At 45.8% G+C, this 58614-nt stretch overlaps 1 protein-coding gene across 1 annotated transcript; it reads right to left on the bottom strand.

The window, feature by feature from the left end:
* Positions 1-12323: 12323 nt before the first annotated feature.
* On the bottom strand, positions 12324-43441 carry LOC129715104 (peroxiredoxin-6-like). The gene is made up of 5 exons (XM_055664970.1): positions 43252-43441; positions 29734-29890; positions 19621-19767; positions 17411-17557; positions 12324-12603 (listed from the first exon to the last, which is right to left on the bottom strand). The coding sequence occupies exons 1-5, from the start codon at positions 43338-43340 to the stop codon at positions 12475-12477; spliced, it is 669 nt and encodes a 222-aa protein (XP_055520945.1). The 5' UTR covers positions 43341-43441; the 3' UTR covers positions 12324-12474.
* Positions 43442-58614: the final 15173 nt, after the last annotated feature.

The raw sequence follows: 58614 nt of genomic DNA, 5'->3' as shown, positions 1-58614 counted from the left end.
ACCAGGAGGTGGGGGGCTCCATGTGTGGGCAGCGTGGGTGGTGCAGGCTCTGGTTCCCTACCACACTCCAAAGACGCGCAGGTTTGTAAGTTATTTGGCTTCTGTGAAAAAAAATTGTAAATTGTCCCTAGTGTGTAGGATAGTGCTAGTATACAGGCTGATCACTGGTCGGCACAGACTCGGTGGGCCAAAGTGCCTGTTTCCACTCTGTATCTCTAAAGTCTAAAGTTGATCGATCCACCACCCCTTGCTAGAGGGACACAAAAGATGCTGTGGGTCTATTCTAAAGAAAAGCAGGGGGGATCCCTCCGTGATGTTTTGCAGTTCTCTAGTTAAACCTGAGGCTTAAAAGGACATAAAGTACTGGAGTAACTCTCTGCAGAACATGGATAAGCAGCTTCGCCAATTATATTTAAGAATCAGATTATCCTGTCTGCCTAGTTTTACCTGCTATAACACATTCCTTGTGCACAACATGTTCATACTTCAAAGTACTGTTTCCTTGGCTGTGAAGTAATGTAGCACATCCTAAAATCCTTTTTGATTAAATGTAGTGCATTGCTAACCACACTATGTCAACTTAACCAGAGATTAATGGGTGAAACTAAATGGCACTATCTCTAGTATCTTCCCACATCTTATAGCGCAATAGTTTTAATTACTGGTGTGTTATTATATGGAGTCATTGAGTCATACAGCAATGAAACAGGCCTTTCGGCCCAACTCATCCATGCTGACCAAGATGCCCCATCTACACTATTCCCATTTGCCGGCATTTGGCCTGTATCCCTCTAAACATTCATATCGAAGTTTGACAGAAAGTGTTGGGGTAACTCAGCGGGACAGGCAGCATCGCTGGGGAGAAAGAATGGGTGACGTTTTGGTTCTTGACCCTACTTCAGACTCTAGACCTTTTCTATCCATGTACCTGTCCAAGTGTATTTTAAATGTTGTGATGGTATTTGACACAACTACCTCCTCTGGCAGCTCGTTCCATATACCCACCATCTATTGAGTGAAAAAGATGCCCCTCAAGTTCCTATTAAATCTTTCTCCTCTCACCTTAAACCCATGTCCTCTGGTTTTTGATTCCTCTACTCTGGGTAAAAGAGTTGGGGCTTTCACCCGATAATGTGTGAAAACGCACACCTTCAGATTCAGGGACAGTTTCTTCCCAGCTCTTATCAGGCAACTGAACCATCCTACCACAACCAGAGAGCAGTGCTGAACTACTATCTACCTCGTTGGTGATCCTCGGAATATCCTTGATCGGACTTTGCTGGCTTTACCTTGCACTAAACGTTATTCCCTTACGCTGTAAATGGATCGATTGTAATCATGTATTGTCTTTCTGCTGACTGGATAGCACACAACAAAAGCTTTTCACTGTACCTCGGTACACGTGACAATAAACTAAACTCAAACTGAAGCCCTACCTATTCCACTCACATAGTTAGCAAGAATTGCTGAAGATAATAAACAAATCTTCGAATCTGTAATATGCAATGTTACCTGCACTATTATTAAATTAACAGACATATAATTAACTTGCAAGCTGTTATTTAGTTAATGCCCTTTTCACGCCTGAAGAGTATTATTCCTTTCTCTATGCAGCGGCCAAATCTAAGCAGAAGCAACTCTCTGTCACACACACTGCATTTTGACCACAGTTGTGATGGTAGTGAAGTGGTTTTGATTTAAACAAATGCTAAATTGTAAGTAACTCGGCGATATTTCATGTTGGAACTCTAAAGTTCTAGGAGCAGAATTCGGCCCATCACGTCTACTCCACCATTCAATCATGGCAAATCTATCTATCCCTCTCAACCCCAATCTCAAGTGTCAAATCAAGTCAAGAGAATTTATTGTCATGTGTCCCAGATATGACAATGAAATTCTTGCATTGTGCAGCACAACAGATCAGACCAGTGTGTCTATACCATAGAATAAATATATATATATATGCACACATCAGATAAAGTGCAATAGGCTGTTATAATTCAGAGTTTGTTTGAAATTGTGTTTAATAGTCTGATGGCTGTGGGGAAGAAGCTGTTCCTGAACTTGGATGTTGCAGATTTCAGGCTCCTGTACCTTCTACCCGATGGCAGCGGAGAGATGAGTGTGGGTCCTTGATGATGTTGGCAGCCTTTTTGAGGCTCCTGCCTTCTCCCCGTAACTCCCGACACCTGCACTAATCAGCCCACTCTTCTTCAGATAGACACAAAAATCCGGAGTAACTCACCTGTTCAGGCATCTTTGAAGAAAAGGAATGGGTGACGTTTCGGGTCGAGACCCTTCTTCTCGACTCGAAATGCCACCTATTCCTTTTCTCCAGAGATGCTGCCTGACCCGCTGAATTACTCCAGCTTTTTGTGTCTATCTTCGGTTTAACTAGCATTTGCTGTTCCTTCCTACTCTATTCTTCAGCCTGATCAGAGTAGGGGGAAGTTTAGCTTGACATCATGTTCGGTACAAACATTGTGTGCTATGTTCTATAATCTGTTTTAAAAACCCTAGTCAGGATCGAACCTGGGTCACTGGCGGTGCCCAGCGTGGTAATTATGTGACTCATTTTTGATTTAAATATGATGCGTGTGAAATGAATTGGACTATGTACCAGTGTATAATTTCTAATATAGGGAAAGGAAAGATTGGAAAAGCTTTTCATAATGTAGGTTTATCTCATGCTCAGAAGCCTGACCTTTGTTATATATTGCTCAAGTCCTGACAGATCTAACAAAGCCACACAGCACTGATGCAACAATGCAAGTGTTGGAATGTTTATTTTAAGCAAATGATTACCACAGAGGAACAGATGAGATGCTTATCTAACATGTATCTAAGTGCTTATGTATGGTGATACCTGTACTGAACTGGATACAAAATAAATGTTACTGTACCTCGTAACATGAATCACTGAACCATTGACATTCCCCTTATAATAGTTTAGTTCAGTTTAGTTTATTGTCACGTGCACCGAGGTACAGTGAAGAGCTTTTGTTGCGTGCTAACCAGTTAGCAGAAAGGCAATACATGATTACAATCGAGCGATTGTGCATAAATACATGATAAAGGAATAACATGAATAACGTTTAGTGCCAGTAAAGTCCGATCAAAGATAGTCCGATGAGGTAGATAGTAGCTCAAGACTGCTCTCTGGTTGTGATAGAATGATTCAGTTGCCTGATAACAGCTGGGAAGAAACTGTCCCTGAATCTGGAGGTGTGCGTTTTTGCACTTTAATACCTTTTGCCCGAGGGTAGAGGGGAGAAGGGGGAGTAGCCAGGGTGCGACTCATCCTTGATTATGCTGCTGGCCTTGCCGAGGCATGATGAGGTATAAATGCAGTCAATGGAAGGGAGGTTGGTTTGTGTGATGGTCTGGGCTGTGTCCACAATTCTCTCCAATTTCTTGCGGTCTTGGATGGAGCTGTTCCCAAATGAAGCCAAGATGCATCCTGATATTGTCTGAGTCCTTCTTGATGCTAGCGATTTAGATGGGGCAGGACTTCTTAGATGCATTTGGGAGAGTTTCTTGAAACTGGGTATAGGACCTTGTATTGGGAAAGAGATCAAACGAGATAATTGGAGTTAATTTTGGTTGCATTTGGGAAGCAGTGATCATAACTCTACATGTTTTAAGACTGTATCATTGAATCTGCCGATGTCACTATGAAACAAGTTTGCGGAAGTCACTATAAAACAGGTATATCATAGACAGTGAAGGTTATATCAGGAATTACAGTGGGATCTTGATCCGCTGGGCAAGTGGGTTGTGAATCAGGACTGAAGAAGGGTGCCAACCCAAAATGTCACCTATCCATGTTCTCCAGAGGTGCTGCCTGAGCCGCTGAGTTAAGGGCCTGTCCCACTGTACGATCTAATTCACGAGTTCTCCCGAGTTTGCCCTGATTCGAACTCAGAGAATTACGGTAATAGCCGCTCGTAGGTACTCGGGGCTCTCGTGGACATTTTACAACATGTTGAAAAATCTTCACGAGCTTACCGCATATCCCGAGTACCTGCCGTTAGTGTTACAAGCCGCTAAGAGACGTCCCAAGCTGTGACGTACCTGCTACGTACATTTTACGTGCTTACCATGAGTTTGATTTTTTTTTTAACTCAGGAGAGCTCTTGGGTGAACTCGTACAGTGGGGCAGGCCCTTTACTCCAGCACTCTGTGAAACGTCACCTATCCATGTTCTCCAGAGATGCTGCCTGACCCGCTGAGTTACTCCAGCACTCTGTGAAACGTCACCTATCCATGTTCTCCACAGATGCCGCCTGACCCGTTGAGTTACTCCAGCACTCTGTGAAACGTCACCTATCCATGTTATCCACAGATGCTGCGAATGCAGGAGGAAAGTGCTTGGTAAATGGCAGGTTCCAGCTTTCCTCTCTCCACCCTCTACACTCAGCCTGAAGAAGGGTCTTGACCTGAAATGTCATCTATCCAAGTTCTCCAGAGATGCTGCCGGAGTTACTCCAGCACTTTGTGTCCTTTTGTGCATGAACCAGCATCTGCAGTTCTTCACCGCACTGATGTACAGAGAGATGTTGGGCTCCAAGTTCTTGGCTCCTTGAAAATGGCAACACTATTGGACGTGGTGTAAAGAAAGCTTATGGCATGCTTGCCCTATTTAGTCAGGGCACTGTGCATAAAAACGACAAGTCAAGGTGTATAAACCTTTGGTCAGGATATATCTGGTATCATAGCAGTTCAGGTCATCACATTACGAGAAGGAAGCTTTGGAGAAGATGTATGAGAGGTGACATAGTGGTGCAGCGGTAGAGTTGCTGCTTCACAGTACCAGGGACCCGGGTTCCATCTGACTACAGGTGCTGTCTGTACGGAGTTTGTACGTTCTTCCCGTGACCTGCGTGGGCTTTCCCTGGGATCTCCAGTATCCTCCCACACTCCAAAGATATACAGGTTTGTAGGCTAATTGGCTTGGGGTACTTGTAAATTACTCAATACTCAAATCCTCTCGTTATGAAGGCCAACATGCCATTAGCTTTACCTGAGTTTCCATGGAGAAGTAGGAGGAAGTGGCTGAGAATTGTCGCCTGGCCTCAGTCCGGTAGAGGTCAGTGTGCCAGACTACCACGACATCTCCCTTGTCGGCAGGTTTCATTACCCAGTCAAGGTTGCTGCAGAGTGAGCAGAGGGCTGTACGTTCGGGGGCGGGGGGGGGGGGGGGGGGGGGGGGGGGGGGGAGAGGGCAGAGGTTAATGAGTAAGGAGACTGGAAATTTTGATGTGGTTGATGTCCCGCCAGCAGTTGAAAATGACAAGATCACTCACATGGGCCCCAGCTATGCCTGCCTCTTTGTAGGTACGTTGAACAATAGTAAGATTAAACGAGAATTTACCAGTTTGAAGTTTGATTTTTATTTTATGAGGATCAACGTTGAGGGAATACGTGAAGAACCCCGCTAGGACACATGCGTGTCATTCTTCAAAGCAGCGGTGTGAAATCACAGATAACTGTAATGATTAAACATAGTAAGATTAGAGAAGAGATACCAGTTGCGTTTATGATCAAGGGTGGGAGCGGAGGGCACTTATTCCCTCAACGTTACTCCTCATAAAATAAAGATCAAACTTCAAATTGGTAAGTTGTCGTTTAATCTTACTATTTTACTTCGGAGTCACGTGAGTGACTACATGAAGATTTTAAAGCTCTGTGATTTCATGCCGTGGAAACGAGTCCGTGCATCACATCTGCCTTGATTATGGGGAGAATAGTGTTAACATCATTAGATGTCAATACGATATTGAAACAACGAAAATTTTCTTAACACCAAATTATAGCCCCTATTTATGGGGTAAAATCATATTGCAGAACTTAAAAGTGTTTCTGCAAATGTTCCAGGTTCAATGACTGGTTTATTATAAAATCGTTGGAAAGTTCTTTCCGTTGACCATCCTGCAGTCTTGAGGATTTGGTCCATTGGAACATCCAACTGCATTGCTGCTGATGTAGCTGTAGCCCTGGTGGAGTGAGATTTAAAAATGTTAGTATCTACTCCCGCCTTTATTAGGACCTGTTTTAGCCATCTTGAGATGGTCTAGACTGTCACTTTTTTTGTGTGGCTATTTGTGGCTGATTAACAGTGCCATTTCTTTGCCTCTGATGATTCTTGTATGTTCCATATATAATAGTAAGTGAGTTACTATACAGAGACAATCATCCGTCGGGTAGGCCCTGAACTCTATATTTTTTTTTTGCCCTGCTGATCCCTGTCTGTTGTTTAATTAATTCATGGATATGAAAAGTCAAATTCCCAGATGAAATCGTCAAGTTGTCCAGCCTTAGTTTTTGTAGCGACTGGACCCTTAGTGCCGTGACCAAAGCCATCAGCATGACCGTTTTCATTCTTAGTTTCTGTAGGGACAGAGCTGTAGGTGGAGATCAGTTTCTCAACATGGTCAATACAATGCTCACATCCCAAATTTGGGTGTACCTGGTTCTTGGGGGATTAGTATTGAAAATGCCCCTCACGAGTTTGGTTACCAGGGGGTGTGTCCCCACAGAATGCCGCTCTGTTCCTTGCCACAGGTAGTTTGACAGAGCACTTCTGGCGCAGTTGATGGCTCTATAGCTGAGCCCCTCATCGTAGTGTAGGCTGGCCAGAAATTCCAGAACAGACGGAATGTTGTTTGATCCGTGGTTGAGGTTATTGTCGTGACAGTACTTCCCCCATTTCTTGATGTGCACCAAGTACTGTTTTTTGGTGGACTGTCTGTGGGCTGATGCAATCATGTCCATTGTTCGGTCTGTCAGTCCCAGGTGTTGTAGTGGCGCTTTCAAACTCTACAAATTAATAGGTTTGTATGATTATGACAGGGGTGACTTCCCTGTGTTACCGGATGGACCAGTAAATGTCGTCTATGATGGATGGTGATGCATGGTTCTAATACCATGTCTAGTATCACCAGGAACAATGGTTGAGTAGGCCAATCGGGTACTATCAGAATACCAGACGCAGAGTCTTGTTGTATTTTCCTTAATACCCGACTGATGAGGCAGAAAGGAGGGAATGCATAAATAAACAATTTCCCCCAATGCAGCGAAAATGCATCTGTTGCTGCTGCCCCAGGGTCTGGTTCCCATGAAACATAATTTGATAACTGGTGATTGAGCCTGGATGCGAAAAAATCGATATCTGGTGTTCCATACTGTGCTATAATTTCAGCAAATACATTTTTATCCAACATCCATTCAGTGTTTTCATTGAAATAGCGTGATCTGGTGTCTGCCACTAAATTTAGTTTACCTGGTAAGTAGGTAGCTGATATCCAAATATTTCTCTGGGTACACCATTGCCAAATTGTGTTGGCCAGATTGTCACATGATGTCGATTTATTTTCACCCATATGGTTGATATATGCTACCACGATGGTGTTGTCAATTTGTAGTCTAACATGCTGGTGATTTAACCCCGAACAATATGACTTAAGGCCATGGAATGCACTTAACATTTCCAGGTAGTTTATGCCCAGTGTTTTTAATAATGATGCCTCCTGTGCATTCCATCTCCCTCCACAGCTGGAGATGGAATTGGTAGTTCCTCAACCAAGTGCACTGGCATCAGTTTGTAGTACCATAGACGGGTTGCTGATAATTATATGGTTGGAACAATACTTGATGCTGTGTTCCCACCATTTTCGTTCCATTATGGCCTCTGTTGGTAGCTTCATTGGTCTGTCAAAATGGCCACCATTAATTTTGAGTGCTCTTATTTTTGCTCTCTGTAAATTTCGATAGTGTAAAGGTCCGAATTGTGTGGCTGGAAATGCAGCCACTACTTTCCCAATTATTCTATCTACCAGTCTAATGGATGGTTTGGTGATGTCAATGATTTCGCTGCAAGCCTCTGTTAAGGCTGTAACCTTTTCTTTTGGCAAAGTCACTGACATGAGAACTGAGTTAATGGTGAACCCCAGATAATCCATTTTTGTTGAAGGCGTTAATTTAGACTTAACTGGATGGATGATAAATCCCAGTTCTTCAAACAATTGTTTTGTGGCTGTTACTGCTTGTTTAGCCAATTCCAAAGTTTTGCCAACAATAAATATGTCATCTAGATATGCCATTACCATGTGTTTTTGTTTTCGCAGTAACGCTAGGGCTGGTTTTAAATTTTTGTGAATAACCTGGGCTGATGTTAGCTCATTAGGTAGTGCCCTGTATTGCCAGGGCTGACCCATCCAGTTGAATTTTAAATAACATCTGTGGTCACCTCTTATGGGTACTGTACAGTAAGCATCTTTTAACATCGATGCTTGCCATGTAGTAGCCTTCGGAAATCAATTGCTTAACTGTAACAAAGGTTTCCATCTTGAAATGATTATATTGTACAAATGTATTTAAAGTAGTCAAATCGATGATGATGCGGCAACCACCATCTTTCTTGTTTTTTATAAAGATATTGGACATGAATTCCTGTGATTCGTGTTGGGTTTGTTTAATTACTCCTTTTTTATATAGCCGCTGTAGTTCCGCATGTGCTGTAGATTTTTCTATGCCTGTGAGCACGAACATTCGGTTCGGTACATGCTGTACTGGAGGTTATGTTTTTGTATAAATTCTGTGGTATAACCCTGGATACTGCTTAGAATGTAAGTGTCGGTGGTTATCTTATTCCATGCATCCAAATAATATCGTAATCTCCCACCAACTTTCATGCTCCCTTTAATTCTTAAGGAACCAGACCCACCTACCTCCATGGTTACCAGTGGTAGGTGTATTATTTCTTCGGCATCCTCCATTGAGGCGCCGTTGTCTGGGTCTGTAGTTGGGTTTGTGTTGAAGGCTTGCGTATTTTCCAGGACGGTCGGTCTGGGCCATGGCCTAAAAAAGAACGATGTTGGGTGTTCCTGGTTTTGCGCTTGCTCCGGTTTGTGTTGGCCGACCGGGGGGTCCATAGGGGTTATATTTTTGGCCGTGGTAGCTTTTGGTTGCTACTTTTATGAGCCCCAGTGTTTTTGCCTGTTCATTAAGTTATTTGACTTGTTTTGGTAAATCCCCTCCAATATGGTTTGGAGGTTCCAGGTTTACAGAGGCCGGCAAATTTGGGGTCTAAAGCTGGTTGGATAGCATTTTCCCTGATGTTGTTCAACTCATATTGTGAGTTGCGGAGTAAAGCCAGTGCATCTTGGTGGTCTTGGGTCATGTTTTGCTCCTTCAATGTGCGGGCAAAAGCTGTAATTCCTGCCGTTAGGACTTTTAGGACTTTCTGAATTTTTAAGTCCCTGGTTCTAATTGATGCCCCTACATGTTTCCAGATGCACTGGTTTACACTGGGAACGTTTAGCGACTTGCAGTTCCCTGGAGGTAAATGTTGTGCCATGGTGTCTGATAGTGCCAGTGCCTGCAGTTAGTTAAATGACATATAGTCAATGCTTGCCGCTATTTTCGGCTCTAGGTCTTGGCCAGTTTGGCCTGGTTGGATAAACTGGGACACCATGTCCAGCATGTTTTCTTTCACCCTAGGCATACTGGGGGTATGTTGATCACTGCCCTCTTCAGGGTCAGCCCAGAGTTGACCCTCCGTGCTCTCCTCTGATGAGGGAGAAACACTGTGCAGCCCCACAAGGGGTACTACTGTGGGGCTTATTAATTGCCCACTGTGGCTTTGCCACTTTGGAATATTTCCTCCAGCAGCTGCTCCAACTGGCTCTTATGCTCTCGGGCATAGGCCACTCGCGGCTGCTCCTGATCCTGCAGCCGCTCCAACTGGCTCTTATGCTCTCGGGCACTGGCCGCTCACGGCTGCTCCTGTTCCCCCAGCCGCTCCAACCGGCTCCAATGCTCACGGGCACTGGCTGCTCATCATCCTGCAGCCGCTCCAACTAGCCCCGGTGCTCACGGGCACTGGCCGCTCACGGCTGCTCAAAGACAGACTCGTCTGAGTCTGGAATTCGCTCCGTTTTGCTTTGCTTTCCCGCCCGGCCGAGGTGTAGCTATGGCCGGTGTGGGAGCGAAGTCGGGCACAGCTGTTCCCATTTCGGGAGATTGGCGTGCCGTCGGCTGCTGCTGTTGCTGCTGGCTGCCCGCAACTCCGCGGTTCTCCCCCGCCAGCTTTTTCGCAGCCTTCCTTCTAGTGGATCTGTCCATCTTTCCACCTGCAAGGTAAGTGGGAAAAACGCAGAGTCTCCTTACCTGCTCTTCTCGAATTTTAAATTCTGCCGCTAAGGGGAACGTCCTTCCCCCTGCTGTGACTCGTTGCAATGCGTGTAGCGATATGACACGTATGCGTCCTAGCGGGGTTCTTCACGTAGTCACTCACGTGACTCCGAAGTAAAATCCCTGTTCCAGGCGTACACTGGCCCTATCCCTCAACATTACTTCTGCTACATTGACAACTGCATTGGTGCTACCTCCTGCACCCAAGCAGAACTCAATGACTTCACCCACATCACCACTAATTTCCATCCGGCACTCAAATTCACCTGGACCATCTCCGACATCTCCCTACCGTTTCAAGATCTCTCCGTCTCCATCACAGGTAACATCACAATTGACCGACATCTACTACAAACCTATTGACTCCCATAACTATCTTGACTACATTTCCCACCGTGCTTCCTGTAAAGACTCTATCCCCTACTCGCAATTCCTCCGTTTACGCCACATCTGCGCCCAGGATGATGTGTTCCATACCTGGTCATCGGAGATGTTCTCATTCTTTAGAGAATGTGGGTTCCCCTCTTCCATTATAGATGAGGCTCTCACGAGGGCCTCCTCGATACCCCGCATATCCACCATTACTCCCCCTCCCCCTATTCATAACAAGGACAGAGTCCCCCTTGTCCTCACCTTCCACCCCACCAGCCGTTGAATTTTACATATAATCCTCCGACATTTTCCCCACCTCCAACGGGATCCCACCACTGGCCACATCTTCCCATCTCCACCCCTTTCTGCTTTACGCAGAGGCCGTTCCCTCCACAACTCCCTGGTCAACTCGTCCCTTCCCACCAAAACCACCCCCTCCTCTGGTACTTTACCCTGCAACCGCGGGAGATGCAACACCTGTCCTTTTACCTCCCTCCTCGACTCCATCCAAGGACCCAAACAGTCTATCCACGTGAGGCAGAGGTTCACTTGCACCTCCTCCAACCTCATCTACTGTATCTGCTGTTCCAGGTGTCAACTTCTCTACATCGGCGAGACCAAGCGCAGGCTCGGCAATCGTTTCGATGAACACCTCCACTCAGTCCGTCGTAACCTACCTAATCTCCCGGTGGCTCAGCACTTCAACTCCCCCTTCCATTCGCAATCTGACCTTTCTGTCCAGGGCCTCCTCCATTGTCAGAGTGAGGCCCAGTGTAAATTGGAGGAGCAGCACCTCATATTTTGCTTGGGTAGCTTACACCCCAGCGGTATGAACATTGACTTCTCTAACTTCAGATAGCCCTTGCTTTCTCTCTCTCCATCCCCTCCCTTTCCAGTTCTCCCATCTATATTACTGTCTCCGACTACATTCTATCTTTGTCCCGCCCACTCCCCTGACATCAGTCTGAAGAAGGGTCTCGACCCGAAACGTCACCCATTCCTTCTCTCCAGAGATGCTGCCTCATCCGCTGAGTAACTACAGCATTTGTGTCTACATGTCATTAGCTTTCTTCACTGCCTGCTTTACCCACATGTTTACTTTCAGTGACTGGTGTACAAGGATACCCAGGTCTCGTTGCACTTCTCTATTTCCTAATCTGACAACATTGATATAATCTGCCTCCTTGTTCTTGCCGCCAAAGTGGATAACCTTACATTTATCCACATTATACTGCATCTGCCACGCACCTGCCCACTCACTAAAACTGTCCAAATCGCGCTGCAAACTCTTAGCATCCTCTTCAGTTCCCACTGCCACCCAGCTTTGTGTCATCTGCAAATTTGCTAATGTTACTTTTATTCCCATCATCTAAATCATCAATATTGTAAATAGTTGTGGCCCCAGCACCGCGCCTTGCGGCACTCCACTCGCCACTGCCTGCCATTCTGACAGGGACCCGTTTATTCCTACTCTTTGTTTCCTGTCTGCCAACCAATTCTTTATCCATGCCAGTACCCTACACCTCTAATTTTCTCCACTAATCTCCTGTGTGGGACTTTATCAAAGGCTTTCTGAGTGTCCAGGTACACTATATCCACTGGCTCTCCCTTGTCCATTTTCCCAGTTACATCCTCAAAAAATTCCAGAAGATTAGTCAAGCAGGATTTCCCCATCATAAATCCATGCTGACTCGGACCGATCCTTTTACTGCTATCCACATATGCTGCACAAACACCACATTCCAGGAACTTAGGCGTTTATTGTTTGAAATGTTTAATTAATGAAATTTAATTATCGAGAAGGCAAACCACCTTCAGCATACAATTCCCTGTTGTCAATGATCAGTAGCTGAATGCAAGGACAGGCACATAAGGTGTAGTGTAAATAGGCACAGCTTGTCGCTGGGTTTAGGGTTGGGGTGTGAAGCGCATGTAAGTCTTCCCAGACGGGAGATCTTTAGTGTGAAAGCCCTTCGGGAACAGTTGAGCTGCCTCCTCTGGACTAATGTTGGGAAGAACCATGCAATCCTCACCAACCTGAGGGGAAAAGAAGTGCATGGGTTAGATCACAGAACAGTGCAGCAGACAGTACAGCAGACCAACAGGCCCTTCGGCCCACTTCTCTACATCGGCGAGACCAAGCGCAGGCTCGGCGAACGTTTTGCTGAACATCTCTGCTCAGCCCGTCTTAACCTACCTGATCTCCCGGTGGCTCAGCACTTCAACTCCCCCTCCCATTCCCAATCTGACTTTTCGTCCAAATTGGAGGAACAGCACCTCATATTTCGCTTGAGTAGCTTACACCCAGTGGTATGAACATTGACTTCTCTAATTTCAAGTAGCCTTGCTTTTTCTCTCCATCCCCTTTCCCTTCACAGTTCTCCCACCAGTCTTACTGTCTGCCTAGTCTATCTTTGTCCCGCCCCCTCCCCTGACATCAGTCTGAAGAAGGGTCTCGACCCGAAACATGATACAAATAATCTCCTCTACTTGCATTTGACCCATATCCCTGCAGACACATCCATGTGCTTCTTCCCCTTGTTATCAGGTTTCTGTCATAAACTGGGGCACTGTCTGATTCACCTCTACTCCATTCCACGGACTCACCACTCTGTAAAAAAAACCCCATCTTGCCCACCTCCTTCAAACATTGCCGCTCCCATCTCACAACTACGCCCTCTAGCCTTTGAATTTCCACACTGGGGAAAAAAAGGTTCTGACTGCCTACCCTATCTACACCTCTCATCATTTTATACATTTCTATCAGATCTCCCCTCAGACTCTGACGTTCCAGAGAAAACAATCCAAGTCTGACGAAGAAGGTGAGAAGCTTAAAAATAAAGAGCTAACAGGCTGGTAATATTAATCAAACTCAAACTGCACCACACTACTTCTAGAAAGTAGCCAACATAATGAAGACCCTTCCCACCCTAATCATTTCTTCTTCCCCCTCCCACTCCATCCGGCAGAAGGTACAAAAGCTTGAAAGCGCGCACCACCAGACTCAGGAACAACTTCTTCCCCTCTGTAATAGACAATAGACATTCAGCCCTTCAAGCCAGCACCACCATTCAATGAAATGCCCATTACTTGGGCACTTCATCGAGTTACAATTGTTTGCTTTAGAGTTAGATCATTGAGTTTTCAATTAATCCTTCTTTGATTTGCTTAGCTATTTTTTTGGCATTAGAAATAGCATATCACTCTCTCTGCATAGAATACATAGAAACTAGTATTTGCATTATGGAAATGTAGTCTTTTCACCACAGTGGTGTCGCTGGTAGAGCTGCTGCCTCACAGCTCCAGAAGTGGCCATTCTAATCTCTGCTGTTGTCTGTGAGGAGTTTGCCTATTCTCCCTGTGACCAACCATATCCCAAAGACATTGTCTGCTGTAAATTGAGCCTAATGGAGAAACTGAGGGGGTGAGGTTAATGAGAATGTTGGAAGCATTAAAACTGGATTAAAATAGTGTAGGATTCGTGTATCTAGGTCAGGGACGTGCCCCGCACTGGAGTAATGCACTCTTGGCTCGATCTACCCCGGGTGGAGGGGGGAAGAGAGGGGTGGAGAGAGTAGAGGGGTGAGGGGGAAGCAAGGGGTAGACGGGGAGGGGGGTGTGAGAGGGATTGCAGAAGAGGAAGAGGTGGGTCATTCCCTCATGGTCCCGGGGCAGCGCTCCCACCCCTCCAGTCGCCGTGCTTCACGCACACAGCCCCGGCTCCACCCCTCTCTCTCCCCGGGGAGACGCGGTGGTCAATACAGGGAGGGCCGGTCCATTGATACTAGCCAGTGCCTCCCCAGCCATTGACCTCACCGCACGACACTGTAACTAGGTGGTGTCAAAGATAAATTGCAAACCTTCAAGACGACAGCAAGGGAAACGGCTTAAAATGTTTAAAGTCCTCTTCATGCATTATAATAATTATGTGCTTTAAAGGAGGTTGAAAGTGAGCATGTGTAAAGGGCCTGTCCTACTTATGCGACTTTTCACCGACTGGCTTCCACCTTCAAGTTCGAGGGCACTTGCCTGAAAAACCTGTAGCTGGATCGACCGTCAGCCCACGCACACACCACACCCACACACACACACCACACACACACACACCACACACACGCAACACACCACACACACACAACAAACACACACACAACACACCACACACACACACACACCCACACACACACCACACACACACACACACCGCACACACCCACACACACACACACACACACACCCACACACACACACACACACACACACCCACACACACACACACACACGCAAAGGCGGGGGCCAGGGAAAGCGGGGGAGCGCTGTCTGAAATTCACACCCGCAATGAACAGGAAGGTAAAAGACGGCTGGCACAGTGTATGGTAAGTCCTTTAGACAGCGCGTAGGGGGGGGGGGGGGGGGGGGGGAGGGGGGGGGGGGGGGGGGGGGGGGGGGGGGGGGGGGGGGGGGGGGAGGGGGGGGGGGGGGGGGGGGGGGGGGGGGGGGGGGGGGGGGGGGGGGGGGGGGGAGGGAGAAGGGGGGGGAGGGAGGAGAAGGGGGGGAGGAGAGGGGGGGAGGAGAAGGGGGGGGAGGGAGAAGGGGGGAGGGAGAAGGGGGGGAGGAGGAGAAGGGGGGGAGGAGAAGGGGGGGGGAGAGGAGAAGGGGGGGGGAGGGAGAAGGGGGGGGGAGGGAGAAGGGGGGGAGGGGAGAAGGGGGGGGAGGGAGAGAAGGGGGGAGGGAGAAGAGGGGAGGGGGGGGGGGGGGGGAGAAGGGGGGGGGGGGGAGACCCTTTTAAGAAACCAGACAACTTTTACTAAAATCTAGCGGGCATTTGACATTACCGGTCAGTTTTCCTTGGTTCTGAAAACTCCAATGAGCCAATTAAAATGCCCGGTCAGCAAGGGAGATTGCCTACGGCTGCCCTCGACTGCCTGTAACTACATGGCGACCCCACTCCACTGCACTACCAGTTCAAAAGAACCATGCCGACCAATTTTTACTCGCGGAAAAATTTCCAGCATGCTGTTCCTCGACCAAACTGAGGCCGCGAGTATGCAGGAACCTCTCTCGAGCATGAAGGAGAGTTACTGTGACCTCCGAGGACCACGTGTCAACCATGCTGCGTGTTTATGTCAAGCCAAACTCTTCTAAACTCGCAAATTAGGTTGCCATAGTGGGACAGGCCCTTAACTGACTCTTACTGCCATCTACTTTAGTCAGATTCTCTTCTCTGTTGTCAAAGGACAAATGGCAATCGTAAAACAATAAAATAGGGTTCAAAGGGTGACAGGACATTTGCTTATCAGTAATGGGATGGAATTGGGTTGTGTTTACTCTGCTGCGTATTTCAGAGATGCATGATATTATAAACCCCATTTGGAAGAAGGAAATGTTCTAAAGTGCCTTCTGCAATAAACAAAACATCAAAGGAAGATGTATACTCGAATCTTTGTAGGTTGAGCATTCTCCTAGATTGCTCAAGTGTTCACTGTGTTTGGCACTCTTAAATGAAGTCTTGATTGACTTACTCCAATGTTGTGTTGTGTTTTAAAGTTTTCTTTAACAGTGGTCGACGGTCACTGTGGACTTGATGGGCTGAAGAGCCCGTTTCGTGCTATAATAAATTTGCACAGATTTTAACTTGACAAAGTATTTCCCTTTTGCAACTCAAGGGATGCCTGCAATTTTCTCTCGCGATCTTATTAGATTTTTTGTAAGACACGCAGCATGGAAACGGGCCGACCATCGATTACTGGTCCACATTCATTCTAATTTATCCCACTTTCTCATCCATTCCCTACACACTCGGGGGAAATTTCATAGACTCCTACTAACCCACACGTCTTTGTGATGTGGGAGGAAATTGGAGCACCCGGAGAAAACCCACACGGTCACAGGGAGAACGTGCCAAATCCATACAGAGATGCTGCCGAGGTCAGGATCAAACCCGGGTCTCTGGCGCTGTGAGGCAGCAACTCTACCGCTGTGCCAATGTGCTGGCATTTGTTATCCCATTAATAAGAAGGATGCAATGCGGCATTTAAAGAGAAACCGAAAGATACAAACCAAACGGAGTATTCAGTTCATCCTCACTGTTAGAGGGACAGAACAGCGACGGCTAGTAACTAGTAAATAGGGATGTGGATTGTGCTAATGTGGTAACTGGGAACCACAAAGCTTAAAAGTAGAGACAAGGAATGCAGCAGTGAGGACACCCAAGTTTCAGGAACATCATTGATGTTATAACTGAAAACTGGATCTACTGTCAACTGGCAGACTAGTGGATAATCATTTTATTCTGCAATCAAGACCTAGCTTGTCACTTAATTAAGTCTTTCAGTAACCTCCACTCTGTAATTAAGACCTTGTTTTATTGTTAATCAAGTTTCTGTGCAATCCTGTCAGTTGAGAATATAAAAGCTGTACCAAAGTCACGCTCAGGAGCTCAGCGTTTGACTGGTTTAATGGCATGCACCAGTTTTCATAAATCACCCGTTACCCCAAACACCAACTCAGTGGCACAGTGGTAGAGTTGCTGCCTATCAGCACTTATAGCACTAGATATCTGGGATCGATCCCGACTATGGGCGCTGTCTGTATGGAGTTTGTACGTTCTCCCCGTGACCTCGTGGGTTTCTCCGAGATCTTCGGTTTCCTCCCACACTCCAAAGACGTACAGATTTGTAGGTTAATTGGCTTGGTATAAATGCCCCTAGTGTGTGTAGGATAATGTTAATGTGAGTGGATTGCAGGTCGCTACGGACTCGGTGGGCTGATGGGCCTGTTTCCGCTCTGTATCTCTAAACTAAACTACACTCTATATGGCCTTTCCATTTGCTCCTGCACTCACCTTCCAGTTGACTGGCGTGGCGACTTTCTTGCAAGCCGTCAGCTGTAGGGAGTCAACAACTCGTAGGATTTCATCAAAGTTCCTCCCAGTGGTAGCTGGGTATAGGATGGACAGTTTCATTTTCTTGTCAGGGCCAATTACAAAGACCTAAAGAGAAAGTTAACTGTGAGGAGTCAACTAGAAATCATGGAACACTTACTCTCAGTCCGCCTAAACCGACCTGATTTCCCAGTTGCTCAACACTTTAACTCCCCCTACCATTCCCACACTGACCTTTCTGTCCTGGGCCTACTCCACTGTCGGAGTGAGACCCAGCACAAATTGGAGGAACAGCATCTCATATTTTGTTTGGGCTGCTTACACCCCAGCAGTGTGAACATTGACTTCTCTAACCTCAAGTAGCCGTTGCTTTCCCTCTCTCTCTCCATCCCTCCCCCATCCCAGTTCTCCGCCCTTGCTTTTCCTCTCACTCTCCATCCCTCCCCCTTCCCAGTTCCCTGACCATCTCTGGCTACATTTTATCTCTGTTTACTTTGTTGTTACCTTCTCCCAGCTAACAATGATCTATTCCACATTTTCCTTGATCTCCATCCCCTTTGTCCTATTTTCACACCTCACATTTCCTTATCCATGTATCCTCCCTCTTCCCCGACATCAGTCTGAGAAAAGGCCTCGACTGGAAACGTCACCCATTCCTTCTCTCCAGAGATGCTGCCTGTCCCGCTGAGTTACACCATCGCTTTGTGTCTAACTAGAAATCATGGGCTCTGATACTTCAAACTTGACGACGTGACGCAAGGAAAGAGTTAAATGTTTGCCACGGCGCTGCAGTAGAGTTGCCGCCTTACAGCTGGAGACCTGGGTTCGATTCCGACTACGGGTGCTGTCTGTACGGAGTTTGTGCGTTCTCCCCGTGACCTGGGTTTTCTCCATGACCTGGGTCATCTCCCAGATCTTCGGTTTCCTCCCACACTCCAAAGACGTACAGGTTTGTAGGTTAGTTGGCTTAGTAAATGGAAAAATTGTCCCGAGTGGGAGTCCGATAGTGTTAATGTGCGGGGATCACTGGTCACAATGCAAGTTCTGGCTGCACAAGTTAAATTTCAAAAATTAGAAACAGATGGAAGAGAAAGCTGGAAGAGAGGAGATGCTCCAGGCAAGTGATAGGTGGATATTAGTGATGGGTGGGGAGCTTTGAGAAGCAGATGGTTGCTCAGAGGCCAGAGATGAAAAGCCAGGTGGTGTGAGACAAGGACAGAAGATGTACGAAGATAGAGACAATAAACATTGGGGTCATTCAGTGGGTCTTCTTCTTCAGACCTGAAACATTACCTATTCCTTTTCTCCAGAGATGCTGCCTGTCCAGCATTTTGTGACTATCTTTGGTATAAGCCAGCATCAGCAGTTCCTTACTATAAGGAGGTAGGAGGGAGGAGGTATGAATTGTGAAGCCGGAGGAAGGAATATCGGTGGAAAGGGACGGGGGATATGAGTGAGAGTCCATGTGGGGGCACAGAGAGCAGAGGGGAGGGAGCAAAAGGCGGTGGTGGTGGGGGAGAGATGGCTTGTGGGTTAATTATGTATACATGCCCTGCACACGGTAAACTGAACCGCAATCTGTGGAATACATTGCCACAGATGGCTGACGAGGCCAAGTCAATGGGCATTTTTAAAGCAGAAATAGATAGATTCTTGATTAATAAGAGCGTCAATAGACAATAGGTGCAGGAGTAGGCCATTTGGCCCTTCGAGCCAGCATCGCCATTCAAGGTGATCATGGCTGATCATCCCCAATCAGTACCACGCTCCTGCCTTCTCCCCATATCCCCTGACTGCGCTATTTTTAAGAGCCCTATCTAACTCTCTTGAAAGTATCCAGAGAACCGGCCTCCACCGCCCTATGAAGGCAGAGAATTCCACAGACTCACCACTCTGTGAGAAAAAGTGTTTCCTCGTCTCCGTTCTAAATGGCTTACTCCTTATTCTTAAACTGTGGCCCCTGGTTCTGGACTCCCCCAACATCGGGAACATGGTTCTGGACTCCCTCAACATCGGGAATATAGGTGACGGGAAGAAGGCAGGAGAATGGGGTTGAGAGGGAATGACAGATCAGCCACGATTAAATGGCAGAGTAGAATCAATGGGCTTAATGGCCGAAGTCTGGTCTAATGGAAATGATCACTTTATCAAAGCAAAAAACGAACGCTTACAGCACGAGCAGTGAGCGGCAAACCTTCCTTGTTCCTTTCCGCGGGATCCAGCATTCCGAACTGGACCGCCAGGTCCCTCTTTTCGTCGGAAATGATGGGAAACGGCAGCTTCTTCTCAGGTGCCTTTTCGATGTAGGCATTGATGTCCTGCAAACGGCAGACAGAAACACAACCACAGCTTAGTCAATGGCCAAGGTAGCCTGCGAGCAGCATGCCAAGGCAAGTTGGCAGTGATTTCTCATCGGGTCAGGCACTGTACTTAATCAAATGGCAAAAAGACCCAGACTAAGGTATAAAAGCTTGAGACCACAGATAGAGTAGACGATTAGAACCTTGTTCCCTAGCTTGGAAAATAAGATACTAGAGAGCAGAGCTTTAACGTAGGAGTAACAATGTTTATAGGCGATGGACGGGCAAGATTCTTATCCATACTTTTATTTATGTATTCATCTATTTGTTTATATTTTCATAATTTAATCTATTTATTTATTCATTTATTATTATTATTATTATTATTATTATTATATACACCGTGGGTGGTGGGTCCCTGGAACATTGCCAGGGGCGATGGTGGAGGCAGATACAATAGGAGTTGGTCTTATTATGTTCGATACAGATATCGCGGGCTGAAAGATCTCTTCCTGTGCTATACTGTTTTAATGTTCTACGTTCCATCTATACCCTACAACTGGACAGTGTACTGGTGAAACTGCATACTGTTGTGCTCTCCTTATTTGAGGAGGGATATATCCACATTGTTTAGCTCGGTGTTTTGAGGTCTAGTGAAAAGATTTTTTGTTGCGTGCTATCCAGTCGGCGAAAAGACTGCACATGATTACATTCAAACCGTCCACAGTGTACAGAGAATAACGTTTAGTGCAGTAAAGTCCGATTAAATATTGTCCGAGGGTCTCCAATGAAGTAGATGGGAGATCAGGACCACTCCCTGGTTGTTGATAGGATGGTTGAGTTGCCTGATAATAGCTGGGATGAAAGTGTCCCTGAATCTGGAGGTGTGCATTTTCACACTTCTGTACCTCTTGCCTGATGGGAGAGGGGAGAAGAGGGTGAGACTGGTCCTTGAGGATGGAGACAACTAGGAGAGGGTCACCTGGCTATTCCAGAAACAAAAGTTGTCTTATGAGATATAGTTGAGGCGAGTGGGTTTATACTCTTTGGTGTTAAGAAGGAACGCCCTGCCACTTACTGACGATAAGTGACAGGACGTTCCACTTGCATCGAGCACATTCAACTGAACCAGATTAAGATCTCCACTGCTTGGTTGTTTTTCAAAAATAGGGGAAGGACACCGATTCAGTAAATGGACAGCATATTTCACTGGGCCTTATAACAGAAAACACGATTGCAAAACTTGTTTTTCCACTGTTGATGTCTTCTGGGCAATGTGACACTGACAGGAAAGCATCATGGGCCTATCCCACCTGCGATTATTTGGGCGACTACAGGCGACTGGGGCAAATGTTCAACAGGTTTAACAATTTTCAGCAACAGTGGCGACAATTTTTGCTGCCGTAGGTGTTGTCGTAGGTTGTTGTCAGATTTCGTAGGTGAATTCCATTAAAACTAGTTTCTGGCAGTCGCCTAAGTGGGACAGGCCCGTTACAGAGCATTTGGGGCAGCACAGTGGCGCAGCGGTAGAGTTGCAGCCTTATAGCACCAGAGATCCGGGTTCAGGGGGAAGGAACTAGAAACTAGCAAAAGACTATGACAAAAATCAGGGCCAGCAACAGATGACTCAGGCACGATAATAAGGTGCCTAATGTCATCTATTGCTGGCCTTGATTTGTCCTGGTCTTTTCTTGCTTCCGGTCCCTCCCTGCCTACAATCAGTCTGAAGAAGCATCCCGGCCTGAAACATCACCTGTCCTTTTTCTTCAGAGATACTACATGGCCCGCTGAGTTACACTTGCACTTTGTGTCCAACTTTGGGAGGTCATGTTACAGTTGCAGTTGGTAAAACTGTTCAGTTCTTCAACTATTGTGTCCTGTTCGGGGCACCATGTTATAGGAAAGATATTGTTAAGTTTGAAAGGGTCCAGAAAATAATTAGTTGCCAGGACAAGAGGGTGTGAGCTGTAGGGAGAGGTCGAGTAGGCTGGGTCTCTATTCCATGGAGCACAGGAGGATGAGGGGAGATCTTATAGAGGTGTATAAAATCATGAGAGGAATAGATCGGGTAACGTATTTTACCCAGAGTAGGGGAATAGAGGACCAGAGGACATAGGTTCAAGGTGAAGGGCAAAAGATTTAATAGGTATCAGAGGGGTAACCTTTCCACACAAAGGGTGGTGGATGTATGGAACAAACTGCCATAAGAGGTAGTTGAGGCAAGGACTATACCCTCGTTTAAGAAAAGGTTGGACAGGTACATGGATAGAACATGTTTGGAGGGATATGGACCAAGCACAGGCAAGTAGCTGGGACATTGTTATCCCATGTGAGTGAGTTGGGCCGAAGGTCCTGATTTCACAACAAATCACTCCATGACTCTATGACTCTTGATTCCCGTGTGCCGGCACGGAAGGCTCAGCAGGATCCCACCCGAAGGCTCGTCGGTCGGTGGGACCAGGAAGGAGAGGTCGGACGCAGGGAACAAGGGCTGGTAGGAGGGTGAACTGGGGCATGCCTCCAACACCATCAAGGTCAGCTGCAGGAGGCGGCCCGGGACAGAAAGATGGGCGGGCGAGGAGAGGAGGGGGGCGTCAGTACATGGGACCTGCTCCTGTACATCGTGCCCATGGGTCCACAGGACTTTGGACATGGTGCCAAAATAGGGCGGCACCCGCATGTGTAATATACTCAAAATAATTTCACTGTGTTGTTGTACAGGTGAGAAATAACCGGCGAGTTGCACCAACCTTTCATGTCCATCTGCCGGGGAATTGTCTGCCATTGAGTCAAACTTGGTTCAGTGGCATCTCCCCCAGTCAGAAGGTCATGAATTAAAGATCTATCCCAGGGCTGAACTCCACCCTTCAGTCTGATTCTCACCTTTAGTTTAGTTTAGTTTAGTTTAGAGATGCAGCACGGAAACAGGCCCTTTGGCCTGCCAAGTCTGCGCCGACCAGTGATCCCCACACATTAACACTATCCTACACACATTAGGGACAATTTTCAACATACACCAAGCCAATTACCCCTCAAACCTGTACGTCTTTGGAGTGTGGGAGTAAACAAAAGATCTAGGAGAAAATCCACGCAGGTCACGGGGAGAACGTACAAACTGTGTACTGACAGTACAGGACTCTCGCTTAACTTTTTTTCCCTGTTGCCAGCCGGGCAACCGTGGCAGCTTTTTAGGTTGCCAAATGACAGTTTATTTAAGATGGCTTGCATGACGTGTGCGATAATGTGCTCGGACGAAGTGAGTAGTTACCAGTCGGAATTATACTCAATGAAGCTCACATATTATTTCTGCTTCAAATAAAGTCACAAACTAAACATTCACCAATCAAGACATGATATATCCCACAATGACATGCAGCAAAATTATAAGACAGGATCTCAGCTCTTTTTACACATTGCAATTTCTATTAGTTCTTTCCACTTCCAAACAAAAATGTGGTTGGATTATTCAGCGTATGATCAACCTGTGTCAATAAATCCTGGACCATGGTAACATATATGCGTATGTATAGTTGTGAATGTTGCTCGTTAAATAACTACAGTACTGATACTCCATATTAAGAGCATTGATTTGCCGTTAAAATGAATTCTGTAATAACGTGTCAACGGCAGCAGTGACAATCGAACACTGCGGTTTTAATGTTTCACGTGTTCACAATATAATTAATCCATCTTTATAGATTAAAACAAATATTAACATTGGGAATTAAAACACATTTGATTGCATTCCGTTATCAAACATAGTCAATGTTCGCTCTGAAGACATTTCCAGGACAATAGGGTCAGGGAGGGGTGCGAGTGTGAATCGGTGCGAGGTGGATAGATGGCGGAGGAGGGGGTGGAGTTAGAAGACATTCGGTGCGGAATGGATGGATTGAGGCAGGTGAATTAGTATGTGTTTGTTGGAGTAAGTAAAATTGTGAGGGAGAGCACGGGGGGATGTCAGTGGTGTTGAATGGGGGGGGGGGGGGTTCAGTACGGGATAGATGGGGTAGACAAAAGTGCTGGAGAAACTCAGCGGGTGAGGCAGCATCTATGGAGCGAAGGAAATAGGCAACGTTTCGGGCAAGGTGGGGAGGAAGGAAGGTCAGCGCTCCTCGGACAACATCGCCCCGCTGCCTTGGCCGTTGGGAACTCCTCGCCACCGCCTCCCTCCTCCGCCAGCCAACAGCAAGATGCGGGGCCGAGCGGTGCAGCTCAAAGATCCTACAGCTATAGTATCTTTGGTGCAGGTACACAAAAAAGCTGGACAAACCTAGCGGGTGCAGCAGCATCTATGGAGGGAAGGAAATAGGCAACGTTTCGGGCCGAAACCCTTCTTCAGACTTTGATGTATCTTCGGTGCAGCTGCTTCAGAAGTGTCGCAGCGAATGACGGGTCCCACACAGCAGCCGCGACAGCTGCACCATCTCCTCCTCCTCCCTGATAGCGGTCACTGCTTGCAAACCCGCTAACGGCGATAACCGCTTTTAAAAAAAAACCCTCCCGCATGCCGAGGCCTCCCGCTCCCTCCCTCCTCCCGGCCTCGGTGTGCGGGAGGGTTTTTTTTTTAAAGCGCCGTTAGCGGGTTTGCAAGCAGCGTCCGCTATCAGGACGGGAGGGGTGCAGGAGGAGGAGATGGAGCCGCTGTGCGGGGCCCGTCATTCGCTGCGACCCTTCATCACCGCGCACCTAGTATCTTTCCCACGCATTACAGCCGTCACCGCCGACACAAAATGTTGCGTTCCTTTTCTCCAGAGATGCTGCCTGACCCGTGGAGTTACTCCAGTTTTTTGTGTCTATCTTCGGTACAAACCAGTATCTGGTTGCCAAGCCGGGCAAAATGACTTGGTGTTTAGGTTGCCCAGCGGCGCTTTGAGTGGTCAGTGGCACCCAGGCAACCATTAACTTCGAGCCCTGCAGTAACCGTGGTCGGGATTGAACCTGGGTCTCTGGTGCTGCAGACGCTGTAAGGCAGAAACTCTACCGCTGCGTCACCATGCCGCCCTTTTCATTTGAGATCCTTAATGACAGGATCTGGTCTGTCAGATGGTATAAACAAATCACAAGGGTTTATTTAAAGAACAAAGGAGTCCTTCCAGGGTTCAGAGAGGTTTACTAACTACATGTAACTTCAGCAAAACAGTGATGACGACATCCTCACAGTGACAAAAGAGGAATTTGGATATGTTCCTTGGATTAAGTTTAATTAGCCTTTGAATAACATGCACCCACTAAAATTACTCAAAGTATCATAGAAACATAGACAATATGTGCAGCAGTAGGCCATTTGGTCCTTCGAGCCAGCAACGTCATTCAATATGATCATGGCTGATCATCCACAATCAGTACCCTGTTCTGGCTTTTTCACCATACCCCTTGATTCCCTTAACCCTAAGAGCTAAATCTAACTCTCTCTTGAAACTATCCAGTGAATTGGCCTCCACTGCCTTCTGTGGCAGCAAATTCCACAGATTCACATCTCTGGGTGAAAAAGGTTTTCCTCATCTCAGTCCTAAATGGCCTAACCCTTATACTTAAACTGTGTCCCCTGGTTCTGGACTCCCCCAACATCGGGAACATTTTTCCTGCATCAACCCTGTCCAATCCTGTAATAATTTTATATGCTTTCATTAGATCCCCTCTCATCCTACTAAATTCCAGTGAATACAAGCCCAGTCGACCCATTCTTCCATCATATGTCAGCCCGCCACCCCGATAATTAACCTGGCGAAATTACACTGCACTCCCTCAATAGCAATAATGTCCTTCCTCAAATTAGGGACTGTGTTATATGAAAGATGTTGTCAAGCTGGAAAGTTGTACAGAGATTCACGAGGATGTTTGATCAGGGAGAGTGAGGAGGTCATAGAGGGGAGTTATAGGGAGGTGGTCACTCCAAAACCACGGGAGAGAGACATGCGGGTCACGCTTAGGAAGGGCAAGGGGCAGAGGCAGGAACGAGTGAGTACTCCAATGTCGGTACACCTCGCAAATAAGTACTCCTGTTTGAGTACGGATGGGGGTGACAGCCTACCCGGGGGTAGTGACAGCGGACGGGCCTCCAGCACAGAGACCGGCCCTGTTGCTCCAAAAGGTAGCGAAAAAAAGAGGGCAATAGTAATTGGGGACTCTATTGTTAGGGGGTCGGATAGGCGATTCTGTGGAATGGGAGGCAGGAAGCAGTAAAGGGAAGCACTCGGACACAAGAGGAGAAAGAAAAAAAAGGAAATAAACAGAGAATAAGAGACGGGGGGTTTCTTAAATGTGCATATTTTAATGCTAGGAGCATTGTAAGAAAGGTGGATGAGCTTAGAGTCTGGATAGACACCTGGAAGTATGATGTTGTGGCGATCAGTGAAACATGGTAGCAGGAGGGCTGTGATTGGAAACTAAATATTCCAGGATTTCGTTGCTTCAGGCGTGATAGAATTGGAGGGGCAAGAGGTGGAGGTGTTGCATTGCTAGTCAGGGAAGATATTACAGCAGTGCTTTGGCAGGATAGATTGGAGGGCTCATCTAGGGAGGCTATTTGGGTGGAATTGAGAAGTGGGAAAGGTGTAGCAACACTTATAGGGGTGTATTATAGACCGCCAAACGGGGAATGAGAATTGGAAGGGCAAATATGTAAGGAGATAGCAGATATTAGTAGTAAGCACAAGGTAGTCATTGTGGGAGATTTCAACTTTCCACACATAGACTGGGAAAATCATTCTGTAAATGGGCTGGATGGGTTGGAGTTTGTAAAATGTGTGCAGGATAGTTTTTTGCAGCAATACATAGAGGTACCTACTAGAGGAGGGGCGGTGCTTGACCTCCTGTTAGGAAATGAGACGGGACAGGTGGCGGAGGTATGCGTTGGGGAGTACTTCGGGTCCAGTGATCACAATACCATTAGTTTCAATATAATTATGGAGAGAGTCAGAACTGGACCTAGGGTTGAGATTTTTGATTGGAGAAAGGCTAACTTTGATGAGATGCGAGATGATTTAAAAGGAGTGAACTGGGACATTTTGTTTTATGGGAAAGATGTAGAAGAGAAATGGAGGACATTTAAAGGGGAAATTTTAAGAGTACAGAATCTTTATGTTCCTGTTCGGTTGAAAGGAAACAGTAAAAATTGGAAAGAATTTCCCTGGTTTTCAAGGGATATTGGACATCTTGTTCGGAAAAAGAGGGAGATCTACAATAATTATAGGCAACATGAAGTAAATGAGGTGCTTGAGGAGTATAAGGAATGTAAAAAGAATCTTAAGAAATAAATTAGAAAAGCTAAAAGAAGATATGAGGTTGCTTTGGCAAGTAAGGTGAAAGTAAATCCAAAGGGTTTCTACAGTTATATTAATAGCAAAAGGATAACGAGGGATAAAATTGGTCCATTGGAGAGACAGAGTGGACAGCTATCTGCAGAGCCAAAAGAGATGGGGGAGATATTGAACAATTTTTTTTCGTCGGTATTCACCAAGGAGAAGGATATTGAATTATGTGAGGTAAGGGAAACGAGTAGAGTAGCTATGGATACTATGAGGTTCAAAGTAAAAGAAGTACTGACAAAAATATAAAAGTGGATAAGTCTCCAGGTCCTGACAGGATATTCCCTAGGACATTGAGGGAAGGTAGTGTAGAAATAGCCGGGGCTATGACAGAAATATTTCAAATGTCATTAGAAACGGGAATAGTCCCCGAGGATTTGCGCACTGTGCATGTTGTTCCATTGTTTAAAAAGGGTTCTAAGAGTAAACCTAGCAATTGTAGACCTGTTAGTTTGACTTCAGTGGTGGGCAAATTAATGGAAAAGATACTTAGAGATAATATATATAAGCATCTAGATAAACAGGGTCTGATTAGGAACAGTCAACATGGATTTGTGCCTGGAAGGTCATGTTTGACTAATCTTCTTGAATTTTTTGAAGAGGTTACTAGGGAAATTGACGAGGGTAAAGCAGTGGATGTTGTCTATATGGACTTTAGTAAGGCCTTTGGCAAGGTTCCTCATGGAAGGTTGGTTAAGAAGGTTCAACTGTTGGGTATAAATGCAGGAATAGCAAGATGGATTCAACAGTGGCTGAATGGGAGAAGCCAGAGGGTAATGGTGGATGGCTGTTTATCGGGTTGGAGGCAGGTGACTAGTGGGGTGCCTCAGGGATCTGTGTTGGGTCCTTTGTTGTTTGTCATGTACATCAATGATCTGGGTGAAGGTGTGGTAAATTCGATTAGTAAGTATGCAGATGATACCAAGATAGGGGGTGTTATGGATAATGAAGAAGATTTCCAAAGTCTACAGAGTGATTTAGGCCATTTGGAAAAATGGCTGAAAGATGGCAGATGGAGTTTAATGCTGATAAATGTGAGATGCTACACCTTGGCAGGACAAATGAAAATAGGACGTACATGGTAAATGGTAGGGAATTGAAGAATACAGTTGAACAGAGGGATCTGGGAATAACCGTGCATAGTTCCTTGAAGGTGGAATCTCATATAGATAGGGTGGTAAAGAAAGCTTTTGGCATGCTAGCCTTTATAAATCAGAGCATTGAGTATAGAAGCTGGGATGTAATGTTAAAATTGTACGGCATTGGTGAGACCAAATCTGGAGTATGGTGTACAATTTTGGTCGCCCAATTATAGGAAGGATGTCAACAAAATAGAGAGAGTACAGAGGAGATTTACTAGAATGTTGCCTGGGTTTCAACAACTAAGTTACAGAGATAGGTTGAATAAGTTAGGTCTTTATTCTCTGGAGCGCAGAAGATTAAGGGGGGACTTGATAGAGGTCTTTAAAATGATGAGAGGGATAGACAAAGTTGATGTGGACAAGCTTTTCCCTTTGAGAATAGGGAAGATTCAAACAAGAGGATATGACTTCAGAATTAAGGGACAGAAGTTTAGGGGTAATACGAGGGGGAACTTCTTTACTAAGAGAGTGGTAGCGGTGTGGAATGAGCTTCCAGTGGAAGTGGTGGAGGCAGGTTCATTGGTATCAGTTAAAAATAAATTGGATAGGCATATGGATGAGAAGGGAATGGAGGGTTATGGTATGAGTGCAGGCAGGTGGGACTAAGGGGAAAAAGAGTTGTTCGGCACGGACTTGTAGGGCCGAGATGGCCTGTTTCCGTGCTGTAATTGTTATATGGTTATATGGTTATATGATGTTGCCAGGACTAGAGGGTCTGAGCTACAGGGTGAGGTTGAATAGGCCGGGTAATCCTTGGAGCATTGGAGGATGAAGGATGATCTTGTAGAGGAATATAAAATCATGAGGGGAATAAATCGGGTAGAGTCTCTTGCCCAGAGTAGGTGAATCAAGGACCAAAAGACATAGGTTTAAGGTGCAGGGGAAAAGATTTAATAGGAATTGGAGGGGTAACTTTTTCACACAATGGGTGGTGGGTGTATGGAACAAGATGCCGGTCGATGGAGGTGGTTGAGGCTGGGACTATCCCAATTTTTAAGGTAAATGGATAGGACAGGTTTGGAGGGATATGGGCTAAACGCGGGCAGGTACAGCTGGGCATGTTAGCCGGTGTTAGGCTGAAAGGTCTGTTTCCACGCTGTATCACTCTGTGACTCTATATCAATGGAGAACATGGAAGGAAGATTTACAAAAATAGCAGTAGTAACACAAGGCTACAACATTCCTCAACCAACCACACTAAAGGAAGTGTAGCTGAAGTTGGGAGGGGCAGTGGGCAGCACTAGAGTTGCTGCCTTATAGATGGAACGATGGATAGTATAGAACTAGTCTGAAGAAGGGTTTTGACCCAAAACATCACCCATTCCTTCTCTCCAGAGATGCTGCCCATCATGAAGTACTCCAGCATTTTGTGTCTATCTTCGGTTTAAAACAACATCTGCAGTTCCTTCATACACATAGAATGAGAGTGAATGGGTGATCGATGGCCGGAATGGAGTTGGTGGGTCAAGCGGACTGTTTCCATGCTGAAAAGATAATACAATTGAAGCACCATTGCATCTTGGTTACTATACCTTGCTCCAACATTCGTGATCATAAACGCTGTCAACAGACAGGGCTATGACTTTCACCTTACGCTTTTCAAACTCCGCAGCCATCTGGGCCATCGTGCCGAGCTCCGTTGTACAGACTGGGGTGTAGTCAGCTGGGTGGGAGAACAGGATGCCCCATCTGTACCACAAACAAAGTGTGTCAGTCCACCACCAACTGCGGTCCGCGTTATAAAAATCACAACACAGTATCAAAAATAAAATGGAGAGAATGAAAGGGTGACGTTTCTGGGTTAAGAACCTTCTTGCAATCAGTCTGAAGAAGGGACTCGACCCGAAACGTCACTCATTCCTTCTCCCCAGAGGTGCTGCAGAACCCGTTGAGTTACCCCAGCAGTTTGTGTCTACCTTCAGTTTAAACCAGCATCAGCAGTCCTTCCTACACCAAAAATAAAATATTGGCTTGGGTTCAAGGTTTCAAGGTCAGTTTATTGTCACTTGTACCAATTAAGGTCCAGTGATATTTGAGTTACCATATAGCCATACTAAGTGAAAAGCAATAAGACGCACAATCACACTAATTAAAATTTAACATAAGCATCCACCACAGCAGCTCCCCGCATTCCTCACTGTGATGGAAGGTAATAAAGTCCAATCTTCTCCCTCTTTATTCCCCCGTGGCTGGGGCTGTCGAACCATCTGCAGTCGGGGTGATCAAAGCTCCCGCAGCCGGTGGCCCAAAGCCCCCGCGTCAGCGTGATCGATGTGGATACTACACTAAATGAAACAACAAGGGCCTGTGCTATAGGACGGGGTTGGGCAAGCTGGGACTATGGTATAAACCAGCATCTGCAGTTCATTTTTAAGACTATAAAAGTCTTAGATAGGTGATCTTATAGGGGTGTACTAAATGATGAGAGCAATAGATCGGGTAGACGCACAGTCTCTTGCCCAGAGCAAGGGAAAATCGAGAACCAGAGGACTTAGGTTTAAGGTGAGGGGGGAAAAAGATTATTAGGAATGCGAGGGGTAACTTTTTCCACAAAGGGTGGTGGGTGTATGGAACAAGCTGCCAGATGAGGTAGTGGAGGCAGGGACTATAGCAAGTTTTAGTTTAGAGATACAGCGTGGAAACTGGCCCGTCAGCCACGTGTGACCCGAAACGTCACCTATTCCTTCTCTCCAGAGATGCTGCCTTTCCCGCTGAGTTACTCCAGCTTTTTGTGTCATCTTCAGTTTGAACAAGCGTCTGCAGTTCCTTCTTACACATATCTCCTCTGACAGTTCGTTCCATGCACTCACCACCCTTTGTGGGAAAACGTTAGGCCTCAGATTCCTATTAAATCTTTTCCCCTTCACTTAAACCTATGTCCTCTGGTCCTCGATTCCCCTACTCTGGGCAAATGCCTCTGTGCATCTACCCGATCTATTCCTCTCATGATTTTGTACATCTCTAAGATCATCGCTCAACCTCCTGTCTATCTTCAAGAACTTACAATCCTGCTTACTGTGTGCAAGTTTGGGCACTACCAGGGCATGTTTAACTTTGAAAGGAGTTACAACATGCACTGGATTAATAGAAGGGCTGGGAGCAGGTTAAGTAATGATAGGTTGCACAAGTGTGGCCTGTACTTCCTTGAAAAATGATGATGATCTGTTGAAGGGAGTCAAAAGAGAAAACAATTCTGGTCTGTCAATGTAAGCAAAAACATTTCTACAGATTAAAATATATCTGGAGTCAGAATAGAGTCATCCAGCGTGAAAGCAGGCCCTTCAGCCCAACTTTGGGGACAGCACATTGGTGCAACGGTAGAGTTGCTGCCTCACAGCACCAGAGACCCGGGTTCGATCCTGACTACGGGTATTTGACTGCCTGTATGGAGTTAGCACGTTCTTCCCGTGAGGAAGCTCTGTTGGCGAGGAAAGAAATTCAGTCCCTTGCAAGGGGTGACATTGAAACAGGAGATGTACAGTCAGTATGGATAGAACAGGAATTGTAAGGGTAAAGCGACCCTAATGGGACTTATTTTCAGGCCCACAAACAGTAGCCTGGATCTAGGGTGCAAGTTAAACCAGGAGTTAAGATTGACATGTAGTAAAGGTAATGCTGCAGTTGTTATGGATGATTTCAACATGCAGGTAAACTGGGAAAATCAGGTTGGTACTGGACCCCAAGAAAGGGAGTTTGTGGACTGCCTTCATGATGGATTCTTAGAGCAGCTTGTATTAGAGCCTACCAGGGAGAAGGCAATTCTGAATTTACTGGTAGGTAATGAACTGGATTTGATAAAGGAACGAGGTTTATGAGCCATTAGGAGGTAGTGACCAAAATATGGTCAAGTTTAATCTACAATTGGAGAGGGAGAAGGGTAGATCGGAGGTGTCAGTGTTATAGTTGAATAAAGGGGACTATGGAGCCATGAGGGAGGAGCTGGCCAAAGTTGACTGGAAAGATACCCTAGCAAGGATGACAGTGGAACAACAATGGCAGGTACTTCTAGGAATAATACAGAAGGTGCAGGATCAGTTCATTCCAAACAGAAAGAAACATAGAAACATAGAAATTAGGTGCAGGAGTAGGCCATTCGGCCGTTCGAGCCTGCACCGCCATTCAATATGATCATGGCTGATCATCCGACTCAGTATCCCGTACCTGCCTTCTCTCCATACCCCCTGATCCCCATAGCCACAAGGACCACATCTAACTCCCTCTTAAATATAGCCAATGAACTGGCCTCAACTACCCTCTGTGGCAGAGAGTTCCAAAGATTCACCACTCTCTGTGTGATTCCAAGGGGAGTAAGGGGTGGCCGTGGGTGACAAAGGATGTCAGGGACTGTATAAAAATAAACGAGAAGAAGTACAACGTAGCAAAGATGAGCGGGAAGCCAGAGGATTGGGTAATGTTTAAAAAGCAACAGAAGATAACTAAAAAGGCATTACGGGGAGAAAATATGAGGTCCAAAGGTAAGCTAGCCAAGCTTCTTTCGGTATGTGAAGAGGAAAAATTAGTTGAGATCAAAGTTGGACCCTTGAAGACTGAAACAGGTGAATTTATTATGGGGAACAAGGAAATGGCAGATGAGTTGAACAGGTACTTTGGATCCGTCTTCACTAAGGAGGACACAAACAATCTTCGTGATATAGTAGTGGCCAGGAGATCTGGGGTGACAAAGGAACTGAAGGAAATCCACATTAGGCAGGAAATGGTGTTAGGTAGACTGATGGGACTGAAGGCTGATAAATCCCCAGGGCCTGATGGTCTGCATCCCAGGGTACTTAAGGAAGTGGCTCTAGAAATCATGGATGCATTGGTGATAATTTTCCAATGTTTTGTAGATTCAGGATCAGTTCCTGTGGATTGGAGGGTAGCTAATGTTATCCCACTTTTTAAGAAAGGTGGGAGAGAGAAAACAGAGAATTATAGACCAGTTAGCCTGACATCGGTGGTGGGGAAAATGCTGGAGTCAATTATAAAAGATGAAATGGTCGCACATTTGGGTAGCAGGAACAGGATCAGTCCGAGTCAGCATAGATTTATGAAGGGTAAATCATGCTTGACTAATCTTCTGGAATGTTTTGAGGATGTAACTAGGAAGATGGACAAGGGAGAGCCAGTGGATGTAGTGTACCTGGAGTTTCAGAAAGCATTTAATAAGGTCCCACATAGGAGATTAGTGGGCAAAACTTAGGGCACATGGTATTGGGGGTAGTGCTGACATGGATAGAGAAGTGGTTGGCAGACAGGAAACAAAGAGTAGGGATTAACAGGTCCCTTTCAGAATGGCAGGCAGTGACTAGTGGGGTACCGCCAGGCTCGGTGCTGGACTGCAGCTATTTACAATAGACATCATTCATTTGGATGAAGGGATTCAAAGTAACATTAGCAAATTTGAAGATGACACAAATTTGGGTGGCAGTGTGAACTGTGAGGGGGATGCTATGAAAATTGAAGGGTGACTTGGGGGAGTGGTCAGATGCAGTCCAGCACCGAGCCTCACGGTTTAATGTGAATAAATGTGAGGTTATCCACTTTGATATCAAAAACAGGAAGGCAGATTACTATCTAAACGGCGTCGTTGGGAAAAGGGGAAGTACAATGGGATCTGGGGGTCCTTGTTCATTAGTCAATGAAAGTAAGCATGTAGGTACAGCAGGCAGTGAAGAAAGCGAATGGCATTTTGGCTTTTATCACAACAGTAGTCGAGGTTAGGAGCAAAGAGGTCCTTCTGCAGTTGTACAGGGCACTAGTGAGGCCACACCTGGAGTATTGTGTGCAGTTTTGGTCCCCTAATTTGAGGAAGGACATTCTTGCTATTGAGGGAGTGCAGCGTAGGTTTACAAGGATGGAGGGACTGTCATATGCTGAGAGAATGGAGCGGCTGGGCTTGTACACTCTGGAGTTTAGAAGGATGAGAGGATATTTTATTAAAACATATAAGATTGTTAAGGGTTTGGACATGCTAGAGGCAGGAAACATGTTCCTGATGTTGGGGGAGTCCAGAACCAGGGGCCACAGTTTAAGAATAAGTCGTAAGCCGTTTAGAACAGATACGAGGAAACACTTTTTCTCACAGAGTGGTGAGTCTGTGGAATTCTTTACCTCAGAGGGCGGTGGAGGCCGGTTCTCTGGATACTTTCGAGAGAGAGCTTGATAGAGCTCTTAAAGGTAGGTCAGGGGATATGGGGAGAAGGTAGGAACGAGGTAGTGATTGGGGATGATCAGTCATGATCACATTGAATGGTGGTGCTGGCTCGAAGGGCCAAATGGTCTACTCCTGCACCTATTGTCTATTGACCGTGTTTGTTTTCTCTGGGTGCTCCTGTTTCCTCCCACTTTCCAAAGTCGTACAGTTTATAGGTTCATTGCCTTCTGTAAAATGTGTAAATTGTCCCTAGTGTATAGGATAGTGCTAGTGTACGGGCTGATTGCTAGTTGGCATGCACTCAGTGTGCTGAAGATCAGATCAGATGCAGTGGGCTGAAGGGCCTGCTTCCAAGCTGTATCTCTAAAGTGTGACTTACCCACGCCGATCTATATTAGACTGACCTGTCTGCATTTGGCTCATATCCCTCTAACCCCATCCTGTCCGTGTACCTGTCCAAATGTCTTTTAAGGCGGAAAAGTGCAAGGAAAAACAGGCAAATGAGCAGATGAAGTGCTGAATTTTAAGATAATTTGAAGACAATGTGATGTGAAGACAAAGTAAAGCATGTTCACTGGCTGATCAAGTCTTGAACTTGGAATATCGCCATGCAAACCAGAAACATCCCTTCCCCCCTCCAGTCAAAGCAAACATACTCCAAGCATTGCAACAGTTAAATTATTCACCCAAAATGTAAAGGCACAGTTACCTATTTGTAGCAGCAATTTGCAGAAGATTTAGTAAAGATATTTCCTCATATTTTCACCTGCCTCAGAGGATACAACAATGCTTGCAAAAAAAAACGATTTCAGTGCAGAAGCTTCTGGTCTGAAGAAGGGTTTCGGCCCGAAACGTCGCCTATTTCCTTCGCTCCATAGATGCTGCTGCACCTGCTGAGTTTCTCCAGCAATTTTGTGCACCTTCAGTGCAGAAGCTAATCATTTGGAACAAAGAGCATTTTATGTTCCACATGGGCATTCTTCCATACCTTCTACTTTCAAGTGTTGAAAGATTCTGGGGGAGTATAATGTGGACTAAACCAGAATATCTGTTTAATTCATCGGAAAATAATTCCTAACCAGAAGCATCATCTATCCATTCTTCCGCAGATGCTGCCTGGCCCGCCTGGTTCCTCCAGCACTTTGTGTTAAGAGACACATGAAGAAATAAAATGACCAGATCTATTGAGTTTTACGATAGCTCTAAACTTCACAAGCACAAGGAGAACAGCAAAGAAGCCAGCGGTTTTGATAGTTTAAGAATTATTCTGCTTGCATCAAATGAAAAGGCCTAATCAAATGTTGAACTGAAGACATCGCCCACAGGGAGGGTGGGATCTATCCTATTTCAAGCTGTTTGTTATTTTCCAACACAAACTACTGTGAAAAGAAAAGTTCAAGGATATGATCAAATGTTGTAGACACAAAATGCTGGAGTAACAACGTGTCAGGCGGTATCTCTGGAGAACATGGATGGGTGACTTTTGAGTCAAGACCCTTCTTCAGTCTGAGAGTCAGGGGAGAATGAAAAGGCACAGTACCAATCAGAGGCAACACCGATGATCAAGGAAAGGTGGAGCCCACAATGGTCCATTGTTGGCTGTGGAAGAGGTGATAATGAAGGGACACAAACAGTGATACTGACAGGATGAGTAGGGTGGGGGAGGGATAGAAACATTGAAAAATAGGTGCAGTAGTAGGCCATTCATCTAAAATAGGTTCAGGAGTGCCTGATCATCTAAAATCAGCTCAATCCTGCTTTTTCCCCATATCCCTTGATTCATTTAGCCCTAAGAGCTAAATCTACCTCTCTCTTGAAAACATCCAGTGAATTGGCCTCCACTGCCTTCAGTGGCAGAGAATTCCACAGATTCACAAATCTCTGAGTGAAAACATTTTTCAGTATTCAGATCATTTCAGTATTCTAGTACCTGAAAATCAGTATTTTGCTGAGGAAATCAGTATATTTGCGCGGTGCCATTTTGCAAACCCCCCCCCCTTTTCCAGACAGAACTGAACTCTCATCGGTGAGAGTACTTGTGATTGTCTGAAGAAGTCTCGACCCGAAACGTCACCCATTCCTGTATTTCAGCATTCTTATCGCATTTCCATACGAAATACTGAAAATCCGTACTACTTGGCAGCTCTGTATTAGGCAACTGAATCATCCTATCACCAACTAAAAAGGGTCCGGACTTCTAAGTCATTGCGGACCCTCAGACTGTCTTTAATCTGACTGTACTGGACTTTATCTTGCACAAAACGCCATTCTCTTAATGCTGTATCTATACACTGTGGACTGTTGATTGTAATCATTATATAGTATTTCCAATGACTGGATAACATGCAACAAAAAATCTTTTCACTTCACTTGACAAAAATAAATTTACAAAATTGATTAATATTTAGCAATAAATTATGGGAACATTACATTCGACAGCTAAAAGTCCCCCCCACCCCCCCCCCCCCCCCCCCCGTCTCCGCCCAACCCCTCCTCCTCCTCTCCCCTCCCTCCCTTCTCTCCTTCCCTCTCCTCTCCTCGCCCTCTCCACCCCTCCCTTGTCCCCTTCCTCCTCCGCCGCCCCCAGTTCCTGAATAGAAGTACCAATTTCAGCCATTTATCACCAACTACGTACAGACAAGAGAGTTCAGGAACTAAATGGGAAGCGTTGCCAATGATGTTTTGAATTGGATAAAAGTGGGTCTACAGATGACAAGGCAGTGCTTGTTTTCCTCTCTGACCCACACTTGAAGCCGTGCCAGTGCAGCTCATAGCAACAGGACTACAACACACTGCTGACACAGTGCCCCAATTCATCACGGAGAAAAATGGCCACGTCCACAAAATGCAAAACACAACATTCTACCATCCGGATAAAATCTGAAACAAAATGATTTGCAGCAAGAATCATGCAAATGATGGTATAAGATAGGAATTGGCTGGGATAGACTGGCAAATGATACTTAAAGGGTTGTTGACGTTGGAGATGCAATGGAAAAAAATGAAAGATCGCATGGATGAATTACAACAATAGTTCATCCTTGTCAGGCGTAAAAAATAAAATAAAACGGGGAAGGCAGGTCAACCGTGGCTAATGAGGGAAATTCGGGATAGTGTTAAATCCAAGGAAGAAGCATATGAATTGGCCAGATGAAGCAGCAAACTGGAGGACTAGGAGAAATTTAGAATTCAACAGAGGACCAGCAGGAAAGTAAGCTTGCGGGGAATATAAACGCTGACTGTAAAAGCTTCTTTAGATATGCGAAGAGGAAAAGATTAGTGAAGATAAATGTAGGTCCCTTACAGTCAGAAACAGGTGAATTTATAATGGGGAAACAAGGAAATGGCAGACCCGTTAAAAAAGTTATTTAGTTCTGTCTTCACTAAGGAAGACAGAAACAATTTCCCAGAAATACTAGGGGACCAAGGATCTAGTGGGAGGGAGGAACTGAAGGGAATCCATATTAGTCAGGAAATGGTATTAGGTAAACTGTTGAGAATGAAGGCAGATAAATCTCCAGGGCCTGATGGTCTGCATCCATTAGATGGTCTGCAACTCAAGGAGGTGGCCCTAGAAACCATGGATGCATTTGTGATCATTTTCCAATGTTCTCGCGACTCTGGATCAGTTCCTGTGGACTGGAGGGTAGCCAATGTAACCCCTCTTTTTAAGAAAGGAGGGAGAGAGAAAACAGTGAATTATGGATGTCATGTTTAAATGACAGAAACATTTAGCCTGACATCGGTGGTGGGGAAGATGCTTGAAACAATTGTTAAAGATGTAATAGCAGCGCATTTGGAAAGGAGTGACAGGATCGGTCAAAGTCAGCATGGATTTATGAAGGGGAAATCATGCTTGACTAATCTTCTGGAATTTTTTGAGGATGTAACAAGTAGAATGGATAAGGGAGAGCCAGTGGATGTGGTGCATCTGGACTTTCAAAAGCTTTTGACATGGTCCCACACGAGAGATTAGGGTGTAAAATTAGAGCGCATGGTATTGGGGGTAGGGAACTGACATGGATAGAGAATTGGTTGGCGGACCGGAAGCAAAGAGTAGGAATTAACGGGTCCTTTTCAGAATGGCAGGCAGTGACTAGTGAGGTGCAGCATGGCTCAGTGCTGGCACCTCAGTTATTTACAATATATATTAATGATTTAGATGAAGGAATTGAATGTAACAGCTCCACGTTTGTGGATGACACAAAGCTGAGTGGTAGTGTGAGCTGCGCAGAGGATGATATGAGGCTGCAGGGCGATTGGGATAGGTTGGGTGGGTGGGCAGATGCAGTATAATGTGGATTATATGTGAGGTTATCCACTGGTAGCAAGAACAAGGCAGCAGATTATTATCGGAATGGTGTCAGATTAGGAAAAGGGGAGGTGCAATGAGACCTAGGTGGCCTTGTACATCAGTCACTGAAAGTAAGCATGCAGGTACAACAGGCAGTGAAGAAAGCTAATGGCATGTTGGCCTTCATAGCGAAAGGATTTAAGTTTATGAGCAAGGAGGCTGCAGTTGTACAGGGCCCTGGTGAGACCTGTATTGTGTGCAATTTTCGTCTCCTAATTTGAGGAAGGACATTCTTGCTATTAAAGGAGTGCAGTGTAGGTTCACCAGGTTAATTCCGGGAATGGCATGACTGACATATAATGAAAGAATGGACCGACAGGGATTTAGAAGGATGAGAGGAGATCTTATAGAAACATATAAAATTCTTAAGGGATTGGACAGGCTAGATACAGGAAACATGTTCCTGATGTTGGGGGAGTCCTGGACCAGAGGTCACAGTTTAAGAATAAGGGGTAGGCCATTTAGGACCGAGATGAGGAAAAACATTTTCAGCCAGAGAGTTGTGTATCTATGGAATTCTCTGCCACAGAAGGCAGTGGAGGCCAATTCACTTGATGTATTCAAGAGAGAGTTAGATATAGCTCTTAGGGCTAATGGAATCAAGGGATATGGGGGAAAAAAAAAAATCAGGAACGGGGTACTGATTCTGGATGATCAGCCATGATCATATTGAATAACGGGGCTGGCTCGAAGGGCCGGATGGCCTACTTCTGCACCTGCATTCGATGTTTCTAAATAAAAGACACATTAAATGCATTGCCACAAAAGGCTGTGGAGGCCAAATCAATGGATATTTTTAAGGCAGAGATTGATAGATTCTTGATTAGTACGGGTGTCAGGAGTTATGGGGAGAAGGCAGGAGAATGGAGTTGAAAGGGAGAGATAGATCAGCCATGATTGAATGGTGGAATAGACTTGATGGACCAAATGGCCTAATTCTGCTCCTATAACTTATGAACATTTGGATAGATATTTAAGACACTTGGACAGAATAGCGGAGTCAGGGGATATGGGGAGAAGGCAGGAACGGGGTACTGATGGGGATGATCAGCCATGATCACATTGAATGGCGGTGCTGGCTCGAAGTGCCGAATGGCCTACTCCTGCACCTATTGTCTATTGACAGGTACATAGACAGGACAGGTTTAGAGGGAGACTGAAGAAGCATCTCTACCCGAAACGTCACCAATTCCTTCTCTCCATAGATGCTGCCTCACCCGCTGAGTTACTGCAGCATTTTGTGTCTACCTTCAGGTTTAGAGGGATATGGGCCAAACACAGGCAGGTGGGACTAGTGTAGATGGTTCATCTTCGTTGGTGTGGGCAAGTTGGGTCGAAGGGGCTGGTTCCATGCCATATGACTCTGACTCTGAAGTTGGGGTTAAAATATCTTTCAATAGAAAACATTGACAGAATACATAGTTGAGCATAGCATATCAATTTGCATTTAAATACAGCACTGCACTCACAGTGGCACCATGTTCTGTACAAAAAGAACACATTGTACAATTTAATATCAAGAAACTGCAGATGCTGGTTTATATCAACAATAGACACAAAATGCTGGAGTAACTCAAAGGATCATGCGGCATCATCTGACACATTCAAACCTTTGAGAGCCATCTGAAGAAGGGTGGTGACCCGAAACGTCACATGTATTAACCCAGAAATGCTGCCTGACCTGCTGAGTTACTACAGAACTTTGTCTCTAACATTGCATCACTTGTTCTTCCAGTCTCGTGACATTAACAAACAGCTTTGAAAACTGCAGTAACCATTGAAGATTATAGAGCGGAGTTTTGGTAACTGTGTTATTAGTGGACTATGTTATCAGGATACAAGCTATCCAAAATGGTTATACAAGTTAACTCTCTCAATTATGCTTTAAAAACTTCAATGATACCTTCACAAATATTTAAATTGTTGTTTCTAAGTGGCAATTATAAAAGCCGACGGGTTTGGCTTGGTTGGCCTTGGTAAGATAAGATAGTACACTGTATCTACTCAAACCAAGATAAGGAGAAAGGAGAGTATACTTACTTACTTATTAATTACATTCAAGGTTCAGATAAAAGACAAGATATTACATAGAATAAATTGCATACTAAAGCACAATAAATTACATACAAAGGCACAATACATGGTTGAAGATCAAGAATTTTAAAAAATCAGTGTTCTCCAACGAGACAAGTATACCAATGTCTCCACTGCTGGGATTGGTAGAGTATAGTGCTAAAGCTTATGTTTGATAAGGCCAAGATGATTTCATTTTCAGAGTCATAAAAAACTTTTGAGTTTAGTTTAGAGATACAGTGCAGGAACAAGCCCAATGAGTGCATGCCAACCAGCGGTCACCCCCTACACTAGCACTACCCTCTGCACTAGGGACAATTTACAATTTTACCGAAGCCAATTAACGTACAAACCTGTACGTCTCTGGAGTGTGGGAGGAAACCGGAGCACCCGTAGACAATCCATGCGGTCACAGGGAGAACGTGCAAACTCCACACGCAGGCAGCACCCGAAGTCAGGATCAAACCTGTGTCTCTGGCGTTGTGGGGGCAGCAACATTACCTCTGCACCACTGTGCCACAGATTAAATCTAAACGTGGCACAACTGGTAGACTTGCTGCCTCACAAAACCAGAGCCCCAGGTTCGATCCTGATTTCGGGTGCTGTCTGCGTGTGGCGTTTGTGCGTTCTCCCTGCGACCGCTTGGGTTTCCTCTCACATCTCAAAGATGTGAGGGTTAGTAGATTAACTGTATCTGTAAATTGCTGCCTGCTGTGTGGGGTGGTGAGTCTGTGGAATTCTCTGCCTCAGGAAGAGGCCGGTTCTCTGGATACTTTCAAGAGAGCTAGATATGGCTCTTAAAGATATCAGAGTCAGGGGATATGGGGAGAAGGCAGGAACGGGGTACTGATTGTGGATGATCAGCCATGATCACATTAAATGGGCCAAATGGCCTACTCCTGCACCTATTGTCTATTGGGATAACATAGAACTAATGTGAACGGGTGATCGAAGGTCAGTGTGGACTTGGTGGGCCTGTTTCCATGTTGCATTTTTCAATCAGTTAAAACCACCGATGCAATGTTTAGGAATTTAGCAGCTCCACTGACTGGTTAATTCATCACATGGTTGCATTTTCCCTAGTAATTGAGACACTGTTTGGGGTACAGCTAAAGATAAGTGGGAAATTTTGGCTTGAAAGGCTTACTTCAAGAAGCTAATTGAAATGTTCATGAACAAACAATACAACAATTAACAAATCATTAAATCAAGGCTGCAGATAGATCACATTCACTGCCTGCTGTCAGAGTTCATGATGGGGCTCATGATTACAAATGGTTCAGTAGTTTAGTTTATTGTCACGTGTACCGAGGTACATTGAAAAGCTTTTGTTGCATGCTAACCAGTTAGCGGAACGACAATATATAATGACAATGGAGCCATTCACTTCTGTACCTCTTGCCCACACGGCACCAGAGACCCTGTAATCGCAATGAGTAGGAAGGAACTGCAGATGCTGGTTTACACCGAAGATAGACACAAAATGCTAGGGTAACTCAACGGGTCAGACAGCACCTCCGGAGAGAAGGAATTGAAGACTTTTCAGGTCGTGACCCTTCTTCAGACACGAGTCTATGACTTTTGTTTCCTTTAGGGAACGAAGTGATGGCGCCCGACTGAAATAGTCTGTGATGATATTACAAACGGTTACTTGCGCGTTGTTTTATCCACGACACATGGAAGAACCATTACCTCGAGGACAAATAAAAGGCCATTGCAATTGTGTTTTGACTCACAGCCAAGCTATGATCCAGTATCTCTGCACTGTGCCTCCACCCAACCACCCTCACCTTAAGTTGCGACAGTAAGCATTCTTCATACCATTGGAAGTCATTTATTTTTACAAGTTGCTAAAGATGCCCCAAAAATTATACACTTTTAACATTGCTCGTTTTGATTAGCTGGTCGTTGTTTTCAAGAATATGAAACAATTCTTGGCTAGGGCAGGTTTAGAGGGATATATGGGCCAAACGCAGGTAGGTGGGACGAGTGTAGATGGGACCTGATGGTCTGAAGTCTGAAGAAGGGTCTCGACCCAAAACATCATCCAATTTCTTCTCTCCAGAGATGCTGCCTGTCTCGCTGAGTTGCACCAGCTTTTTTTTATGTCCGTCTTTAATACATCAGCCATGATTGAATGGTGGAGTACCGAATGGCCTAATTCTGTTCCTATCCCTTATGAATTTACATCTTCGGTGTAAACCAACATCTGTATTTCCTTCCTGCGCATGTTGGTCGGCGTTGGGCCGAAGGGCCTGCTGCCCCGCTGTGTGACCCCATGACTCTGTAATATGCTGCCTTTCTCGGTCGGGAGAATGCAAAGTGTGAAGCAAAGAGGATTTGAACAGGGCGATTTTGATACAACGTCCATGCCGACGGCTACAACTCTGCACGTTCCTCCACACTGCACGTCGCTGCAATGTGTCCCTGAATCCGACAAGCGCCTGATCAATACACAAGGTAACTTACGAGTCTCCCAGCCAGTCGTGAAATTTGATCTTGCCCTCTGTAGTGTTCGCTTCAAAATTCGGGAACGTATCGCCCAAGTAGATCCCCATCGCTGATATTTTTCTTTCCAATTCCCCCGGGAATGGAGCGCAGAAATATAGTAGAGATAAGCAGCGACAGAGAGGGGAAAAAAACCAGAGGGGCGGGCAATGAAAAAGTCTGCACTGATAGGCTTACGGTAGAAAGTGGCAGCGTGCCTCAATTCTGTAGGAAGGAACTGCAGATGCTGGTTTATACCGAGATAGACGCAAAATGCTGGAGTAACTCAGCGGGACGGGCAGTATCTCTGGAGAAAAGGGCATTTTGAAAACCTGCTTCAGTGTGATGAGGGGGAGGGGGGGGAGAGAGAGAGAGAGAAAACTGCTTAATTGTCTGGCTGATGTTGCCTGTAGGACAGAACATAAAACACAGAACAGTGTTCGTCTCAGGAACGGGCCCTTCAGCCCATAAGTCATAGGAGCAGAATTAGGCCATTCAGCCCATCAGGTCTGCTCCGCCATTCAGACCCGGTTGATCTATCTTTCCATCTCAACCCCAATTCCTGCCTTTTCCCCACAATCAAGAACCTCTCAAGGTCAAGTATGTCTTATTGTCATATGTCCCGAAACGGAATAATGAAATTCTTATTGCAACAGTACAACAGGAATGTAAACATAGTACCCTGTAAAATCCGTACTCAACAGCTAAAAAAGCTCAGTATACAGTGTATATGGATATAAAAATTTAGATAAACAATAATAGTGTAAAGTCAGAAACAATGTCCCCAAGTCTATGTAGTTCAGAGCTTATTTGGAGGTTGTAGCGTTTAATAGCCTGATGGCTGTAGGGAAGAAGCTGCTTCTGAACCTGAATGTTACAGTTTTCAGGCTCAGCTGTTATTCTACGTTTAAAAATACCAAATGACCTGGTCTCAGCCACCTGTGGCAATGAATTCCACAGATTCACCTTCGTCAGAGTGCAGATGATGGAGCTGAGAAGGAATTTCTTTAGCCAGAAGCTGGCTAATCTGTGGAATTCATTGCCACTGATGGTGATAGAGGCCAAGTCACTGGGTATTTTTAAAATGGAGATTGATAAGTTTAGTTTTGAGGTAGAGCGTGGAAACTGGCCATTTATCCCACCGAGTCTGTGCCGACCAGCGATCACCCATAAACTAGTTCTACCCTACACACCAGGAACAATTTACAGAAGACAATTAACCTACAAACCTGTATGTCTTTAGAATGTGGGAGGTAAGTGGAGCACCCGGAGAAAACCCATGTGATCACAGGGAGAACGTGCAAACTCTGTACAGACAGCATCCATAGTTAGGATCGAACCCGGGTCTTTGGCGCTATCAACTCTACCACTGTGCCGCCCTTGGTTCTTGATTAGGAAAGACACCAATCATTAAGGGTAGAAGGCAGGAGAATGGAGTTGAGAGCGAAAAATAGATCAGTCATGATCGAATGGCGAAGTAGACTCGATGGGCCGAATGGCCTAATTCTGCTCGTCATGATGCCAAGTTCATCTAATCTCTACCCACACATGATCCATTTCTCTCCATTCCCTGCACTTGCAAGAGTCTATCTTAAACACCACTATTGTATATAAAACCCTGGTAATTATTGACTTGCCCTAGTGGCAGGCAGTCTGAGTGAAATTTGAGCTGATTCCAACCTCCTACACAGCCGTATTGGAAAGTAGCTTGAACGGAAGTTACAAGATACATTATAATACCATTCAGGATAAGGTGTCTGGGAGTTTGGTTGGTTGTTCAGAAATACTAATCCATTCACAGGCACGATTCTGTGCTAATGTTCCTTTGTCCTCTTTGCTCAAGCATCAAGAGTGTTTAATTGTTGTATGTGTCGACTATAGAAGCATGACATTCTTGCTTGTAGCGGCATAACAGGTCTGTAAACACAATGCACCGAATTTAGTTTAGTTTAGAGATAGTGCAGAACAGGCCCTTTGGCCCATCGAGTACGCATCAACTTGCAATCCCCACACATTAACACTATCCCACTCACACTAGGAACAATAGTAAGATTAAACGAGAACTTTGAAGTTTGATCTTTATTTTATGAGGAGCAACGTTGAGGGAATACGTGAAGAACCCCGCCTAGACGCATGCGTGTCATTCTTCAAAGCAGCGGTGTGGAATCACAGATAACTATAATGACCGTTGGAGAGCAGTGGAGGAGGGTCAGGGCGGTGAGTACTTAAATCGGGCGCGGGGCTTTATTTCACAGCCCGGGACCGTTGGAGAGCAGTGGAGGAGGGTCAGGGCGGCGAGTACTTAAATCGGGCGCGGGGCTTTATTTCACAGAGGCCCGGGACCGTTGGAGAGCAGTGGAGGAGGGTCAGGGCGGTGAGTACTTAAATCGGGCGCGGGGCTTTATTTCACAGAGGCCCGGGACCGTTGGAGAGCAGTGGAGGAGGGTCAGGGCGGTGAGTACTTAAATCGGGCGCGGGGCTTTATTTCACAGAGGCCCGGGACCGTTGGAGAGCAGTGGAGGAGGGTCAGGGCGGTGAGTACTTAAATCGGGTGCGGGGCTTTATTTCACAGAGGCCCGGGACCGTTGGAGCGCGTGGAGGAGGGTCAGGGCTTTTTTTTACCAAAATCCGTAACGTTCCACACTCCATAGGGAGGGTTCTGGTGGAAGCCGCTGATTGGTGGAAGCAGACTAGAGGAAGCAGCTGATTGGGTGCAACCTCAGGTTAGCATTTGTGCTTTCTGGTTAAAGGTGCAGTGCTTTAGTAAAGGTACAGTGGGCTAAAGGTACAGTGCGTTTTGTATATAATAAAGTGGGCTAAAGGTACAGTGGGCTAAAGGTACAGTGGGCTAAAGGTACAGTGCGTTTTGTTTATATAATAAAGGTGGAGTGCTTTAGTAAAGGTACAGTGGGCTAAAGGTACAGTGCGTTTTGTTTATATAATAAAGGTGCAGTGCTTTAGTAAAGGTACAGTGGGCTAAAGGTACAGTGCGTTTTGTTTATATAATAAAGGTGCAGTGCTTTAGTAAAGGTACAGTGGGCTAAAGGTACAGTGCGTTTTGTTTATATAATAAAGGTGCAGTGCTTTAGTAAAGGTACAGTGGGCTAAAGGTACAGTGCGTTTTGTTTATATAATAAAGGTGCAGTGCTTTAGTAAAGGTACAGTGGGCTAAAGGTACAGTGCGTTTTGTTTATATAATAAAGGTGCAGTGCTTTAGTAAAGGTACAGTGGGCTAAAGGTACAGTGCTTTTTGTTTATATAATAAAGGTGCAGTTTAAAGGACACGAGGGAGCAGCTGTTGCGAGTCGGATACCTGCTGATTTCACCCAGCAGTTTCTATTGTATAATACTTGTATCGGATCCAGGGTAAGGCGGGAGAATGACAGTCAGAGCAGTGTACTGTTCTGGATGTCAGATGTGGGAGGTCATGGTGTCGGATGGCCCTCCAGACGTCCACATGTGCAGCGAGATGGGGCTCCTAAGGGAACGTATTAGGATCCTGGAGCAGCAGCTCGATGACCTCTGTCTGATCAGGGAGAGTGAGGAGGTCATAGAGGGGAGTTATAGGGAGGTGGTCACTCCAAAACCACGGGAGAGAGACATGTGGGTCACGCTTACGAAGGGCAAGGGGCAGAGGCAGGAACGAGTGAGTACTCCAATGTCGGTACACCTCGCAAATAAGTACTCCTGTTTGAGTACGGATGGGGGTGACAGCCTACCCGGGGGTAGTGACAGCGGACGGGCCTCCAGCACAGAGACCGGCCCTGTTGCTCCGAAAGGTAGGGAAAAAAAGAGGGCAATAGTAATTGGGGACTCTATTGTTAGGGGGTCGGATAGGCGATTCTGTGGACGCAGTCGGGAGACCAGGATGGTGGTCTGCCTCCCTGGTGCCAAGGTCTCGGACGTGTCTCAACGCATCCAAGATATCCTTAAATCAGAGGGAGAGGAGCCTGAGGTCATGGTACATATAGTAACCAATGACATAGGTAAAAAAAGGGAAGAGGTCGTGAAGGGAGGATTTAGGGAGTTGGGAGGAGAGTTAAGAAAAAGGACCAAAAAGGTAACAATCTCAGGATTACTGCCTGTGCCACGCGACAGTGAGAGTAGGAATGGAGCGAGGTGGAGGATAAATGCGTGGCTGAAAGACTGGTGCAGAGGGCAGGGATTCAAGTTTCTGGATCATTGGGACTTCTTTTGGGGAAGGTGGGACCTGTACAGAAAGGATGGGTTGCACTTGAACCCGAGGGGGACCAATATCCTAGCGGGGAAATTTGCAAAGGCTACTGGGAAGACTTTAAACTAGAATGGTTGGGGCGAGGGACTCAAATAGAGAAAGCTAGTAGACAGAATGGGAGGCAGGAAGCAGAAAGGGGAAACACTCGGACACAAGAGGAGAAAGAAAAAAAAGGAAATGAACAGAGAATAAGAGACGGGGGTTTCTTAAATGTGCATATTTTAATGCTAGGAGCATTGTAAGAAAGGTGGATGAGCTTATAGTCTGGATATACACCTGGAAGTATGATGTTGTGGCGATCAGTGAAACGTGGTTGCAGGAGGGCTGTGATTGGAAACTAAATATTCCAGGATTTCGTTGCAGGAGGTGTTGCATTGCTAGTCAGGAAAGATATTACAGCAGTGCTTTGGCAGGATAGATTGGAGGGCTCATCTAGGGAGGCTATTTGGGTGGAATTGAGAAATGGGAAAGATGTAGCAACACTTATAGGGGTGTATTATAGACCGCCAAATGGGGAACGAGAATTGGAAGAGCAAATATGTAAGGCGATAGCAGATATTAGTAGTAAGCACAAGGTAGTCACTGTGGGAGATTTCAACTTTCCACACATAGACTAGGAAACACATTCTGTAAATGGGCTGGATGGGTTGGAGTTTGTAAAATGTGTGCAGAATAGTTTTTTGCAGCAATACATAGAGGTACCTACTAGAGGAGGGGCAGTGCTGGACCTCCTGTTAGGAAATGAGACGGGATGGGTGGTGGAGGTATGCGTTGGGGAGCACTTTGGGTCCAGTGATCACAATACCATTAGTTTCAATATAATTATGGAGAGGGTCAGAACTGGACCTAGGGTTGAGATTTATGATTGGAGAAAGGCTAACTTTGATGAGATGCGAATGATTTAAAAGGAGTGAACTGGGACATTTTGTTTTATGGGAAAGATGTAGAAGAGAAATGGAGGACATTTAAAGGGGAAATTTTAAGAGTACAGAATCTTTATGTTCCAGTTTGGTTGAAAGGAAACAGTAAAAATTGGAAAGAGCCCTGTTTTTCAAGGGAAATTGGACCTTGTTCGGAAAAAGAGGGAGATCTACAATAATTGTAGGCAGCATGAAGTAAATTAGGTGCTTGAGGAGTATAAGGAATGTAAAAAGAATCTTAAGAAATAAATTAGAAAAGCTAAAAGAAGATATGAGGTTGCTTTGGCAAGTAAGGTGAAAGTAAATCCAAAGGGTTTCTACAGCTATATTAATAGCAAAAGGATAACGAGGGATAAAATTGGTCCATTGGAGAGACAGAGTGGACAGCTATCTGCAGAGCCAAAAGAGATGGGGGAGATATTGAACAATTTTTTTTCTTCGGTATTCACCAAGGAGAAGGATATTGAATTATGTGAGGTAAGGGTAACGAGTAGAGTAGCTATGGATACTATGAGGTTCAAAGTAAAAGAAGTACTGACACTTTTAAAAAATATAAAAGTGGATAAGTCTCCAGTTCCTGACAGGATATTCCCTAGGACATTGAGGGAAGTTGTTCCATTGTTTAAAAAGGGGTCTAAGAGTAAACCTAGCAATTATAGACCTGTTAGTTTGACGTCAGTGGTGGGCAAATTAATGGAAAGGATACTTAGAGATAATATATATAAGTATCTGGATAAACAGGGTCTGATTAGGAACAGTCAACATGGATTTGTGCCTGGAAGGTCATGTTTGACTAATCTTCTTGAATTTTTTGAAGAGGTTACTAGGGAAATTGACGAGGGCAAAGCAGTGGATGTTGTCTATATGGACTTTAGTAAGGCCTTTGACAAGGTTCCTCATGGAAGGTTGGTTAAGAAGGTTCAACTGTTGGGTATAAATGCAGGAATAGCAAGATGGATTCAACAACGGCTGAATGGGAGAAGCCAGAGGGTAATGGTGGATGGCTGTTTATCGGGGTTGGAGGCAGGTGACTAGTGGGGTGCCTCAGGGATCTGTGTTGGGTCCTTTGTTGTTTGTCATGTACATCAATGATCTGGATGAAGGGGTGGTAAATTGGATTAGTAAGTATGCAGATGATACCAAGATAGGGGGTGTTGTGGATAATGAAGAGGATTTCCAAAGTCTACAGAGTGATTTAGGCCATTTGGAAAAATGGGCTGAAAGATGGCAGATGGAGTTTAGTGCTGATAAATGTGAGGTGCCACACCTTGGCAGGACAAATCAAAATAGGACGTACATGGTAAATGGTAGGGAATTGAAGAATACAGTTGAACAGAGGGATCTGGGTATAACCGTGCATAGTTCCTTCAAGGTGGAATCTCATATAAATAGGGTGGTAAAGAAAGCTTTTGGTATGCTAGCCTTTATAAATCAGAGCATTGAGTATAGAAGCTGGGATGTAATGTTAAAATTGTACAAGGCATTGGTGAGACCAAATCTGGAGTATGGTGTACAATTTTGGTCGCCCAATTATAGGAAGGATGTCAACAAAATAGAGAGAGTACAGAGGAGATTTACTAGAATGTTGCCTGGGTTTCAACAACTAAGTTACAGAGATAGGTTGAATAAGTTAGGTCTTTATTCTCTGGAGCGCAGAAGGTTAAGGGGGGACTTGATAGAGGTCTTTAAAATGATGAGAGGGATAGACAGAGTTGATGTGGACAAGCTTTTCCCTTTGAGAATAGGGAAGATTCAAACAAGAGGACATTACTTCAGAATTAAGGGATAGAAGTTTAGGGGTAATATGAGGGGGAACTTCTTTACTCAGAGAGTGGTAGCGGTGTGGAATGAGCTTCCAGTGGAAGTGGTGGAGGCAGGTTCATTGGTATCATTTAAAAATAAATTGGATAGGCATATGGATGAGAAGGGAATGGAGGGTTATGGTATGAGTGCAGGCAGGTGGGACTAAGGGAACAAAAGTTGTTCGGCACGGACCTGTAGGGCCAAGATGGCCTGTTTCCGTGCTGTAATTGTTATATGGTTATATGACTAAACATAGTAAGATTAGACAACAGATACATGTCAGACTATGATCAAGGGTGGGAGCGGAGGGCACGTATTCCCTCAACGTTCCTCCTCATAAAATAAAGATCAAACTTCAAACTGGTAAGTTCTCGTTTAATCTTACTATTTTACTTTGGAGTCACGTGAGTGAGTACGTGAAGATTTTAAAGCTCTGTGATATCATGCCGTGGGAACGAGTCCATGCATCACATCTGCCTTGATTTTTGGGGAGAATAGAGTTAACATCATTAGACATCAATACAATATTGAAACTCAACAGTAAAAATATTAACACCAATTATTGCCCCTATTTATGGGTATATTATATTACAGAACTTAAATTTGTTTCTGCAAATGTTCCAGGTTCAATGACTGGTTTGTTATAAAGTCGTTGGAAAGTTCCTCCATTGGCCATCCTGCTGTCTTGAGGATTTGGTCCATTGGTACGTCCAACTTCATAGCTGCCAATGTAGCTGCAGTCCTGGTGGAGTGAGATTTGAAATGCTAGTGTCCACTCCAGCCTATTTAGGCCTTGTTTTAGCCATCTGGAGATGGTCTGGACTGTCACTGTTTAGAATGGCTGTTAGTAGCTGTTAAAGTGACATTTCTTCCCTTTGATGATCTTAGTATACTTCATGTATGATAGTAAGTGAGTTATAATACAGAGACGACCATCTGTAGGGTAGGCTCTGAATTCTGTTTTTTTTAGGCGTGTTGACCCCCGTCTGTTCTGTGTGACTATTACGCTGATGTAAACCTTAAATTCCAGATGAATTAAGCATGTTGTCCAACCTTATTTTCTGTGGTGACTGGACCCTTTGTGGCGTGACCAGGACCATCAGCATGACTGTTTTCATAGTCCGTTTCCGTAGGAACAGAGCTGTAGCTGGAGACCAGTTTCTTAACATGGTCAGTACAATGCTCACATCCCATATTTGGGAGTACCTGGTTCTTGGGGACTAATTTTAAAATGCCCCTCATGAGTTTGTTTGCCAGGATTTGTCCCAACAGAATGTCGCTCTGTACCTTCGACAGGTATGTTGACAGAGCACTTCTGGCGCAGTTGATGGCACTATGGCTGAGCCTCTCATCGTAATGGAGGCTTGCCAGGTATTCCAGAACAGACGGGATGTTCATAGATCTGTGGGTGATGATTATTGTTGTGACAGTACTTCCCATTACTAGATGATACCAAGTACTGATGTTTGGGTGGACTGTCTGTGACCCGCTGAAATAATTCCGCATTCGGTCCGTCAGTCCCAGGTGTAGAAGAGGTGCTTTCAACTATAAATAAATAGGTTAATATATAATAGTGACATGGGTAACTCCCCTTGTTGCGGGAAGATCCAGTAAGTTAGGTCTATGAAGGATGGTGATGTATAGTTCTGACCCATGTTGATATCACCAGTACCCATGGTTGCGTAGGGCAATCAGGTATTATCAAAATTCGAGACGTGGAGTCTATAGTTTCTTCCTAAATACCCGACTGATGAGGCAAAGGGAGGGATGCATAAATGATCCCCCAATCAGTGAAGATACATCTGAACCACTGCCCCAGGTTCTGGCTCCCAAGAACATAATTTGATAAATGGTAAGAGCATGGATGTGAATAGGTCGTTATCTGGTGTTCCATACCGGCTGTTCCAGCAATACATATTTTATCCAACATCCATACAGAGTTTTCAGACTAGCGTGACCTGTTGTCTGCCACTAAATTCAGTTTCCCTGGTAGTTGGAAGCTGAAATCCAATCTCTATCTGGATACGCTATTAATCCAGATTAATAGAGACAGTAACTCTAAGACTATTGCCTCCATCACAGTGAGGAGGTGTTTGGTGAACTCACTGTGGTGGATGTTAGTTTGTGTTTATTGTGTGTTGTTATTATTACATGTATGGCTGCAGGCAACAACATTTCGTTCAGACCGAAAGGTCTGATTGACAATAAAGGATTCAATCCAATTCAATTCACAAATAGTGTTGGCCAGATAGTCACATGGTGTCGATATGTTTCTACTCATATGGTTGACATATGCTACCCCGGTGGTGTAGTCAATTTGTAGACTGACATACTGGTGATATGACCCAAAACAATATGACTTAAAGCCATGACTAGCTCTCACTTCCCCAGGTATATATGTCCAACATTAGTAGTGATGCCTCCTGAGCATTCCATCTCCCCTTCAGCTGGAGATGGAATTAGTAGCATCCCAATCCAAGGCCCATCAGTATGTGGTTCCATAGACGGGTAACTGTGTTTGGTTAGGAACAATGCCTAATGTATGTTCCACCATTTTCGTACCATAGTGGCCTCTGTGGGTTGCTTCATTAGTCTGTCAGAATGACCCCCCCCATAATTTCTTGAGTGACGCGTGTTATGCTCTGTACTATGATTATGTAAAGGTCCGATATCATGTGGCTGTCACACAGCCCCTAATTCCAATATTCTATTACCAGTCTGATGGATGGTTTAGTTCCCTGCAAGCCTCCATAAAGGCTGTACCCTTTCTTACGGCAAAGTCACTGCCATGTGAAACATAGAAACATAGAAATTAGGTGCAGGAGTAGGCCATTCGGCCCTTCGAGCCTGCACCGCCATTCAATATGATCATGGCTGATCATCCAACTCAGTATCCCGTACCTGCCTTCTCTCCATACCCCCTGATCCCCTTAGCCACAAGGGCCACATCTAACTCCCTCTTAAATATAGCCAATGAACTGGCCTCAACTACCCTCTGTGGCAGAGAGTTCCAGAGATTCACCACTCTCTGTATGAAAAAGGTTCTTCTCATCTCGGTTTTAAAGGATTTGCCCCTTATCCTTAAGCTGTGACCCCTTGTCCTGGACTTCCCCAACATCAGGAACAATCTTCCTGCATCTAGCCTGTCCAACCCCTTAAGAATTTTGTAAGTTTCTATAAGAACTGCGTTATTGGTGGACCGCAGACGATGTGTTGTGTTAAATACATCTGTGGGCACCTCCAATGAGTACTATATAGCAAGCATATTTTAATACCATGCTTGCCATGTAGTACCCTAGGATCAATACCTTAGTTGCACCAAAGGTTCCCATCTGTAATGAATATAAAGTACGAAGTATTCAAATTAGTCAATCTAAGATGAAGTGGCAACCACCTCCAAATTATGATAAGGATATTTAGGACACAAATTCCTGTGATACGTGTTGGATGTCCTCCAAACTCTTATAATATATGGGCACTGTAGTTCAGTATGCGCTTTAGTTGAATCTTACCCATTAAGCATGAACATTCCGTTCGGTACGTGCTGTACTGGAGGATAATGGAATGAATAATTATAAGGTATACCCTTATAACTCTGAATTTTAAGTGTCGGTAGAATAATTCTATGCATACAGATGGATCTGTTATCTCCCACCAACCTCCCTGGTTACTATTAGTAGGTTTGTTACTATTTCGGCATCCTCCGTGGTCATTGAGGTGCCGGTGTCTGATGAGGGTAGCACATTTCCTAGAAAGTAGTTTTTAAGACGTTCCTCAATGTGCCCCAGAGTTCCTTCTATGTGAAGTTCTTTCCCTGTTAAGATAAGATGCCTCCAAATTTTAATATTGGAGGTTGGGAAGTTCAATTCAATTCAACTTTAATGTCATCGCACAAATACAAGTATCAGTACAACGAAATGCAGTTTTGCGTCAGTCCGTAGTAGTTGTACATAAAGAGAAAAAAAAACAAGAAAAAAATAGAAAGAGAGAAGATACAGAATGATCAGGAAATACAGAATGATTAAACAAAGGGGGACGGAGGGACCAGAGAAATCTATCGTTGGGACTCCGAGTTCAGCAGTGTGATTGTGTTGTTATAGAAGCTTTTCCTCATCCTGCTGGTACGTGACCTGAGGCTCCTGTACCGCCTCCCTGATGGGAGGAGGGCAAACAGTCCATGGTTGGGGTGTGAGGGGTCTTTGATGATCTTCCCAGCCCGTCTCAGACACCGTTTTCGGTGGAGGGCATCCATGGCAGGGAGCGGGGCACCGATGATGTGCTGCGCGGTTTTCACCACCCGTTGTAGTGCTTTCCTGTCCGCAGCCGTGCAGCTGCTGTACCATACCGTGAAGCAGGTGGTCAGGATACTCTCTATGGTACAGCGGTAAAAGTTGGTCAGGATCTGGGGGGACAGGTGGGCTTTCTTGAGCCTCCTAAGGAAGTAAAGGCGCTGCTGTGCCTTTTTGATCAGCTTGGAGGTGTTGAGGGACCAGGACAAGTCCTCCGAGATATGCACTCCGAGGAATTTATAGCTGGAGACGCGCTCCACCTCAGTCCCGTTGATATGGATAGCGGTATGACTGCCTCCTCTGGTCTGCCTGAAGTCGACAATAATCTCCTTCGTCTTTTTGGAGTTGAGGATGAGGTTATTGTCGGCACACCAGGTGGTCAGGTGCTGGATCTCATCCCTGTAGGCTGACTCATCGTTGTCGCGAAGTTCCAGGTTAGCATATAAGGCCAGTGCATCCTGGTGATCTAGTGTCATGTCTCTGTTTATAGTGCGACCTATCCCGTCCCGCTGTTAGGACTTAGAACTTTCTTTCATTTCAATTCCCTGCCCTACCATGTTTTGGTTGATACTGGGAACATTCAGGTTTTGCAGTTCCCTGATGGTAAGCGTTTTCCCATACGTTTTCTGCACCCTAAGTGTACTAGGGGTATGTTCTGCTCCCCTGTTCAAGTGCAGCCCAAAATTGACCCCCTATACTCCCCTCTGATGAGGGAGAACACTGTGCAGCCCTACAAGAGGTACTGCTGTAGGTTTTACTAGCTGTCCCTCTGTGACTAGTCTCCATCTCATGGAGCTGCCACTTACCTGCTCCAACAGCCGCTCCAGCTGGTCCCGATGCTCTCGGGCACCCAACCGGCTCCAATGCACATGATCACTGGCCATCGCGACTGCTCCTGAAGCCGTTACTCCTGAGGCTGCTCCTGCTCCAGTTCCGGCAGCCAGCCCAGGATTGACTCTCGGTGTTCCCCTCTGCTGAGTGAGAAACTCTGTGCCGCACCACAAGGAGTACTGCTGTGGGCTTGTTAGTTGCCCACTGTGGCTTTGCCTCTTTGGAGTATTTCCACTCTGCAGCCCCACAAGGGGTACTGCTCCTGCAGCCGGTCCAACCGGCTCCAATGCTCTCGGGCACTGGCCGCTCCCGGCTGCTCTTTATTCTGCATGCTGCAGCCGCTACAACCGACCCCGGTGCTCATGGGCACTGGCTGCTCATGGCTGCTCGTCATGCTGCAGCCGCTCAAACCGACCCCCATGCACACGGGCGCTGGTCGCTCGCGGCTGCTTAATTTATCCTGCATCCGCTCAAACCGACCCCCATGCACACGGGCACTGGTCGCTCGCGGCTGCTCCTCTCCCGACCGGCCGGGGCCGGCGCGGGAGCGAAGTCGGGAGGGAAGTCGGGCACAGCTGTTCCCATTACGGGAGATCAGCGTGCCGTTTGCTGCTGCTGCCGACTGCCCGCAATTCTGCAGTTCTCCCCCGCCAGCTTTCCCGCAGTCTTCGTGGATCCGGCCCATGTCTCCACCTAAAAGGTAAGTGGAAGGAACGCAGAGTCTTCTTACCTGCTGTTCCCGGCTTTTAAATTTTGCCGCTAGGGGAACATCGCTCCCCCTGCTGTTACTCGCTGCAATGCGTGTAGCGATATGACACGCATGCGTCCTAGCGGGGTTCTTCACGTAGTCACTCGCGTGACTCCGAAGTAAAATTTTACATTTACACCAAGCCAATTAACCTACAAACTTATATGTCTTTGGAGTGAGGGAGGAAACTGAAGATCTTGGAGAAAACTCACGCAGTCACTGGGAGAACGTACAGACTCCATGCAGACAAGCACCCATAGTCAGGATCGAAGCTGGGTCTTTGGTACTGTAACACAGTAGCTTTATGCCACTGTGCTGCCCTACATAAAAATCATCAAAGAATTCAATTAATTATAACTACAAAAAGCTGAAGTTCAGGGTTCAACCAAAGAAGATGTCCACAGACATTCATAGCAGTGACATTAGTGTGTAGTGTTCAGGAGTCTGATGGTTGATGGGAAGAAGCTGTCCTTGAAGAGAAGGAATGGTGATGTTTCGGGTCGAGACCCTTCTTCAGACTGATAGAAACATAGAAACATAGAAAATAGGTGCAAGAGTACGCCATTCGGCCCTTCGAGCCTGCACTGCCATTCAAAATGATCATGGCTGATCATCCAACTCAGTATCCTGTACCTGCCTTCTCTCCATTGTTAGCTGGGAAAAGGTAACAACAAAGCAAACAGAGATAAAATGTAAGGTACACAAAATTGCTGGAGAAACACAGCGGGTGCAGCAGCATCTATGGAGCGAAGGAAATAGGCGACGTTTCGGGCCGAAACCCTTCTTCAGACTGATGGGGGGTGTGGGGGGGGGAGGAGCCCGAGGGCGGGTGGATGGGAGGGTGGGAGGAGACAGCTAGAGGGTTAAGGAAGGGGAGGAGACAGCAAGGGCTAGCAAAATTGGGAGAATTCAATGTTAATGCCATCCGGACGCAAGGTCCCCAGGCGGAATATGAGGTGCTGTTCCTCCAATTTCCGCTGTTGCTCACTCTGGCAATGGAGGAGACCCAGGACAGAGAGGTCAGATTGGGAATGGGAGGGGGAGTTGAAGTGCTGAGCGGGGGTCAGGTTGGTTACTGCGGACTGAGCGGAGGTGTTCGGCGAAACGATCGCCCAACCTACGCTTAGTCTCCCCGATGTAAATCAGCTGACACCTAGAGCAGCGGATGCAGTAGATGAGGTTGGAGGAGATGCAGGTGAACCTTTGTCGCACCTGGAATGATTGCTTGGGTCCTTGAATGGAGTCGAGGGGGGAGGTGAAGGGACAGGTGTTGCATTTCTTGCGGTTGCAACGGAAAGTGCCCGGGGAGGGGGTGGTGCGGGAGGGAAGGGAAGAATTGACAAGGGTATGTAGGAGGAGGTGTCCGAGAGTTGGTGCGTGGCCTCAGCTTTGTACAGATCAACGCGCCAGACTACCACGGCACCTCCCTTGTCGGCTGGTTTGATGACCCAATCTGGGTTTTTGCGGAGTGATTCAATGGCAGTGCGTTCAGAGGGGGAAAGATTAGAGTGAGACAGGGGAGTGGAGAAGTTGAGGCGGTTGACGTCGCGGCGGCAGTTCTGGATAAAGAGTTCCAGAGTCGGGACTTTACGAGAGGGGCTCCACGAGGAGGGGGTGCATTGGAGACGGGACAGGATAAAATGTAGTCAGAGACAGTCAGACTGGTCAGAGAACTGGGATGGGGAGGGACAGAGAGAGGGTAACCAAGGGTTACGAAGTTAGAAAAGTCAATGTTCATATTGCTGAGTGACCCGAAACGTCACCTATTCCTTCTCTCTAGAGATGCTCCCTGTCCCGTTGAGTTACTCCAGCATTTTGTGTCTATCTTGGGTTCAAACCAACATCTGCAATTCCTTCCTTCCTTCACTGTTCTTGAACCTGGTGCTTGTGGTTTTCAGACTCCTGCACCTTCTTGTCGATGGGCTGAATGGCCTATTTCTACTCTGATCATTTATGAACTTACTCTGCGTAAAAAACACTGCATTTACATTATCCTTTCCTCTCATGACCTTATACACATGCTGTGGAAGAAGCTAATTTAGCGGGAAATTAAAGCACAATGAAAAGCGGAAACTTTGCAGGTTTGCTTCAAGAGATTTTATTACATGACTAGACCAAGTGCAGACCCGTTGGGTCTGTTCCCCAACGTGCGGTTGTGGGGGGGGGGAGGCGGCATGCAGCATCACACACACTAACTGCCCCCCCCCCCCTCACGCTAATTACCCCCCTTGACATAATATTAATATTATTAATTTGCTCCTTTTACCCCATAACCACCCTATCTACTGACGCAAAGCCCCCAACTTGCAGTCACATCTGGGGGGGGGGGGGGGGTGAGAGTGAGGGCAGAGAGAGAAGGGGCAGAGACAGAGAGAGAGACAGAAACACAGAGAGAGGGGCAAGAGGGAGAGGAGGAGGAGAAGAGGAAGGGTGGGTGGGTGAGGGGGGGAGAAGAGAGAGAGGGTGAGAGTGAGGGGGTGCTGAGAGGAGGGTGAGGGGGAGATGTGGAGGGTGGAGGGA

This window comes from Leucoraja erinacea, unplaced genomic scaffold (assembly GCF_028641065.1).
Source record: "Leucoraja erinacea ecotype New England unplaced genomic scaffold, Leri_hhj_1 Leri_1014S, whole genome shotgun sequence".
Taxonomy (NCBI): domain Eukaryota; kingdom Metazoa; phylum Chordata; class Chondrichthyes; order Rajiformes; family Rajidae; genus Leucoraja; species Leucoraja erinaceus.
This window is presented reverse-complemented; position numbering and strand designations above follow the sequence as displayed.

What these genes read in the sequence shown, in the direction of transcription:
- LOC129715104 (XM_055664970.1), bottom strand. Translation starts at nt 43,340, where the DNA reads ATGGGGATCTACTTGGGCGATACGTTCCCGAATTTTGAAGCGAACACT. An exon ending in CACGACTGGCTGGGAGACTC is followed by an intron (nt 29,891 to 43,251) that starts GTAAGTTACCTT and finishes TTTGTGGTACAG; the next exon opens with ATGGGGCATCCTGTTCTCCC. An exon ending in CCACGCCAGTCAACTGGAAG is followed by an intron (nt 12,604 to 17,410) that starts GTGAGTGCAGGA and finishes TTTTCCCCTCAG; the next exon opens with GTTGGTGAGGATTGCATGGT.